The sequence below is a fragment of the Miscanthus floridulus genome, chromosome 8, assembly GCF_019320115.1.
Source record: "Miscanthus floridulus cultivar M001 chromosome 8, ASM1932011v1, whole genome shotgun sequence".
NCBI classification, from domain to species: domain Eukaryota; kingdom Viridiplantae; phylum Streptophyta; class Magnoliopsida; order Poales; family Poaceae; genus Miscanthus; species Miscanthus floridulus.
Genome location: NC_089587.1, coordinates 218,521,708 through 218,582,655, shown reverse-complemented (window position 1 = coordinate 218,582,655; position 60,948 = coordinate 218,521,708). Strand labels below are relative to the sequence as shown.

The following is a 60,948-nucleotide window of genomic DNA, read 5'->3' as shown; positions in this document are numbered from 1 at the left end:
ACATAACCTGGAATTCGTCATAATACAACTAAGCCATCTGGGGAGCAAAACCATCGGCATCTTCTTCTTGCTACTCCACTAGTTTTTCTCCCTGCCCCTACTTGCCATAGCAAAAAAGTGTCACCAGATGTGGCCATACAAATTTGCAATAGAATAGAGAGCTGTGGGGGCTCCTTGGAACAAGATTGAGGGATAAAAGAACAGCGCAAGTGGAGTGATGCAGCCGAGGGGGGCCAGACCAGAGGAAGGGACGGCAGGGAGGTGGCAAGGCGCAGAGAGCAGCCTTTGCTTGGCGGACGCACCGAGGGAGGCGCGTGGGAGCCATGCTTCTCCGCTCTTCGTCTTCCTCTCCCGCTTCCAAAGGTTTCCATCTCTCTCCCCCCGCCATATCCCATAGGACTAGACGACTAGTGTCCCTGTTGCTGTGTCGGTCCGCCATGTACGCGTCCCTGGATTGCTCTGGTACACTGCAGCCATGCTTTCTTGGAGCGTGTTTCTTTCCCCGCTTGCGTTCTTGGTCTCCGAAATAGCGGATGAGATGTTTCTGTATTTGTTAAAGGTTGTGGAATCTTTTAGGATGGGCTGTGTTCTTTCTTCTTTGCAGTTAAGCATCTTCTTTTGATGTGGGGTTATGTATGTGTGCTATCGGATTTGGTTGCATGTCCCTTGGCACACAGGTTGACTAGTCTTCGTGGACTTGGGGCGCTGCTATTTTGATGCCTTTAGAACTGCGCTGGAGGATCTCTAACATGATAGTGGTTAAACTCGATGGCAGAAATGGCGTTCACTTGCCTTCCTCGCCATGGACTGGTAGCTTGGAGACTTGGAGTTGTCCTTCACTATTAGTCTTGGTACTCCTGCCTTATCTGTGTGCATGTTCTTGGGATTTGGGATCATATATCATCGTATATACTATTGTAGTTCTAGTTATTGCTTTGTAGCAATCATTACTGGATGTGCTTATATAGTGCCATTTGTTTCTTTCGGCACAGCATGTTCTGTGGATCAGAACTGATGCCATTCGTCACTAATCTCCCGGCTTTCATCTTTAATTAGGTTCCGTTTGCTCTTTTCCACTTACGTTTTTTTTCCTTTCCATATGTGTACATTTCTTTCAGCAGGTTTCCTTGTCATGTGTACATGTTCGTAGGCTATTGAAGTTGTGAACTATAGTAGTCTCTTGAAGTTTTGATTTGCAATTTGTTGCCTGAAAAACACATGAGATCAGGCCTGCCCAGGTGAAGCTATAAAACTTAAATTAGTAATTCAGGTACCAGAATGTATTTCTATTATCCAGTTTGTGAGTGTGCATTATAGGAAGATTAACCTTCCGAGTATTATGTTTTCTGTTATGATTTAGAAACTTTTGGTGATGGATCAAAGATATATATTTTTTTGTTAAATGGAGTATCTCAGTCCCATAGCCATAAGGGAAGCCCAACTTGCTCATGTTCCTTGAGCGAAAACGCACAATGAACGTGGATCTCGGGGCATCGAATAACCATTATGTCTATGCATGTCCCTTTTTTCTGAGCATAAGTTTATGGTGTAAGTGGCATAACGTTAACAATCACATGTGACTCCATTTTATTTTAAATATAGAGGATGTGAGCTGTGACTAAAAATTAGCACAAAAAGTAAGATACTTGTTCCCAGCCTCACCACAGGGAACACACATTGCTTTCTGCTCTTGCTGAGTAGCTAAACATTTTGCAGAAATGTCTGTAGCTAGCTATAACATAATTTGAAGTTAACCATCAACTTCTATTGTGACATGTTTTTAAATTTTACCGAAAATATAACATTATATAGTATTTTTCAAGGCAACTCTATCCATATAGAATATAGATATAGTTTCTACCTGGCCACTCTTAATATTCATATAAAGACATTGTGGGACAAAACTAAAAGAGTTGATAAAACACTTTACAGAAAGATATATACTTTTTTCCCACTAGGAGTAACCATTTTCTTCCTCTTGCTTTCTAGGGAAAAGCTTTCCAAAAGGCATAAGTTGCGAGTCGACATAGTAATACCACACTAGGTAGAAATAAAATGACAATAACAAGAGACCAGTTTAGCCTTTACTGTGTCAGTATAAGAAACACCTAAGGAAGAAGTACTATATATTCAGAGGATGTTGTTACTTATCTTGAGTTTAGGATCCTTTGCACATTCAAATTTATTTTAGTAATTTAATGCAGCAAAACAATGATTTCATTTCTTTTATCAGGTAACTCCTTCGGAAACACAGTTAATGATCATATGAGATCAACTTTGAGTTTTGAAAACAAGCAACCTCCATTTGCAAGTCAAAACATTGACTACGGTCAAACAATAGTAAGACTTATGGTGATATCGAACTTTATTTTTTTTTCAATACTGATAAAGTCACCTTCCTAGTTTATTTTTTAAGAGTTCGTTTCTTTAAGTAGGGTTTTTGGATCTGATTTTCTGCCTATACACAGGCTTGCATTTCATACCCGTACAATCATTCTGGCTCAGGAGGTGTTTGGGCAGCCTATGAGTCTGGCACCACCACTGCCACTGTGGTATGCCCTTATACTAAATCGTTGCACTAAAATCTCTCAAGGCCTTTTGAACTTCAGTGCTGATGTCTCATGCATTTGAAATTTCACATAATAATGTTATTCAGGAAATCTCCTAGTTTTCAGTTCATTCTGAAGTATTCTGTTATTTATCTGAATTCCTACCATGATTTAACATAGAATCTTAAAGTAGACTAGTAGCCTTGTACCTTATCCGTTTTCCATTTCAAGCAGTCATTTTTTGGACGGATCCTTAGTTCCTTGCATTAGCATGCATAAGCTATCACATATTCCGTTCTTGTAGCGTATTTACATTGCCTTTTTATTTGAGAACATTGTGCTATACTGACAGGTATGATCATAACCATAAAGGAAAATATGTGGCTACTAGTTATAAGATGGCTGCAGCTGCTTGTATTCTCCCATTATGAATAATATTGAAGGCTAGGATCATAGAAATCAATTTTTGTCTACTTGCGCAACTCTGACACTGATTGTGCAATTTTCCTTATGCAAATACACTGTTTCATAAATCATTCTACTATTTAGAACTGAGAAAAAGGACCAGTATGTATCCATCATTTCCCTGGCTGGTTATATCAACAAAACATTGGCATGGGGGGTGGGGTGGGGTGTAATAACTTGTGTCCAAATCGTTGCTTTCAGGCCATGCACCTTTCCTTAACAATGACTATACAGGCACCAGCGAGCTGGCAACTCCCAGATAGTTGCTGCTATTTGTACTTGTCTAAATTGACTTGTACTACAAAAATTGTTCTCTAGGTTTCCATTACATGCCGGTGTTTATCCACACATCTTGAGGCATCCGTCCATCATATATACACCTTGTTCATCAGATTTTTCATTATAAAAATACTACTTTTGTGGCTTTTGTCTGATCAGTTATATTTAAAGCAGTTCCATTCCCAAATTTCTGGTGGGGGTCCATCCGCAAGAATTCCCTTACCTTTGGAATTAGCAGAGAATGAACCCATATACGTGAATCCCAAACAATATCATGGGATACTTCGCAGAAGACAGTTACGTGCCAAGTTAGAGGCTCAGAACAAGCTAGTCAAAGCCCGAAAGGTCTGTGTTATTAGTCCGTTATTTACTTTGATCTTGCTGTCCCATCTCTCAACATGCAACCTTTTGTCATTAGTCTCTTATGCTTGGCCTAATGCTGGATATAATCTTCATGGCAGCCTTACCTTCATGAGTCTAGGCATCTTCATGCAATGAAGAGGGCACGAGGTTCTGGTGGACGATTCCTCAACACTAAGCAGCTCCAGCAGCAACAGCAGTCTGACACTGCCTCCACCAGGTCCACCACAAATGGCACAAGCTCCTCAGGCTCAACTCATCATATCTACGGCTTGGTGGTGGCGCAGCTGGAGATCGATCTATGCCGGCAACCAAAACAATGGCCTCACGTGACAGTAGCAAGAAGGCTGTTTCTTCAGCTCTTGCCTTCACTGTGACTCCAATGTTGCGCAGAGATGACGCCTTCTTGCAGCACCCAAGCCACCATCTCAGTTTTTCTGGCCACTTCGGGCAGGCAAGCGCGCAAGCTGGGATGCATAATGGAAGTCAGCATAGGGTTCCAGTTATGAGATGACGGTTTGCGAACCATAGCTGGTGATCCAGGCTTCTAGGGTCCTAGCGTCCGGTGTGGTATCGTCTCAGGCAATTCATCCTTGGCTTAGTTTATGGCTTGTTATTAGAAGGTACCGAATGTTTTTCATACTATTGTGGGCTTGTGGCCATAGAGCCCATATATAAACCTGGGTTTGATGGTTGACACTCCTACCCAAAATATTGTTGCAGTGGTGTGTGTTAGAATAAACCTTAGCTTTTTGGTTAGTAGTACATTATGCTGTTCAATTTGCCTTTATCCTGTACTGCCAATTATTGTGTAGTGGTCAGTTGTCCAGTTTATGGCCTCAACAAGTCTACCTGTTTTTGTCACAACATCTGCTTAGTTACTACTGCACTCTGTGGTGGAGTGGTCCGTCCTAGCTATGATCTTCCTAATTTTTAGCAGTACAAACCAGAATGCAGTAACTTCAGACCATGGATATGAATCTTCATAATTTGCTTGTATGAACATCACAAATCAAACCTGAAATAATACTAGATTGGTTGCAATTTACAAAAGATGACAACATTTGCACTGAAAATTTTCAACCTTCTATTTTGAACAAAAAAGGATATAATATTTCTATTACACGATAGACCATGGACATAATCCTATCAATACCCTATGCTACCACTCCAGTATTTGACAACAAACTATTGATCATCGTTCCATAAAAACACAAACTTGTACTATCATAATATTGGCCAAGAGCAGAGTAGTTGTAGCAAAAGCAGAGAAACACCATGATCCTAGTCCTACAAGCTTATGAACTAATACCCACCATGGCATGATTAGAATAAAGGATTAAAGATCAAGAATAATAGGCACTAACTATCAACGAGGAGCGGCACTGGCTTCTGATGATGAGGGTGATCGACGTTGTGGAGCACTTGCTTCGTGATGTCCATCCTATGGTTGCCAAAACCATCTTACCTTACACATAATGCTCGTGCCACAAACCTGCAATAATCCTAGCGCCTATATATGATATGAATACATATTTTATCACAATAGCAGCATTTGTCCCATACATACACCAATTTGTCAAGTTACTGTAACTATTTGAGCAGTTTACAAGTTGTTCGACTAATCTGCATCCACTTGTCAAGTTGTTATATGGTGAATATAATTTATTACTCTTTTTTTTGAATCACATAACATCAAGCTTTTTGGGAAAGAGGGAGTGCTACCTATCAAAACATGTATATGGGCCGTGATACATGTGTTTTTTCTTATCTAGCTTAATCTGTCATGTAAATCTCAAGACCCCTTATATTTGTGGATGAAGGGAGTAGCCAAAATCAGGATGTAATAAATAGATCATAGTTTTGTTTAGCAGCAATTAAAAGTATCTATACTGCTTGACACCCAAAGAAAGAAGTATCAATACTATGCTATAAGTATACTGACAAGAACCACAATTTGCTGGAACGTTTCAAGTTTTGCGGGAATCTCGCAACCAGTTACTCCAAGCCGATTATCTAAATGAAATTAGTAAAGAAAATAATGATTTAAAATCTTGAATTTTCCCCTATAAAACTACCCCACCTCAACCGCGTTCCGAATCATAGGCATTCGAAAACAATCTACAGCAAAACCATCAAACAACTGCATCCCACTGGCCATGAGAATGAGAACCTACCATGGAGCACTGCTCCTCGTCCTTGCCATGGTGATGGCGACGCTGTCAACAGGTAACGATCCATAAGCAGCAGGACCGTTGGTTTTCCACCACACGACTAAAGCGTCAGTTCATAGCAATACCGTAGTGATCTGATCTCCATTTCTCCCTGCAGGGATCTGCACAGGCACAACACCGGTGCCAGCGCCGGCGCCGACGGTGAGCTCGCCGGAGTACCCATACTCCTATATGTGTTGGAAGCTCTTGTCTAACAGCGGCTGCGACCAAAAGGCGTGCGACGCCAACCAGGGGCGAAGCCAGGATAAATGGTCGCCGGGGTCAATACTCTCACAGGACTACCTTTAAGGCTTATGATAATATAATATCAATATATAACATCAAATTGATAAAATAACAAGTTGACAAAATAAACTTTCACGGCAGTAATTACCTACTACAGTTTTTCTCTACAACTATGACTCTCCATCTTGTGAAAGTGAATTAAATGGTGGCTAGAAATCCTTGCTTTATGAAGCATATATATGCGCATATTATCATATGTATATTAAGCTCACGATCATCCTTTAGTTGTGTTGAACGATACTAAATTACTAATGTGAAAGTATAGCCATGTGTATACTGTTAAAAGTCAGTAAGTCACTACTGAAATACATATATATGCAAGCTATACTAAAGTAGATAGATACATGATATCTTGCCAGAATGAAAGAGCACGTTCTTTGCTGGAAGGCATATGTCCTATCTGCTTTCTGAGTTTGAATTGTATAGCTGAAAAAAAACCTAAGACCTCAAGGTTCAGACTTGATGATTGCTAGTTACCTATTCAAGTATTGGGTATTTGGGGTACCCGAACAACAGATGGACAGAGAGCTTAGGGCTTCTCCCGTGGTGTTTCTAAAGTGACTCATGGGATTATTTTATTTGGCATGAGTCGATGCATGCACCACTGGAGCAAATCGATGCATGGAGTGTGTCAGGAGTCAACCACCAAACATGAGTCGAATCATTCCAATTAAAATAATATTCACGTGGAAATAAGAGGAAGAGGAAAGGGACGGAAAGCACCAGATCACTCATGCAAGTGTCCGGCTTTGGAGAACAAAACATATTTTTATTTGAATGGCCCACAGGAAGAGTCGACCTACCACTGGAGATTGAAGGAATTGACTCAATTGCATCTTTTTGTATGCGTACATAGCCTCGGTGAGTCGACCCACCACTACACATGCCCTTAAGCTTATAGCCGGTGGCACTGGCAAGTTGCGGTTGGGGTTTGTCAGTTTGTGTCTTTGAGAAACGAGATCGAGAATGAATGAAGGAGCGACGGCACCACCTCAAGGATTTGCGAATTGATACGAGAACAAAGAAGATCGGAAGATGAAACGGTGACCAGGCTGTGGACTATGGGCTTATTACCTTCCGGGCTATCGGCTTACCTGTACATATATACTTGCATTCACGTAATCACGTTTCATGAAACGGGAGCCATGCCATTGGGTGGGCTACCGGGCTTATCTTTGCTCCTTGCTAATCAATCGATGGATGGGCTAAGGACCTAAGGTGATGCCACGATGGACTGCTCGGCCGCAAGTCTGTCGGGTCGCACATATTTTTTACTGGGTTCAAGCTGGACAAAAATCCTTGGGCATTTGAGGTGATCGCAAAACCATCGGTGTCGGCCGACCCCGATGAGTGAACGTAGCTTTGCCCCTGACGCCAACTGCTTCATCAAGCTCAAGGGCGTTGGATTGTGCACCCATGGGAGCGTCCGAGTCGCGTGCTGGTGCTACTACCCCTGCAAGTTGCCGCCGCCGCCCGCATGATGACAGACTGACAGCATGCATGGCCATACAGGCAGCGGGCCGCTGAGATGACGTTCAGATTTGCGTGACATCCTAGCATCCTCCGAGAGGCTGCTTGTTTTTGCTAGTGTCAAATATTCAAATCTATGTGGCGTGCTATGTATTCTGTCATTTTGTGCTCTGTAGCGGCAAGGTTTCTAATTACCATGCTCGAGAATAATTTCGTCTTCATGCCTTGCACTTTGAGAATTGAGTTGGGTGCCATGCATGCCAACCCATGGACAACTCGAACATGCATGTACTCCAGAGACTTGCGCTTTCCTTTCTCAAATCCTAACGCGCTGATGCCAACGTCGCAGGTTGCGGCGATTAGTTCACTAGCTAGGGAGTCAGAACCAGTGCCGGTCCTAGGTTTTTTTTAAGGGCCCTCCGACGATCTCGTCACAACGGCTCTTGACCATGTATAAAATCTTATAATATATAAGCAATAATTTTACTTACAAAACGAAAGCAAATTTAATAACATATTTTTAATTTAACATGTCTGATATTATCGAAGAACCATGTAGATTAAGCAATATATTTGTACATGTATAATAATTATCGAGGAACAATATAGATTAAAAAAATAATATATTCGTTTTCTTTTCTCACCCATGAAAAATGTTTCTTAGGTAACATTCTAAAATTCTAACATCTAAATTAGAAGAAAAATATGACTATACGGGTACAAAGTACTAGAAATCTAGAATACTATACAAATAATTAATTTGGATTAAAAATAAAAAGAGAAAAAATACCTTGAGCCTAAACAACTGATCGGTGATCACAATTCGTAAGAAGCCAAGAATCAAGATGTCGTCGTCGTGGAGCCCTGCCCGGTTGCCGTCGTCGTGCGCCGTGTGTCCGTATCTTCGGTAGTCTAGCTCTTCGCGGCGGCGCGGCTCGCCAGCTCCACGTGTGTAAGGCGCGCGTCGCGAACTCACGATCAGAGTGTGCTGTGTGCAGCGTGACTTCTCGTCTCCTCTCTATCCGAGGACCGTGGGGAAAGGAAACTAGTAAAGAAATGCCAATGTTGTCTTTTTAGGCTGGCCAGTTCTATGTCTCTCTTCTTATTAGTTTACTAATGTCTAATGGACTATAGGACCTGGGGGTTTGTATACCTGGTCTTAGGCCCCTCCTCCGCTTGAGCCCTTGGCCGTCGCACCTCATGCCCTACCCATAGGGTCGGCACTGGTCAGAACGGAACTGGCAGCAACACTCAAGTTCAATCCTCCTCGTAGGCAAAACAACGAATACTTGGGTGTCTTGGTGAACATTGTAAGGTCCCATTTAGTACGGCTCCACTTTATCAGTGAAGCCGTTTTCTTAGCTTCAGCTTTACGAACAGCCCTCTCGGTGAAGCCGGAGTCGTTTTGGTAGTTGTTTGGTAAAACAGCTCCTTATGATAGACAAAAGAGATGAAAAGACCATAATACCCTTCTCTCTCTTTTTTTTTTTTATTTTTCGCCTCTCCTATTTTCTTCCTCCTCCTCCTTCTAGCTTCACCCTCTAAGCACACGTCCACGCCTCGGTGGCCCGCACGAGAGCCCACGCGCCATGCTGCTCGGCGGCCTACGCCCGCACCGGTGTGCCCTGGCAACACGCGCCGCGCCCCCGGTGGCTGCGCCTGTGCCGGTGTGCCTCGGCGGCACGCGCCATGGGCCCCGGCGGCTGCGCTCGCGCTGGTGTGCCTTGATGGCCGTGGACGGGCCGACGCGCCCTGACGATCGCGCCCGCGCTGCACGTCCAGGCGACCGAGCACACCCACAGCCGTGCAAGTCGATTAGGGGCAACCAGGATTTCATCCACGCTAGGTCCACCTGGGCAAAGTGAAGCCACTTTATTTTTTCTTGCCACGGCTTCTCTAGCAGCTCCTGAAGCCGTTTCGAGCTATTTTGTGCCAAACGGGGTTAAACCAAGTGGCTTTATCCAAGGAGGTCCTTAAATCGTACTCTCACAAATGATACGTGGAGGGTGGAGTCAAAAATAGTGGCTTCACCTCGTCTTGGTGGACCCTACATGGAGTTCTAAGAGATCATACTCTAAGGAGTTCTACATGTGGAGCTATTTTGCCAAACAGTTTATCAAAATGGTTTCAACTCCACTGATGGAGCTGAAGCAAAAAAAAAAAAGATTTCCCTGGTGAAATGGAGCTGTATCAAACGAGGCCTTAAGGGGCTTCACCAGTGAAGCCATTTTGGTTTACCCCGTTCGGCAAAAAACAACAACAAGCCCTAGCAAACGCATAACGCTGGATCTAGTAAGTGAAGGACGGCCGTCAGCTAGCCCGCGCCACCGTTTTCTTCATGTGCGTGTAAAGAGTCTGTCCCGTCCACACTACAGAAAACTGGCTCTTTGCCGACTGCAATTTTATTTGCCAACTGTTTTTTTTCGACACTCGGCAAAGAGGTCCCTTTGCCAACTGGAATTTCCTGCAGTCGGCAAAGCAGGATTTGCCGACTGCCTGGATTTGCCGACTGCCAGGCAGTTGGCAAAGCCATGGCTTTGCCGACTGCCAGGCAGTTGGCAAAGAATTGCAGTCGGCAAAGGCAGGCCATGATTGACGCCATCCACGCCGTCACCTTTGCCGACTGCCACTCCGTCAGCAGTCGGCAAAGGAGCAGGCTTTGCCAACTGCCATCCTCCCTGGCAGTCGGCAAAGGCTCTTTGCCAACTGCCACTGATGGCAGTCGGCAAAGAATTAATTTTTTTTTTCGATTTTCGATCCCAGTTTTTTTGTGTTGCCTTGCTACAGTAAGTACATGATATATTCCAAGTTTGGGGTCATTTTGATTTATTTTGCTATATTCCGTAGATTTTTTCTGTTTCTTTGATTTTTTCCGACAGCTCCAGATTTGAACTGCAGGTACATGAAATAATGGAATCCGGCCATTCAGAAAATGATATTCATGATGTTTGGAGCATGTTGAGGCCGTGTGCGGGGCCTCGCGTGAAATTTCGACCGTGTTGGTGTCGGAACACGCCGAGCCACGCGCGTGAAAAGTGTTTTTAAATTTTATAAAATCGAAACGGAGTCCGAAAATGACGAAACTTGACGACGTGTCTTGTCATCGCATGCGGAGGCTGTGGTAAAAATTTGAGAAAGTTTCGAGCAAGTGGCGACGTCGGGCGTCAATCATGGCCTGCCTTTGCCGACTGCAATTCTTTGCCAACTGCCTGGCAGTCGGCAAATCCAGGCAGTCGGCAAATCCTGCTTTGCCGACTGCAGGAAATTCCAGTTGGCAAAGGGACCTCTTTGCCGAGTGTCGAAAAAAAACAGTTGGCAAATAAAATTGCAGTCGGCAAAGAGCCAGTTTTCTGTAGTGTGATGTCCATCGTCATATGGTTGCCAAAACCATCTTAAAACACTCCACGCTAACCTCACACATAATGCATGTGTGCCACAACCCTGCAATAATCCTAGCGCCTAATATATGATATGAATACATATGTTATCACAATAGCAACATTTGTAACATAATAAATACACCAATTTGTCAAGTTATTATAACTACTTGAGCAGTTCACAAGTTGTCCGATTAATCTGCATCCACTTGTCAATTTGTTATATGGTGAATATAATTTACACTTTTTTGAATCACAGAACATCAAGTTTTTTTTTGGGAAAGAGGGAGTACTACCTATCAAAACATGTATATGGGCTGCGATACATGTGTTTTTTCTTATCTAGCTTAATATGTCATGTAAATCTCAAGACCCCTTTTATTTGTGGATGGAGGAAGTAGCCAAAATCAGGATGTAATAACTATATATAATACATTGGTTAAATAGATCATAGTTTTTTTAGCAGCCATTAAAAGTATCTATACTGCTTGACACCCAAAGAAAGAAGTATCAATATTATGCTGTAAGTATACAGACAAGAACCACAATTTACTGGAACGTTTCAAGTTTTGCGGGAATCTCGATCGCAACCAGTTATTCCAAGCCGATTATCTAAATGAAATTAGTAAAGAAAATAATGATGTAAATCTTGAATTTTCCACTATAAAACTACCCCACCTCAACCGTTGAGAATCATAGGCATTCGAAAACTATCAACAGCAAAACCATCAAACCACTGCATCAACCTGGCCTTGAGAATGAGAACGTACCTACCATGGAGCACTGCTCCTCGTCCTTGCCATGGTGATGGCGATGCTGTCAACAGGTAACGATCCATAAGCAGCAGGACCGTTGGTTTTTCCACCACACGACCATAGCGTCAGTTCATACTTCATAGCAATACCGTAGTGATATGATCTCCATTTCTTCCCTGCAGGGATCTGCACAGGCACAGCACCGGTGCCGACGGCGAGCTGGGAGTACCCACACGACCATAAGTGTTGGAAGATCTTGTCCAACAGCGGCTGCGACCAAAAGGCGTGCAACGCCAACTGCTTCATCAAGCTCAAGGGCGCTGGAGTGTGCGTCCATGCATTCGGCTGCGTCCATGGGCCCGTCCGAGTCTCGTGCTGGTGCTCCTACCCCTGCAAGTTGCCGCCGCCGCCCGCATGATGACAGACTGACAGCATGCATGGCCATACAGGCAGCGGGCCGCTGAGATGACGTTCAGATTTGCGTGACATCCTAGCATCCTCCTAGAGGCTGCATTATTTTGCTAGTGTCAAATCTGTGTGGCATGCTATGTATTCTGTCATTTTGTGCTCTGTAGCGGTACTGTTTCTAATAACTATGCTCAAGAATAATTTAGATGGACGAGTTCGTCTTCATGCCTTGCGCTTTGAGAATTGGGTTCCATGCCAACACAGCGGATACGTTCTCTAATTCTGACATGGTCAACTCGATCGAACATGTACTCCAGAGACTTGCGCTTTCCTTTGTCAAATGCTACCGCTGGCTGATGCCTACGTCGCGGCCTCGCGGGTTGCGGTGATCAGTTCACTCGCTCGAGTCAGGACGGAACCGGCGGCTTTTATTTTTTCTGAAACGAAGCAACTGGCAGCAACACGCCAACACCCAAGTTCAATCCTCCTCGTAGACAGACTAGTTCACCTACGAGAAAACAACCACCACCACTACTACATTTTAGCAAACATGCTTCTTTGTATTATCAGAGGTGGACGTTTTCAGGAGCCGCCTTTGTAAAACCATCAGACGGGTTTCAGGAAAACACTCGCGCCTCCGTTGCTCCTTTACAGAGACTCTGTTAATCGACTATTTATAGTGACGGTCACCTTAGAACGCTAACCTATGTTAATAAATAATAGCAGCGGACTTCTAAAGAAGTCTGCATCTGGAAATGCCTATTAACAGTCAACAGAGATGGTCAGATGGTGATTCTAAAGGTCCACCAATCGATTAACAGATACAACACTCTTCAAAATCCCGTCTTTTGAAATAGCTGCATAAAAAATAATTCATAACTCTTTCCATACGGGCTTGAATGTACAATAGCCCAGGATGAGTTCGAGGATGAAGGTTACAGCTGCAACTCAAAGCCCTGGTCCATCACCGTCAAGCTAAACAGAGGGAGAAGACCGAAGGTCATCACAGCATGTGTCCACCCCGCCGTGGACGACCCTACACCTATGGTGGTTGTAGCAACATCATTCTCTGGTCTTCTCCATAGCGGCGACGGGAGCATTACCCCCGTGAGACGAGAAAGGGGTTAGTCGATGGTGATTGTGCGCGATAGATTTAGGAGCAAGTCAGCAATGGAGGAAGCAAGATCAATAGATTTCGTTGGAGGTAAGAGGGAATTGACAGAGGTGACTGCTGCATGTGAGAGGGGGAGGAGAGAGAGGAAGGAGGACAGAGGGGTTTTTTAGTATGTGGTGTAGAGGAAGAGTAACTAAGAACATAGTGCTACGGATGGATGTTGGTGGGCCCTAGTGGAGCCTAAACCTAAGCAAATTTGCCCCTACTCGGCCCACGGGCCTAGATCAAGCCCATCGATTTAGCCCGGTCCGTGAGCTTTAGTGGATAGGGCCTAGACACAGGTTCTATTGCCTAGAAAATGTTTTCTCGATCGAAACCTAGGTCAAAAAATCTAGCCTGACTCATGTAATGGGCGATTCATGGGTAGGATTTTTTTGGCCCGAAATAGCCGTCCTTTTTTTATCCAGCTCGCAAAATGCTCATGTCTGGTGGAGCCAAAGCATCCTACGAATTAAGTCTATCTGGATGTCCAGGTGCTAGCAGCTCAGGAATACCTATGCATTCACTGTCCTAGTAAAACAATTCGATAGCAAAGGTTGGTGGCTCTGGCCACTCAGAACATGCCAGGAGCGTCAATGAGCCAGTGGCTCAGTGGGAGCGCCACCCGCTCGAGTTTGATCCTTGGCTAGGATGACTTACGTGCCGCACGGGGGATTTTTTTTCTAGAGGGGATTGAATGTGTGTGTGAGTTGCTCGGTAGGCGTGTTTCGACACCGCTTGGAGAGTCTCATCCGTATTTGAGCGCTGGGTAAGCATGGGTGCCCATTCGAGTTCTTATATGATGTGCTAGATCTCCGGTGATGCTAAATAAAACATGCCAGGGAGCACTATGTCACGGTCAAATGGAAGCGGAGGCGGAAACCTACCTAGGAAGAAACAGATCGCTGCGATGAAGTTGGCCCAGTTGGTAGGCGTGCTATTCGACCCAACATATATTAATTCGGCCTAGGATCAAAGAACTAAACTCAGCCCAACCACAGCACTAGCAGTAAGAGGCTAGAAAACGTGAGTTCATCATCCTAAGGAGTGCGGGCACTTTGTAAGGGCTAGTTTAGAAACTCAAATTTTCTTAGGATCCCAGACTTTTTTCAGGTAGAGCAATTGTCATTTGAATAACACACTTAATTCTCCATGGGGGACTTTCCATCCTTGGTTTTGTCTCTCCTTGCTTCCAATTTTCCAAATTAGGCCTAATAGGCTAGATATCAGCAGACAATCACTAGAGTTCGGCAGCCTATTAAGTCGGTCACACTGTACGCATAACTCAAGCTCCTCAGTTAGGCGTGGCCTCTTATTCCATTTAAATGCTGTATTGTAGCCCGCCGTGTCTGTTCTATTCACCATTTATCCCACTTAATCGTCCGTTTAGCACGACTAAACCACTAAACTACAGGTCACCAGCTATTTAGGTTAGGTGAACACTTGTCTAGTGTGTGGTGTTCAGTGGTCTAATTCATGCATTTCTTGTGTCAAGGCACACTTCTCTTGCCTCACAACATGACAGTTACTACAGGGCTACTCGCGCTTCCTTAATTTTTAGTAGGAGAAATAGTGATGTAGTAACTGTAGACTGTTGGGTAAATACATCATAGTTTTCTTTGGCAGCCATTAGAGGTATCTATACTACTTAGCAAAAAAAAAAAGGAAGTGTCTAATTGTCTATAATGTTTGTATATTGGTAGGGCAAGAACCATAAATTGCTGGAACGTTTTAAGTTTTATGGTAATCTAAAGTCGATTATCTAATTAAATAAAACAACTAAAGAAATAATAGCTAAAACCTTGATTCTCCACTATAAAACTACCCCACCTCACCCCATCAGAATGCAAAGGCATTCAGTAACTATCTACAAAACCATCAAATTAAACAACTGCACCTCAAGCTAGGATTGATACCCACCGTCCGGCAATGAGAACGAGCCACGGAGCACTACTCGCCGTTGCCATGGTGGTGATGGCGATGCTGTCAACAGGTAACTTACTATCGCCGTAAGCAGGATCCCTGGTTTTTCAATATCATACACGACCACGACCAAAGGCCAGCTAGCAGAGGCTAGAGCATCCGTCCATGCATACTCCATATCAATACTGTGTGTGATTTAGATATATTCATTTCTCCCTGCAGGGATCTGCACCGAGTTCCCGCCGGAGTACGCGTGCTCGAAGATCCTCTACTCCAGCGGCTGCGACGATAGGTGCCCAGACGAATGCTTCAGCCAGCTAAAGGGCGACGGGCTATGCATCGGCGAGGCGTGCCAGTGCTCCTACCTCTGCAGGCCGCCACCTAGTGACATCTGATCGATCTGATAGGCCATGCAGCAGGCAGTGGTTGTGACAGATATCCTAGTATCCTCCTGTACTAAGACAGAGGCTGCTTGTTTTGCCAGTGACAAATCTGCGTGGCATATATGCAATGTATTCTGTGCTCCATAGCGGGACTATTCCTAATTACCACCTGATGGATGCATGAGTTCATCTTCATTACTTGTGTCTTGCTCTTGCATGGTGAGAAGGGGAGACTTATCAGAGCTAGGATTCCGATATAGGGGAGCGGCCTGCTGGGGACCAATCTATCAAATATCAATAAAATTCCTAGAACGCGCGGTAAAATAAATGTGAAATAGAGATATAGAATCATACATGTACATATATATTGATTTATACATACCACTCATAGCAAAAATGATGTAGCATATGTTTGGTAATATAAAAGGAAGACATTTTAGTTACATCTCTACTAACTTTAATTTGACTTGAGGAGTACCAACTAGATCATAAGATTTAACAATATCGTTGGAAGTAATCTTGGCCACAGGTTCCTTTTTAATGTAAACTATCATGTAACTTTGCAAAAGGCCATTTCCAATTTTACTACTGGTATGCCTTGACAAGTTTTATTACTGTAAAGGTCCTCTCAGTGGTAGTAATTGATACTAGAAGAGTTATGATTAATCTTTGGAACCTGTGAACCATTGGATAAATAGTTTTTTGACTAGCCCCCTTGTTTTGAAAAGTACATTTGGATTGTTTTAATAGATCATGGTTTTATTTAGCAGCAATTAAAAGTGTCTATACTGCTTGACACCTGAAGAGAGAAGTATCTATACTATGCTATAAGTATACTGACAAGAACCCCAATTTGCTGGAACGTTTTAAGTTTTGCAGGAATCTCGCAACCAGTTACTCCAAGCCGATTATCTAAATGAAATTAGTAAGAAAATAATGATGTCAAATCTTGAATTTTCCACTATAAAACTACCCCACATCAACCGTTCAGAATCATAGGCATTCGAAAACTATCTACAGCAAAACCATCAAACAACTGCATCCCACTGGCCATGAGAATGAGAACCTACCATGGAGCACTGCTCCTCGTCCTTGCCAATGTGATGGCGATGCTGTCAACAGGTAACTATCCATAAGCAAGACTATTGGTTTTCAACTGCACGACCATAGCGTCAGTAGTGAAGTTCGTAGCAATGCCGTAGTGATCTGATCTCCATTAATTTCTCCCTGCAGGGATCTGCACAGCACCGGTGCCAGCGCCGACGCCGGCGCCGAGCTCGGAGGAGTCCCCGACGACGAAGCACACGTGTTTGAAGGTCCTCGCCGACAGCGGCTGCGACCGCAAGGCGTGCCACGGCAACTGCTTCATCAAGCTCAAGGGCAATGGAGTGTGCCTCCGCGACGTGTGCTGGTGCTCGTACACCTGCACATCGCTGCTGCCGCCGCCGCCGGCCCGGTGAAATGGCCATACAGGCAGCGGGCAGCCGAGATGACGTTCAGATTCCTGTGACATCCGATCCTAGCGTCCTAGGAGAGGGAGACTGTTTGTTTTGCTAGTGTCAATCTGTGTGGCATGCATGCAGCTCCGTAGCTGCACTGTTGCTAATTACCATGCTCGAGATCGAGAATAAATATGAGTTCTTCATGCCTTGCGCTTTGAGAATTGTGTGCCAACACAACGGATACACGTTCTAAATGGCTCACTTATGAAAAGAAATTTCATGTGTTGGGTATTGCAGCTTTATGTTGGGCCATATAAAGTCCGTAGCAAGGCCTGTTTTGAGGGCAAGTTGATTAAAAATCCAATTGAAATCTTATGTCATGCATGTGCTCTTATGCGATTTTGGGCAGATTTGTATGCTGAGATGGAGCAAAGGAAGCGTTGATTGAAGGTGTCAATACAATGTTGAAGATTGATGTGAAGTTGTTCACCAAGGCAAGTGAGAGGAAGAGGGATATCCGGTGGATCCAAGAAGCAGAACAAACACGATGAAGGTGACCAAGGGACCTCCGAGTGAAGACATAGCTGTTGGGAGCTCTAGCAATAGCTTGTTTCATTGTCTGTCATATCTTTGTGGCGGTTCCTTTTGTAACTGATGATGGATGTTGGTTGGCTTCGCTTGTTCTAGCTCTTCCTAGCGTTGTCTTTTGCTTTCTGGATACTCCCTTCCTTCCAAAATAAATAGTCATTCTCAGTCCTGAGGAATTAAACGTTTTTAACTTTGACCAATTATAAAAAATTAATATTTATAGTATATACTTAGTATCATTGATAGATCGTTGAATCTATTTTCATAATAAACTTATTTAGAGATACAAATATTGCTAATATTTTCTATAAACCTGATCAAACTTAGAAAATTTGGCTGGCACGGATACCATAGCGATACTTATTTTGAGACGGAAAGAGTACTCTTAAAGAAGCCGTATAGTTTTCCGAGCATGAGTGGCGGAGTTAGAAATATGATTTTTCGTTCGTTCCAGCAGTACATTGATCAATTTTTAAAATTTTAATGAAAAATTGTACGGACTTATCGGGTCTCGGCCCCCTGCTCCCCCTATCTCCGCGGGCAAGCATAGAAGTTCTCAGCCTTTCAGCGTACTAATCTAGTATTACAAAAAAAGTGACCCCCCATGTCCTATTCTAGAATCATATTTACGGGGTGTTTGATACAGGTGCCTTCCCAGCGAACGATTGAGCTGACTACAACTTTCTATTTTTGGTAAAAAATAATTCCACAACTTTCCTTTTTTTAGAAAGTTTTCTTTTTTTCGCTGATGCAGTAAAAAAAGCAAAACATTTACTTTAACTTGTTATAACTTCTGAACGGTGTATCTATTTTAAATTTTGTCTGCATCGGTGTGTTCTACGCAACAAGACGATCAAAACTAGATCCCATTTGCATATGTTTTAAATTTTTTTCTTAGTAGCAAATTGTGTGTACTAACTTATAACTTACATATAGCATATAACTTATGTACACAAGTTATATATAATAATTTATCATAATAACTTATGTACACAAGTTATCTAGAATAACTTATGTACATAAGTTGTGTTTGATAACTTCTGTACATAAGTTGTGTTTCATAACTTCTGTGTTTATAAGTTAATTCGTTCCTTTTTATGTTAATAACTTTTGTATTTGTAAGTTTTGGTATAAGTTATAAGTTCATTCATTCCTTTGTATTTAATAACTTTTTGAAAATAAGTTGTATTTCATAATTCTTGTGTTTCCAAGTTTCTCGCATAAGTTATAGATATAAGTTATATGTTATAAGTTAGTACACATAAATTATACTATAATGAAATTATTCGAAATATATGTAAGTGGGGTCTAGTTTTATTCATCTCGTTGCGTATAACATATCGGTGCAAACGGAATTTAAAATGGATATACCGTTCAGAAGTTATAGCAATTTAAAATAAATACTTTGCTTTTTTAAGACGGGGCCAATACTGACGTCACCGGGGAGTGCTTGCTGATTGCTTTCCAAATAGGGGTAACAGGTGGGATTTTTTTCCATAAAAGGAAATTAGAGCTGATTGAAAATTATTCGATGGATTCCCACTGCGTGAGCGTTCGCTCATTAGTGGGGCCGCTTTAGTCCCTGTCACATTGGATATTTGGATACTAATTAGGAATATTAAATATAGACTAATTACAAAACTAATTTCATTAGTCGTGACTAATTCGCGAGACAAATCTATTAAGCTTAATTATTGTTGATAGGAATATTTGCTCGTATACTATTGTCTTTATACAGATCACACTGTCCACACCTTTTGTTTTTGGCTGTCCCTACATGAAGAATATATAGTTTTCTAGGCTTCAACAAATTGTATGTTAGACACACCATTTTATTTTCCAAAGGATGGAGAAATCTTTGATTTAATACGTTGTAGTAAACAAAATTAGCATAATTTGCTAAGTAAAACTAGACCAAATAACCATACAACTAGGGGGGCGCCACATTTCTCCAAATAATTACAGTACGACAACCAACACAATTAAATCGTGGTTTTCTATGTGGCAAAACCGCAAAACCTCCATTCACACATACAACTCCGCCGAAGCACAAATCAACAGCGACAACTTCACAACTACTCCTACAACTCTATTGGGGCAACAACTCAACATGTTGGTTGGTTCATCTTAAATAATTACTGCGCAACATGCACCATAACACATGACAAGATTTAGATTGAGCTAGGATAAACCACACTCCTAAGGTCACTCCATGACGAAGGCTGTGGGGGTACGACTCCGGATACCCACGACAGACTACATGGGCTGTGCCGCCAGGGGTGGTCCAGCCCACAAGACGAAGCCTTACGGAGCACGGCACTGCTCGGCGCGCCCCATAAGACACCGAGAAGATATCCTGAAGATACGGCGTAATCTGTTAGGATATGTTACAATCATGTGATCCCTGTAATCTGTTATTACTTACCGGTTATCTCCTAGATCTAGCCAACTTGTAATCCTACCCCATAGCTATATAAGGCGGGTAGGGGACCCCCTCAAAACACACGCAATATCATACGATAGCCAATACAAACCAACAGACCATAGGAGTAGGGTATTACGTCGTGCTGACGGCCCAAACCTATCTAACTCTTGTGTCTCTGTTACCTTCTTATTCTTGATTACGCGCACCACTGCCGATCAATCTACCTTCGTGGGATACCCCTCGGAGGACTGCCGAGCATCTTTTGTCGACAGTTGGTGCGCCAGGTAGGGGTGCGCGTGCTGTTTCCATGACGAACAAGATGGTACATTTTGCAGGCTCTTTGTCCTCTCTGAAGCCCGACCAGATCTTCACGGTTGGATCGATCTTCTATGTCATCAATGCTGACGGAAACGGAGAGATCATCGAGCCGGTGCAGATCGATTCTACGCCGACCACACCAGCACCTGCAACAGCAGATCCGATCTCAGAACCGCCTCCAAGGTCGTCTCCACCAACAACTCGCCACCTACTTCCCCGCTATCTGAGGAAGCAGATCGACAACGACGATCTGATCGCATCCATCGATCAGGTCGGCTAGAAGCTCGCCGACTGCCTCTCCCTCGTGGAATCGGCTCTAACCACTCTGGTTTAGCACCGATCACCCTCTGATTCTGATCTATCGGAGGCTGATCAGGAAACTCATGGGGTTACGACCACCATCCATCAAGATACCCTAAGGGGCAAATTTGCCGACCAGGTGGGAGACATCTATCCTCTCGCTGACCCGATCGCCGACTAGCTCTCGCTGACTATCAATATGCTGCAAATCAGCCAAAGTCCCGAAGCATCCCTCCACACCATCCTGGAGGAAAATCCAGACTCTGAGTCCCAGGGCTCTACGAAGACGGTCGCTGAAACCGTCGCCGTCCAACCTCCTTTCCTACCCTTCTGTGGAGGTGGGATTTTTAATGTCAGCATTGACAGCCCTCCGTAGGATGGGGAAATCGATGAGGACCGTGTGGCTTGTGTCAATAGAAACGCCAACCATGCGCAGCGCCAAGCGAATGAGGTCACCATTGTGCTAGCTGAGGCTGCTCGCAACGGAGAACAGCTCAACTCGCAACGGTGGGCACGCCCACTTCGCCACAACCTTGACGACAAATTCGTTTGTGTCGACGTCCACGATGTCTACAAGACCCCAAGCGCCAACTTGGCCGTGGCCGCTAATGAGATCGCTTAGCTCGAGCAAATGCCAGAAGTCACCAAGGTCGCCGCAATGCTCAAAGCTACGCACTACCAGGTCAACGAGATCCGCTAGGATCAGGGACCTTTCTACTCGACAAGCTTGAATTGTCGATCCACCGCGCCAAGATCCAATCGTCGCCCCGACAGAAGCTGTTTCACTGACCAGCATCGTGATGATGAACGACCCCTTTAGGGAGAGCTAGGGGGAACCGTATCGACTACCCTTGCCAACATGACCAAGAAGTCGACTAGGATGCTCGAGCGCACATCAACAATCTCTGGGATGCACGGCATCATATCGAGGGGCGCCGTTTCTCTCGCCATGAAGAGGAAGTACGTCGGCGTCAAGAATACAAGCAAGAGTTCAGTAATCCGGATGCAGCCCTCTAGCCACTTAACGCCGGTAATGCTGTAGATCACGACGGTGATGATCCCGAAGTGCCCCAAGCATTCACGAGAGCACTCAGAACACTCCAGTGGCCCCGTGGTTTAAAAATCACTAGGGTCAAGCCCTACGAGGGGCGAATGAACCCCATATAGTGGCTACAAGCCTATGCTACTGCCGTGCGTGCCATCAGGGGAGATACTAGTGTCATGGCGAACTATCTTCCCGTCATGCTCACGCCAACCACAATGAACTAGCTCATGAGCCTCACCCCGGATTCCATCAGATCTTGGGAATAGTTGAAGAAGGTCTTCACCGACAATTACATGGCTACGTGTACTCGGCCGGGCACCAAGCATGATCTGAATCGCATCTATCAAAAACAGTCCGAGCTCCTTCGTAGTTACATCAAATGATTTTCAAGATGAGGAATTCTATTCCCAACATCATGGAAGCAGAAGTCATCACCACCTTTGTCTGAGGACTCCATCACCGTGACCTACGCTCCAAATTCAATCATAAGCCGTCAAAGGGGATTGGCGAGATGATCACGACTGTCGATCAGTACACCGACGCTAAAGAGGCCAAAGTTCGCTTCAACGAGGATGTGGGCACTCACCACCCAACTTGCTGCAGCGACGAGCGCCTCGATGAATGACACCACAGTGACTACCGCTACGACAACCGTGGCCACCATCAGGACAGTGGCCGTGATTGGCCGGAAGGGTCCAAAACTGGTCAATATCGCCGTCGCCGATCAGACAATATCATCACCACCGTTGACGAACCTCGCACCAAACGTAACTACGACGAGCAGTACAAGAAAATTCTCGAAGGCCCGTGCCCCCTCCACAAGAATAGCAAGCACAAGATGAAGGTCTGCCTTGGCTTGGCTAAGGAATTCTAGGGCAAAAAGAAGGACGACGACAGCAACGACGGAGCTAGAGGTCGCCGACCACCTGGGGACAACGATAACGCCTTCCAGGATCATGACAAAGTGGTTGCCACTATCTTTGCGGGCCTCACCGCCACCAAGAGCAGAAGAGATCGAAAACTCACCACCCGCCGGGTGCTTGCCATCAACACAAAAGATGCTATCACCAACCCCAGCTATCGCCCCTAGTCTAAGGTCCCCATCACATTCAACAGGGCCGACCAGTGGGCGGAGATCCCTTACACATGGTGTTTCCCCCTCATTCTCAATGCAACCGTCAGGAAAGTACTCTTCAGGAAAGTGCTCGTCGATGGCAAAAGTGCTTTGAACCTCCTCTTCGCTGGAGCCCTAAAGGAGCTAGGCCTTGGAATAGAATACCTCACTCCCTCCAACTCCTTTTGGGGTGTGGTACCTGGCAGGGCATCCAAACCGCTTGGAGAGATCACCCTCCCGGTATAATTCGGCATGGCTAGCAACTTCCGTGTCGAGCACATCAACTTCTACGTCGCTGGCTTCAACACCGCCTACCACGCCATACTTGGTCGGCCAGCTGAAAGGTCCTAATGGCTAGAGGGGGGTGAATAGATTATTAAAAAATTCTACAACAACACTTAACAAACCAGTTAGATAATTATGAGGCAAAGCAAGTGTTGTGCTAGCCTACTAAAATTGCAAACCACCTACCACAATTCTAGTTTATATAGTTTCTATCCACATAATAGCTATATCACTACACTAAGTTAGTGTGCTCTCAAAGGCTAACTAAAGAACCACACTAACCAAACTAACAAGCTCTCACAACTAGCTACGCTAAAGAGCTTGACAACTAGTTTGCGGAAATGTAAAGAGAGTGAGCAATTTGTTTATACCGCCATATCGAGGAGTGAACCAATCAATCATAAGAAGGAATACCAATGAAGACCAATCACCTCAGAATCAAATGATGAACACAATGATTTTTACTGAGGTTCACTTGCTTGCGGCAAGCTAGTCCTCGTTGTGGCGATTCACTCACTTGGAGGTTCACACGCTAATTGACATCACATGCCAAATCCTTAATAGGGTGCCACACAACCAACACAAGATGTGCATCACATAAGCCATGAGCAATTCACTAGAGTACCTTTTGGCTCTCCATTGGGGAAAGGTCAAGAACCCCTTATAATCACCACGATCAGAGCCGGAGACAATCATCAACCTCCGCTCGACGATCCTCACTACTTCAAGCCATCTAGGTGGCGGCAACCACCAAGAGTAACAAGCAAATCCCACAGCGAAACACGAACACCAAGTGCCTCAAGATGCAAACACTCAAGCAATGCACTTGGATTCACTCCCAATCTCACAAAGATGTTGAATCTATGATGGAGATGAGTGGGAGGGCTTTGGCTAAGCTCACAAGGTTGCTATGTCAATATAAATGGCCAAGTGGGTGAGCTAGAGCTGGCCATGGGGCTTAAATAGAAGCCCCCCACGAAATAGAGCTATCGTACCCCTTCACTAGGCACAACACGGGGTGATCGGATGTTCCGGTCATATCGACCGGACGTAGGACCCCAGCGTCCAGTCGCTCGATGCTTGCCATGTGTCATCAGCTTCAAACATTGATCGCCCAATCTCAATGGTCATAAGTACATTTAAGTAGTGACCGGACGCGCTGCTCAAAGTGACCGGACGCACCAACACCAGCGTCAGGTCGTTTCTAGTAAGGTACCAGAAGCGAAAAATCACGACCGGACTCACCCAGCGTCCGATCACTCAACGTCTCCCCTATGTGCTGCATATGTCATCATACATCATACTGACCGGACTCAGGCCCTGAGCGTCCGGTCATTTCTCACGCCAGCGTCCGGTCATGAGACCGAAACCGCACGCTCACTGCTACCACTGACCGGACGCACTGGTCCTATCGAGACCAGCATCTGGTCACTTATAGTGACCTTCATTCACCTGGGTTAAGCCACCGAACACGTCCGTTACGCTCTGTGAAACCCTGTCTTTTCTGTATAGGGCGTCGGTGGCCACCGAACACTCCGCTGGTGAAGTTTCTAACCCTTGCTTAAATGTGCCAACCACCAAGTGTATCACCTTGTGCACATGTGTTAGCATATTTTCACAAATGTTTTAAGGGTGTTAGCACTCCACTAGATCCTAAATGCATATGCAATGAGTTAGAGCATATAGTGGCACTTTGATAACCGCATTTCGATATGAGTTTCATCCCTCTTAATAGTATGGCTATTGATTCTAAATATGATCACACTCACTAAGTGTCTCGATCACCAAAAATAAATTGGCTCCTACCACTTATACCTTTACCTTGAGCCTTTTGTTTTTCTATTTCTTCTTTTTAATTCCAAGCACTTGATCATCACCATGGCAACACCATCGTCATGTCATGATCTTCATTTGCTTCACCACTTGGAGTACTGCTACCTATCTCATGATCACTTTGATAAACTAGGTTAGCACTTAGGGTTTCATCAATTCACCAAAACCAAACTAGAGCTTTCACCAGCTCTGGCCAAGTTCATGGCCATACCGCACTAGCCTAGCTGGTATTGAAGATGCCTTCGCCTGTAGAAGTTTTGGCACTATAGGCCAACCTCTCCATCTCCTACGCATACAAAACAGAGTCTCTCCCTCACCAAAGCCATCGACCTCTCCATCTAGATGGCCAGCATGCTCACCGACACCAAGACGGTGCCCGCCAATGATCTAGAGATCCCAGCGCTGGAGCCTCCTCGTGGCTCCACAAAGTCTAAGGAAACAAAGGAGGTCAGCCTCCCCTCGATGACCCCACCAAGACCGACAAGATTGGGGCTCATCTCGATCCCAAATAGGAAAGCACGTTTGTCTCCTTCCTACATGTCAACGCCGACGTGTTTGCTTGGAAACCTATAGACATGCCAGGGGTACCACGGGAGAAGATCGAGCACTCCTTGAATGTCTCGCCGACCACCAAACTGATCAAGCAGAAGCTCCAACAATTCACATCAGACAAGAAGGAGGCTATTAGGGTAGAAATAGAATGACGCCTAGTAGCTGGATTTATTAAAGAAGTGTATCATCCTGAGTGGCTGGCAAACCTAGTCCTTGTTCAAAAGAAGAATAAAGGATGGGGAATGCGCATTGATTACACTGATCTCAACAAACACTACCCTAAAGACGCCTTCGGTCTGCCTCAGATAGATGCGGTTGTAGACTTTTACTCTAGCTATCACCAGATATCCCTCAAAGAGGACGACCAGATCAAAACATCGTTCATCATGCCTTTTGGTGCGTATTGCTATACCACCATGTCCTTTGGACTCAAAAATGTTGGGGCGACCTATCAAAAGGCCATCCAAATGTTCCTTGACCAACATATAGGCCACAACGTCAAAGCTTACATTGATGATGTGGTTGTCAAATCAAAAACTGCCGATAGTCTCATCACCGACCTTGAAGAAGCGTTCGCTAATCTAAAAAGATACAGATGGAAGTTGAACCCTTCAAAGTGCATCTTTGGAGTTCCATCCGACATACTCCTGGGCTACATCATCAGTGCCCACGGTATCGAACCCAACCCCGACAAGGTCTCCGCTATTACCAATATGAAACGGCCAACCTGCGTAAAGGATATACATAAGCTCACAGGGTGCATGGCTGCTCTCAGCTGCTTTATATCATGCCTCAGTGAAAAGGGACTACCGTTCTTTAAACTACTCAAGGCCTCTGAGTGTTTCTCCTAGTCGGAGGAGGCTGATACAGCCTTTAAGCAACTCAAGTTATTTTTAATGAAGCCTCCGATCATGACGGCGCCTCCACTAGACAAAACCCTACTGATCTACATCGCTGCCACTTCTCGCGTCGTTAGCACATCTATCGTCATGGAGCGTGAGGAAGTTGGACACACCTATAAGGTACAACGTCCAGCCTACTTCATCAGTGAGGTTCTTAATGAGTCCAAAACTCATTACCCTCAGGTTCAGAAGCTGTTATACGCCATTTTGGTCACGTCACGCAAACTCCGCCATTACTTCAAGTACTACAAGATCGCCGTGGTCACCGAGTTCCCCATAGGGGACATCCTCCATAACAAAGAGGCCAATGGCCGCATCATCAAGTGGGCAGTCGAGCTTGGCACTTATTCCATAGAATTTAGAAGCAGGACGACCATTAAGTCGCATGCGCTGGCTAACTTTGTCGCTGAGTGGACCAAGATACAAGAGCCTATCCCCACTGCTTGCCCCGAGCACTAGATAATGTATTTCGACGGTGCCCTCAACATCAATGGTGCTGGCACTAGCATTTTGTTTATTACTCTGACTAAGGACAAGCTCCGATATGTCCTTCGAATTCATTTTCCAGCTTCCAACAACGCCGCGGAATATGAAGCATGTCTCCACGGACTTCGTATAGCCGTCGAGCTTGGCGTCAAATGCCTCATGATATACAGAGACTCTGCGCTGGTCATCAACCAAGTCAACCAAGATTGGTCCTATTCTAGTGAGAAGATGGATGCATACTGCGCCAAGATCAGGAAACTTGAAGGAAAGTTTTACGGTATCGAGTACCACAACATGGTACGAGACCAAAATTAGCTCGCCGACCACCTATCTAAGATAGGCTCTTCTCATGCTGTGGTTTCACCTAGGGTCTTCATTCAAGACCTCTTCACGCTGTCTATTAAGGAAGAGAAGGAAGTTCAAGAAGTTTCCCCTGCCGAGCAGCTGGTACTTACAGTACCTTCGCTGGTCGTAGATTGGAGGGAACAGTTCATCAAGTACCTCACCAGCGTCGACGTACCCGCCGATAAGACCAAAACTGAATGCCTCATCCATCGTAGCAAGCATTACATGCTGGTAGATGGGAAGTTGATGAGGAAAAGCGCCAAGGAAGGAATACTGTAGAAATGTATCACCCAAGAAGAGGGAGCAAAACTACTTCTTGAGATCCACTCTGGCTCCTGTGGCAATCTTGCGGCCTCCAGAAACCTGGTCGGCAAAGCTTTCCAAGCTAGTTTTATTGGCCCACGACCATCACCGATGCAGAAGACCTCGTCCGACATTGTGAAGGATGTCAATTTTTTGCCAAGCAAATATACGTGTCGGCGCAGGAATTGCAGACCATCCCAGCTTCTTGGCCTTTTGCATGCTGGGGACTAGACATGTGAAAGGTCCTAATATGGCTAGAGGGGGGTGAATAGCCTATTTAAATATCTACAAATCAACTAGAGCAATTTGATTAGTATGACAGATAGTGAAATGCAAACTTGCTCTAGCTCTACAAGGGTTGCAAGCCACCTATCCAACAATTCTAGTTGCAATGATTACTAGGCACACAACTTGCAATGTTACTACTCACTATGAGCTCTCAATCTTGCTACTCTAAAGAGCTCCACTAGATGAACTTAAAATAACAAAGCAAGCTCTCAATTCTAAGTACACTAAAGAGCTTGCCACAACTAGTTTGCAAGAATATAAATGAGTGAGTAGGATGATTATACCGCCATGTAGAGGAGTGAACCAATCACAAGGTGAATATTAAATCAATCACCGGGAGAATACCAAATGGCAAGAGATAACCAATTTTCTCCCGAGGTTCACGTGCTTGCCAACACGCTACGTCCCCGTTGTGTCGACCAACACTTGGTGGTTCGGCGGCTAAGAGGTGTTGCACAAACCTCGTCCACACAATTTGGACACCGCAAGAACCTACCCACAAGTGAGGTAACTCAATGACACGAGCAATCCACTAGAGTTACCTTTCGGCGCTCCACCGGGGAAGGTACAAATCCCCTCACAATCACTGGAGATGGCCATGAACAATCACCGACTCGTGCCAATCCTCCTGTGCTGCACCAAGCCGTCTAGGTGGTGGCAACCACCAAGAGCAACAAGTGAATCCTACAACAAAACACGAACACCAAGTGCCTCTAGATGCAATCAATCAAGCAATGCACTTGGATTCTCTCCCAATCTCCCAATGATGATGAAACAATGATGGAGATGAGTGGGAGGGCTTTGGCTAAGCTCACAAGGTTGCTATGTCAATGCAAATAGCCAAGAGTGAGCTTGAGCCAGCCATGGGGCTTAACTAGAAGCCCCCACGAAATAGAGCCATTGTACCCCTTCACTAGGCACAACACGGGGTGACCGGATGCTCCGGTCAGTTCGACCGAACGCAGGACCCCAGCGTCCGGTCGCCCGATGCTTGCCACGTGTCATCGGCTTCAAACGCCGATCGCCTGATCTCAATGGTTAAGTGATGACTGGATGCATCAGTTAGAAAGTGACCGGACACAGGACCCTAGCGTCCGGTCATTTCCAGTAAGGTTCCAAACGCAAAATTTCACGATCGGACGCGTCCGGTCATGCTCGACCGGACTCACTCGGCATCCGGTCACTCAACGTTTCCTCTGTGTGCCTCACGTCAGCGTACGTTAGCACTGACTGGACTCAGACCATGAGCGTCTAGTCAGTTTACATGCCAGCGTCCGGTCACAAGACCAAGACCATGTGCTTACTGCTGTCACTGATCAGACTCTGAACCCAACGTCCGGTCACTGCACCACCAGCGTCCGGTCACTCTGTGAACCCCTATCTTTTCTGTATAGGGCGCTAGTGGCACCGTTGGACTGTTCGCACTCTCCATGGGTGAAGTTTTTAACCCTTGCTCAAATGTGCCAACCACCAAGTGTATCACCTTGTGCACATGTGTTAGCATATTTTCACAAATACTTTCAAGGGTGTTAGCACTCCACTAGATCCTAAATGCATATGCAATGAGTTAGAGCATCTAGTGACACTTTGATAATCGCATTTCAATACGAGTTTCACCCCTCTTAGTAGTACAACTATCTAACCTAAATGTGATCACACTCACTAAGTGTCTTGATCACGAAAACAAAATGGTTCCTACTATTTATACCTTTGCCTTGAGCCTTTTGTTTTTCTCTTTCTTCTTTTCCAAGTTCAAGCATTTGATCATCACCATGCCATCACCATCGTCATGATCTTCGCCATTGCTTCATCACTTGGAGTAGTGCTACCTATCTCATAATCACTTTGATAAACTAGGTTAGCACTTTGAGTTTCATCAATTAACCAAAACCAAACTAGAGCTTTCAATCTCCCCCTTTTTGGTAATTGATGACAACCCTTTTACAAAGATATGAGTTAAAATTTAATTGAGTCCATGTTGCTTGCCCAAGCATATTCACCATGTGTAAAGGATATGGACAAGTTTCATGAATCCCAAATGGTAGCAATTGCTCCCCCTACATATGTGCTAAGAGTTTGGATTGTAGCTTGCACATATACTTAGATAGGAAATATAGGAGACAATTTCTACCGTATGATGCTATGGTATAAGAGATGGACCTTTGAAGCGTGATACCAATCGGAGTGCACCAATATACCATCCTTAGCACCATTAGTAACTATATATACACAAAAACTAGAATACCCCATGAGATCAACATTACAAGCAAGGGTCTAGTTTCCATAAAATGAACATAAGTCTAGTTACTTTAGCCTATGCATGCTAGTTTTTTATTTCACCATTCAAGCATATAACTAGCATACACCACACAAGCATGGATATTGAAATTTAGAACTTGTGCTATGCAAGCAAATATATGAAATGCACATTCAAATACAATATACAAGGTTTATGAGCTTGCTCCCCCTACTTGTGTGCATTTTTTAATTGATCCCCCCTTACAATGTGCATTTTTTATTTGATCCCCCTTACAATGTCATTTCATTTGTTTTCATTTGTTTGCTCCTCCTATCTTACTATCTTTGTGAATTTCTCTCCCCCTTTGTCAACAATTAGCACAAAAGGTGAGCTCAAATTATAGATAGGTTGAGGTGAAACCATGTGAAATGATGATCATTGTCCCAATTTGATTCAATCTAGATCACTTGCAAAAGATATTTAACTTGGTTTGATCCAAGGACAAGCTTCTTCACACCTCTAAATAAGGGTTATCTTGTACCATGTTGAGTTAAATACTTATAGCTTATTTTCTAGACCAAACACTAGGTTTACAAGCCCACAAACGTGTTATATGCTACCACTAGATAATTTCAAACATACAAGCAATAGTGGTACCATACAAGCATCAAATTCATTTGATTTCCATGAATGAGCCTAGGATAAGATAGGAATGACTAGATGCACTAAACAAGTCCTTAGTAATGGATGGATGATATGTCAATCAATTTTACCTTGCTTTGCTTGAAGGAGAGGCATGCCATATAATGGGGGGGTGCATCAACATATATTTGAGAAATCAAGTATGTTCAATTCATTCCTTAGCTTGCAAGACCTCTTTTCATCAAGTGGCTTGGTGAAGATATCAGCAAGTTGATCTTTAGTGCCCACACTCTCAATGCAAATATCCCCTTTTTGTTGGTGATCTCTTATGAAATGATGGCGGACATCTATATGCTTTATTCTTGAATGTTGAATCAGGTTGTTTGTGAGCTTTACGGCACTCTCATTATCACATAGCAATGGCACTTGCTTGAATTTAATTCTAAAATCACTCAAAGTAGCCTTCATCCAAAGTAATTGAGCACAACAACTACCGATTGAAATGTACTCCGCTTCGGCGGTTGAAAGTGCTACACTATTTTGCTTCTTTGATGACCAAGACATAAGTGATCTTCCTAATAGTTGGCTGTCACACCCAATTTTAAGGATAAAATTGAATGCACAAAACTCGTGTGTGCCCAGGAATCAATCACACACACAAGCTGACAAATTACAACAGTATCATCACAGTGTCTCATACATCAGAGTTATAATAGAACTTAGTATCATACATCACAGCGGAATAATAAAAATAGAATAAACTCTCATGGCCGTCATCACAGGGAAGGTCAACTGGTTGACCACAAGCCTAATAATCCTCCGGGAAATCCTCATACCCGATGTCATCTGTTACCCATCCGGGATTTTTATCCAAGTAAAGAAAATAAACAAGTGTAAGTACATTCCGTACTTAGCAAGCTAACATGGGGTTATGAAGCTCAAAAGGATAGACTCTGGTTTACTGCAGTTAGCATTTTTAATAGGTCAAACTTTTATTCTCAAGTATTATCAGGTTATGCTTAAGCTCCCATTTAATTCCCATGAGAACAAATATCAAGGTCAGGTGTACCAAATGTCATCATAGAACAACTTAATTGATCATCATCAAGTATCCAGTTATTCTGTGAGTTTTCCGGGCCGCTCGTAACCGTGAGCACGGCTGTTATAACAGTTTGTTACCCTCTGCAGAGGTGGTGCACATTCACCGCGAGTCGTGATCCCCATATGCCCGGGTTAATTACTCCCATGTCACTACCAAGGTGAGCGGGCAGGGTACACTATGAAGCCATTTCATAGGTTTCCCTAACAAGTTAGGGCCGCTAGGTTTCCTTGGCAGGCAGATGTAGGGACCCCCCTTTCCTATGGCACAAATCCATCGCGGCTATACTCATAGGAACAGAGGCAGCCCTATACCCAAAGTGGCAAGCCCCATTTGCGCCAAAAAGGTAACCTCTAACTAGTTAGGAAGGATCCTATTACTGAGCTAAAGTCAGAGCCATATGACTCTCCCGGTTGCACTGTCAGTCCCAGCTTTTGCCGACAGATAAGTCCTTATGGAGGGCCGGGAGCAAAATGAACAAAGGTCATTTGCACTTTCGCCCTATGGAACAGTTGATATAATTCATGTTACTCACTTTGTTCCATAGTATCATTCATCACTATGTATATCAAGTTCAGTTAGAGCACTAGCAATCTACCCATATGCATTTAACCCATAGGAGACAAGAAACAGGATAACAATCACTAGGATGTCCTTACGGGTATCAAATTTAGACACATGCAAATGAGTAATTGCTTAAAGTGAAATAGGACAACAAGGAAGGCCCATGTTATACTTGCCTTGGTTCACAAACTCGTGCTGGTCCTGCTGGTCGTCGAAGAGTTCTTGGTCTCCAACGTTTTCCTCACCGTCTGAACGCGACCAACACGGCAACATACAACATTCCAAAAGCATTCATGCAAAGCAAACACTCCTATCATTAGAACAGTACACCAACAGTATTGAAATCAAAATAAAATGTTTGTAAAACAAATCTACGTTTCGCTACGATCACGTCAATGCGAATTTCACGAAAAACGGAGCTAAAATGCGACAGTTATGATTAAAACGGGTTTTCCAAAAGCCCTATATTTAATTAATTCTAATCATGAAATTAAAAAGTTCCAAACTTGACTAACAGTAGCTCCAACATGTAGCTTATGAAATTACGAAGCTAACGCGATTTGAATGGATCAATTCGGAGTTAAAACGACAATTCTATAAGCGAAACAGTTCGAATGGCATTTCTGTAAATACTGAAAGCGTACTTTTGACTTAAACAGCGAAGTTTACGCTTTCTAAACGGGTTTGCGCATTCAGAGAAATACGCTAAGGACGGCGGGTTAGGACTTAGAAAAATCCAGGGACTCTTTAGCAAATTTACCCCCGAAGGGGTATCTTCTATTTTCGGCCGTTAGATCCAGATCGGACGGTTTGGATTAGCCTGGGGGTTTCGGCCGGCCGGAACAGTGACTCCGGCGAGGCAAGCCATGGCCGGCGGCGTGAAGCTCACTGGCGCGCGTGGTTCCGGGGCTAGGGGCCACGGTTCGGAAATCCGGAGGCACCGGGAGAAAGCTGGGGAGGAGGGGAACTCGCCCAGGCCATCACGACGGCCGGAGGAGAAGGTTGGAGTGGCGGCCGCCATGGCCGACGGCCAAGAGCTCGCGGACGCTTGCGGAAAAGGCGCTAAAAAGCCACAAAACTCGAAAAGAAATGCATGGGGAGAGAGAGGGGACCACGGCGAGCTCACCACGGGCGAGAAACGGAGGTGGGGACGGCTCGGAGACGACGGCGACGCGGACGGCGAGGTCGGAGATCGGCGGGGCTCCTCCGTGCGGCAGTTTCGGCCGGGACGAGGCGAAAACAGAGCGGAGCAGCAGGGGCGCGCAAGGGGGGCGCTCGGCTGCCTTTTAACGAGGCCGAGGCAACGGGAGGACTCCCACGACGCGTGATGTGGGCGCGGTTGCGGCCGCGGCTTGAGCGGGCGGTTGCCGAAGGAAGGGGAAGGCGCTGGCAGGCGGGGCCAGGCGGTCAGCGGCTGAAGGAGCGAGGAAGGGCGCGGCAGCGGTTGGCGGCCGAGTGGGCCGGCGGGGCTTGCTGGGCCGAACGGCCGAGGCGCGCGACCGGGCTGGCGCGGCTGCGGGGCTGGGCTGCGGTGCTGGGCCGCGGGGAAGGAAATGGCCATGGGGCCGAAAGTCCAGGAAGAGAGGGAAAGAGGAATTTTTCCTTTTCTTTTTCCAAACAAATTTTTCCAAAAGCATTTTAAATACAAATTTCAATTAGATTTTGAACTCATTTGGAATTCGAATCAAAACCATTCATCTCAAAATAAATATGCAACAGCATATATGCATCACTTGCAGCTAACCTTATATTTGATTTTAGTTTTCACAAAAATTATTTATTTCCTATATTTCAATGCTCACCAAAATTGCTTAAATAAATCAATTTGGCTATTTTTAGAAAATGAAAATTTAGGGTGTTACATTTCTACCCCCCTTAAGATGAATCTCGACCTCGAGATTCGGGTGATTGCTTACTCAAACAGTTGGGGATAGGTCTTCCTCAGATCCTCTTCTCTTTCCCAAGTAGCCTCATCCTCTGTGTAACGATTCCACTGCACCTTGCACATCTTTACTGTTCGGCTTCTCGTAACTCTTTCGGCAGTTTCCAAGATCTTTATCGGATACTCCTCATAAGTAAGATCTTCCTTGACAACAAGTTCTTCCAAAGGAATTTGTTCTTCTGGTACCCTCAGACACTTTTTCAACTGGGAAACATGGAACACGTCGTGCACACCGGACAAGCTCTCAGGCAATTCCAACTGATAAGCTACTTCTCCACGTCTCTCTAGGATCTTAAAAGGTCCTATATACCTTGGGGCTAATTTTCCTTTCATATTGAATCTTCTCACACTTCTCATTGGTGACACTTTCAGGTACACATAATCACCAATCTCGAAAGTCAGCTCTCTTCTGCGGTTATCAGCGTAACTCTTCTGTCGAGACTGAGCTACTCTCAAATTGTCTCTAATCATTCTCACTTGTTCTTCCGCGTCTCTAAGGACATCGGGACCAAACACTTGAGTTTCTCCAGTCTGATTCCAGAACAAAGGCGTTCTACACTTACGTCCATACAATGCCTCGAAAGGTGCCATCTTGAGGCTCTTTTGATAACTGTTGTTGTACGAGAACTCTGCGTAAGGCAGACTCTTATCCCAACTATCACCATACTGAAGTGCACAGGCTCTCAACATATCTTCCAAAATCTGGTTGATCCTTTCAGTCTGTCCATCAGTTTGCGGGTGGTAAGCAGAACTGAAATTCAACTTTGTTCCCAAAGATCTATGTACTTTATGCCAGAATTGCGATGTAAATTGGGTGCCTCTATCCGACACAATTTTCTTGGGAACACCATGTAAGCACACTATTCGTTCCATATATAACTCTGCTAATCTTGCACCATTATAAGTAGTCTTGACTGGTAAAAAGTGAGCGACCTTGGTGAGTCGATCCACTATTACCCATATTGAATCATACCCTCTTTGAGTGCGGGGTAATCCTACAATAAAATCCATGCCAACTTCTTCCCATTTCCATTCTGGGATCTTCATTGGTTGTAGTAACCCTGCAGGTCTCTGATGCTCAGCTTTCACTCTTTGGCAAGTGTCACACAAAGCCACATATTCTGCCACATCTCTCTTCAAACCATACCACCAATACTTTTCTTTGAGATCCAAGTACATTTTGGTACTTCCGGGATGTATAGAATAAGCAGACTCATGGGCCTCTTGCAGAATTGCATCTCGGATAGCTTTCACTTCCGGTACACATATCCTTTTACCGAACCAAAGGGTTCCATTCTCATCCATTCTGAATCCGGGTGCCTTTCCAAGCACTACATTCTCTGCTATCTCTTTAAGTTTTTCATCCTCCAATTGACCTTTGCGTATCTCCTGCTCTAGAGTAGGCTCTATCACCAATTCTATTGCATTAGTGACCAGACTCAAGTTGAGATACTCCATTTCAGCACACAACTCTGCTGACATAGATGTTGTCTGAATACCATTGGCATAACTCTTTCTGCTAAGTGCATCAGCTACGACGTTTGCCTTTCCCGGGTGATAATGCACTTCCAAATCATAGTCTTTGATCAATTCCAACCAACGACGTTGTCTTAAATTCAGATCTGATTGGGTGAAGATATACTTCAAACTTTTATGATCAGTATAGATATCACTCTTATGTCCAATCAGATAATGTCTCCAGATCTTTAAAGCATGAACCACAGCTGCCAATTCCAAGTCATGAGTAGGATAATTCAACTCATGCTTCCTTAGTTGTCTGGATGCATATGCAACCACTCTTCCTTCTTGCATAAGCACACATCCAAGACCCAAACGGGATGCATCACAATATATAGAGAAGTTCTTGTTTAAATCGGGCAAAATTAATACTGGAGCTGTAGTCAATCTCTTCTTTAGCTCTTCAAAGTTTGCCTGGCATTTATCCGACCATACATACTTAGCATTCTTTTCCAACAAAGCTGTCATAGGCTTGGCTAGCTTGGAAAAACCTTCAATGAACCTTCGGTAATAACCAGCCAATCCCAAGAAGCTTCGAATCTCACTTACAGTAGTTGGTGGTTTCCAATTCAGTACATCTCGCACTTTGCCTGGATCCACTGCTATTCCACCATTGGAGACAACATGACCCAGAAAAGAGACTTCCTTTAACCAAAACTCACACTTGCTCCGCTTAGCGTACAACTTATGTTCTCTAAGCTTTTGCAAGACCATTCTTATGTGTTCCGCATGTTCTTCTTCAGTCTTGGAGAATATTAGTATGTCATCTATGAATACTACCACAAATTTATCCAGAAACTCCATGAACACCTTATTCATCAAATACATGAAATATGCAGGTGCATTGGTCAATCCAAAAGACATAACGGTGTACTCATATAATCCATACCGTGTAGTGAATGCTGTCTTAGGTATATCCGAGTTCCGAATCTTAAGCTGATGATAACCAGATCGGAGATCAATCTTGGAGAACACATGAGCTCCTCTCAACTGATCAAACAAATCATCTATCCTAGGCAAAGGGTATTTATTCTTGATGGTAACCTCATTAAGTGAGCGGTAATCCACACACATCCATTGACTACCATCCTTCTTATCCACAAAGATCACAGGTGCCCCCCATGGGGAAGAACTGGGGCATATGAAACCTTTTTCTTGCAACTCTTTTAGTTGTTTCTTAAGCTCTTCTAATTCATTAACTCCCATTCTATATGGACGTTTAGCTATTGGTGCAGTTCCAGGTAATAATTCAATAATGAATTCAATGTCTCGGTCAGGTGGCATACCTGGCAAGTCATCGAGGAAGACATCCGGAAATTCCTCCACGACACGATCTTGTTCATTGATTTCACCATCTAGCTGATTCACTGTGGCTGTAGGCTGAGCTTGCACTACTACTTCTACACAGATTCTATCCCCATTGAGTGATGTCACAACCACAGATTTCTCCTGACACTGTATCACTGCCCGGTGTTGTTTCATCCAATCCATTCCCAGGATAAGGTCAATTCCCGCTGTTCTCAAAACAATAGGCTTCACCTTGAAGTCTACCCCCCTTAAGGAAATGCTAGTTGAGGGGCTCCAATAAGAAGCGGGCATACTACCTCCCGGGGAATTCACTAGTATTGGGTTTTTCATGGCACACAAAGGTATGCTATGCATTCTAACAAAAGCTTGGGAGATAAAAGAATGCGAAGCACCAGAATCAAAAAGTACGGTAGCAGAGATAGAGTTGACACTGAACGTACCCAACATGACCTCAGGCGTCTCCTGAGCTGCATCAGATGACACATAGTTCACCTTCGCTGTGAGAGGTGGTCGGGCGTTGAACTTCTGATTGTTGGCCTGATTCTGAGGTGCTTGCTGGTTCTGCTTCTTAGGACACTGATGAGCATAGTGACCTACTTCTCCACATCGGTAACAGGCATTGGGATTGTTGGGTGCGCCACTCTTCACAGGAGCATTGTTAGGCACTCCCTGGCGTGTTGCAGGATTGCCAGTCTGTTGCGGGGGACGCTGATTTCCAAACTGTTGCTGAAACTGAGGGCGTTGCTGGAACTGGTTCCGCTGAGGGTACTGACCACGGTTTCCCTGATGAGTTGGTCCTTGATTCCTCTGCTGGAAACCTTGCTGGGGAAAAGCACGTGGGCGAGTGTTGCTTCCAGAAGCTTGCCCTTGGAGCCTTCTCTTCTTAGCTTCCATCTCCTTGCGCTTATCATCAATCACGATTGCGCGATTCACCAAGGACTGGAAGTTAGGATAAGTATTAGACATCAGCTGGAGCTGCAGTCCATCATAGAGTCCCTTGAGGAAACGGCGTTGCTTATCCTTGTCATCTGCCACATCATTAGGAGCATAGCGGGATAGTTGTGCAAACTTGTCCCGATATTCCGCCACAGTCATTGATCCTTGCTTGAGAGATCTGAATTCTTCCTGCTTCAGTTCCACTAGTCCATCAGGAATATGGTATGATCGGAAACTGTCCTTAAATTCCTGCCAAGTGATATCAGGAGCATTGTTGGGACGTCCAAACTGGAATGATTCCCACCAATCCTGAGCAGCTCCTTGGAGTTGCCCGGAAGCATACAACACTTTCTCCAGGTCGTTGCATTGTGCTATGTTCAGTTGTTTCTCCACAGCACGCAACCAGTCATCGGCCTCCATAGGGTCTGTGGCATGTGTGAACACCGGTGGACGACCTTTCATAAACTCTCCACGCTTATCTCTAACCTGGACAGGCGGTGGACCTCTTGCATGTTCATTGTCCAAACGCTGCATCATAGCTTGCATCAGCTGCGCTTGCATACCCAAGATCTGCTCCATGGTCACAGGTGGCGGTGGTGGATTCATAAGAGCATCACGTCCACGACCACGGCCTCTGCCTCTTCCTCCTCTTGCGGCCATCTGTTTTCCAACAAATGGGCAAAATTTAGAGATCTTTCCAATTATAGAGAGCTTACAAGAGATAAGAAACAATGCTGAAAATTTTCTGGGCAAGATTCAAATTCAGCAGTTCAGTAAAACTGCTATAACTCGAGTTCCAGAGATCCAACGGAGGTGCACCAAGATTCGTTAGAAAGCTTAGGACATCAGCTACAACTTTCATTTAGACCACTTTTACAGATTCGAATTCGCACATAGTCAAAAATAGAGCTAAACCGAAACTGTTCTGAGTTCCAGACAGCGCAGGAACATCAACTTGTGCAAATTAGATCTCCCAAACCTGAATAGCTATTGACGTGATTCCAAAGACACTTGAAAGATACAGAGGTCTAGTTATCTCCACAAAAATTTTAGAATTTTTATCATCCCAGATTTTGAGTTACCAGATAAAGAACACAGGCTGATCCAGAAATCAGCACAGCAGAGATAAGATAAAGTGATACTTCTGCATTAAGATTTCATTCTAAATTTAAAATTCCAATCTAAGGAAGTTGTGGACATGCCCACAAACTTCCAGCAATCAAGCAAAATACCAACTCAACCAAGTTCACAAATCAAACATCTAATCAACCAAGTTCACAAGACCAACAAGACTAAATAAGGACACAATCTAACGACGTGATAATCTAGATCAAGGCACCTAACACCTATGGAGCGGTGTCAATCATGGTGAAGGAACGGCGCTTCTTCTTGTAGATGGAAGGCTGTCCCAGCTGTGCTCGAAGTTCATCCACTTGTTTCTGAAGACGTCTCTGCGCCCTCTGAGATGCACGCAGTTCTCCTTTGACCTCATCATCCACTCCCTGCATAGCGTGGACATGCTGCACCGTTGCCTCCAAAGTGGGGTCATTCTCTGGTGGAGCCAAAACCTGCCAAACACCCTCATGATCATTTCGAGGAAGGAACCTGAAGCGATCCTCCCTCATGGCCTCGAAGCGACGACCATGGTAGTGGATGTAGGCATTCTGTGCCGCATCCTCCATGCCATCCAAAGCATGGGCTCTCCTGGCAGGGGCACTGTGGACAGTCTCCACCTCATGTCCATTGATGATATCATTCCATGCGGTGACCACCAGCTCTACCTTCCAGAAGGTAGCCTCCAGTGGGTGCTTGTACTCGGCGCAGTGATAGCTGATGGAGGCGTGCAAGTCGGGGAAGTAGTCGTCCAGCACGCGGGTGAGGAGAGTGTGGTAGTAGGCTGTCTCGGGAGCTGGCTTGAAGTAGTACTTGCACTTCCAGCCAATCTCCTCGTCCTCCACGGGGGCAGCTGGGGAGGGTGCAGGGGTAGGGGAAGTAGCCGTCGACTCCTCAGGTGTAGCCACCACAGGGTAGACGGGCACGGCGACTGGTGTAGGAGTAGGCATCGGTGTAGCCATCTCCTCGTCGTCGGAGATGATCACAATCTCCCTCTCCGCTGGTGGGGCACGCGGGGTGAACATGGCACGATAGCCGGCGGTGCTGAGTCGAGCAGTCTTCGGATTATGAGACATCTATAGATTTAGAGTGAGATGAAATTAGAATCAACAATTTTAAATAATAGATTAAGGTATGAAAAGCATAAATGTTTTAATAAAATAACAAGAATAAGTCAGTAAGCAAGAAACCAGAGGAGCAAAACAGCTAAAACGACCATTTTCTAACTAGGCTTGCGTCCTACAGTCAACACGGCTCTGATACCAATTTGTCACACCCAATTTTAAGGATAAAATTGAATGCACAAAACTCGTGTGTGCCCAGGAATCAATCACACACACAAGCTGACAAATTACAACAGTATCATCACAATGTCTCATACATCAGAGTTATAATAGAACTTAGTATCATACATCACAGCGGAATAATAAAAATAGAATAAACTCTCATGGCCGTCATCACAGGGAAGGTCAACTGGTTGACCACAAGCCTAATAATCCTCCGGGAAATCCTCATACCCGATGTCATCTGTTACCCATCCGGGATTTTTATCCAAGTAAAGAAAATAAACAAGTGTAAGTACATTCCGTACTTAGCAAGCTAACATGGGGTTATGAAGCTCAAAAGGATAGACTCTGGTTTACTGCAGTTAGCATTTTTAATAGGTTAAACTTTTATTCTCAAGTATTATCAGGTTATGCTTAAGCTCCCATTTAATTCCCATGAGAACAAATATCAAGGTCAGGTGTACCAAATGTCATCATAGAACAACTTAATTGATCATCATCAAGTATCCAGTTATTCTGTGAGTTTTCCGGGCCGCTCGTAACCGTGAGCACGGCTGTTATAACAGTTTGTTACCCTCTGCAGAGGTGGTGCACATTCACCGCGAGTCGTGATCCCCATACGCCCGGGTTAATTACTCCCATGTCACTACCAAGGTGAGCGGGCAGGGTACACTATGAAGCCATTTCATAGGTTTCCCTAACAAGTTAGGGCCGCTAGGTTTCCTTGGCAGGTAGATGTAGGGACCCCCCTTTCCTATGGCACAAATCCATCGCGGCTATACTCATAGGAACAGAGGCAGCCCTATACCCAAAGTGGCAAGCCCCATTTGCGCCAAAAAGGTAACCTCTAACTAGTTAGGAAGGATCCTATTACTGAGCTAAAGTCAGAGCCATATGACTCTCCCGGTTGCACTGTCAGTCCCAGCTTTTGCCGACAGATAAGTCCTTATGGAGGGCCGGGAGCAAAATGAACAAAGGTCATTTGCACTTTCGCCCTATGGAACAGTTGATATAATTCATGTTACTCACTTTGTTCCATAGTATCATTCATCACTATGTATATCAAGTTCAGTTAGAGCACTAGCAATCTACCCATATGCATTTAACCCATAGGAGACAAGAAACAGGATAACAATCACTAGGATGTCCTTACGGGTATCAAATTTAGACACATGCAAATGAGTAATTGCTTAAAGTGAAATAGGACAACAAGGAAGGCCCATGTTATACTTGCCTTGGTTCACAAACTCGTGCTGGTCCTGCTGGTCGTCGAAGAGTTCTTGGTCTCCAACGTTTTCCTCACCGTCTGAACGCGACCAACACGGCAACATACAACATTCCAAAAGCATTCATGCAAAGCAAACACTCCTATCATTAGAACAGTACACCAACAGTATTGAAATCAAAATAAAATGTTTGTAAAACAAATCTACGTTTCGCTACGATCACGTCAATGCGAATTTCACGAAAAACGGAGCTAAAATGCGACAGTTATGATTAAAACGGGTTTTCCAAAAGCCCTATATTTAATTAATTCTAATCATGAAATTAAAAAGTTCCAAACTTGACTAACAGTAGCTCCAACATGTAGCTTATGAAATTACGAAGCTAACGCGATTTGAATGGATCAATTCGGAGTTAAAACGACAATTCTATAAGCGAAACAGTTCGAATGGCATTTCTGTAAATACTGAAAGCGTACTTTTGACTTAAACAGCGAAGTTTACGCTTTCTAAACGGGTTTGCGCATTCGGAGAAATACGCTAAGGACGGCGGGTTAGGACTTAGAAAAATCCAGGGACTCTTTAGCAAATTTACCCCCGAAGGGGTATCTTCTATTTTCGGCCGTTAGATCCAGATCGGACGGTTTGGATTAGCCTGGGGGTTTCGGCCGGCCGGAACAGTGACTCCGGCGAGGCAAGCCATGGCCGGCGGCGTGAAGCTCACTGGCGCGCGTGGTTCCGGGGCTAGGGGCCACGGTTCGGAAATCCGGAGGCACCGGGAGAAAGCTGGGGAGGAGGGGAACTCGCCCAGGCCATCACGACGGCCGGAGGAGAAGGTTGGAGTGGCGGCCGCCATGGCCGACGGCCAAGAGCTCGCGGACGCTTGCGGAAAAGGCGCTAAAAAGCCACAAAACTCGAAAAGAAATGCATGGGGAGAGAGAGGGGACCACGGCGAGCTCACCACGGGCGAGAAACGGAGGTGGGGACGGCTCGGAGACGACGGCGACGCGGACGGCGAGGTCGGAGATCGGCGGGGCTCCTCCGTGCGGCAGTTTCGGCCGGGACGAGGCGAAAACAGAGCGGAGCAGCAGGGGCGCGCAAGGGGGGGGGGGCTCGGCTGCCTTTTAACGAGGCCGAGGCAACGGGAGGACTCCCACGACGCGCGACGTGGGCGCGGTTGCGGCCGCGGCTTGAGCGGGCGGTTGCCGAAGGAAGGGGAAGGCGCTGGCAGGCGGGGCCAGGCGGTCAGCGGCTGAAGGAGCGAGGAAGGGCGCGGCAGCGGTTGGCGGCCGAGTGGGCCGGCGGGGCTTGCTGGGCCGAACGGCCGAGGCGCGCGACCGGGCTGGCGCGGCTGCGGGGCTGGGCTGCGGTGCTGGGCCGCGGGGAAGGAAATGGCCATGGGGCCGAAAGTCCAGGAAGAGAGGGAAAGAGGAATTTTTCCTTTTCTTTTTCCAAACAATTTTTTCCAAAAGCATTTTAAATACAAATTTCAATTAGATTTTGAACTCATTTGGAATTCGAATCAAAACCATTCATCTCAAAATAAATATGCAACAGCATGTATGCATCACTTGCAGCTAACCTTATATTTGATTTTAGTTTTCACAAAAATTATTTATTTCCTATATTTCAATGCTCACCAAAATTGCTTAAATAAATCAATTTGGCTATTTTTAGAAAATGAAAATTTAGGGTGTTACATTGGCATGTGCCCGATGTGCTCTTTCTCTCAACTTTGTATCCCGCATAATCGAAGTACGAATATCCAATCAACTCAAATCTTTCTCCTTTAGGATACCACAATCCAACATTTTGTGTATGCTTCAAGTACCTCAATATTCTCTTTGTTGCTTTCGAATGACTTTCTCTTGGTGAGGCTTGGAATCTAGCACACATGCATACACTAAACATCACATCCGGCCTTGATGCGATCACATAAAGTAGGCTTCCAATCATAGACCGATACATCTTTCGATCCACCATGTTGCCACTAGCATCACTATCCAAGCTTCCACTTATCCCCATTGGTGTATTAATAGCTTTACTATCATCCATTCCAAACTTCTTGAGCATGTCCTTGATATACTTGCCTTGACTCACAAATGTGCTATTCTTCATTTGCTTGATTTGAAGACCAAGGAAGTAGCTAAGCTCTCCAATCATGGACATCTCAAACTCACTTGCCATCATCTTACCAAACTCCTCACAAAAATCTTGATTTATTGACCCAAAAATGATATCATCAACATAGATTTGCATTACAAACAAGTCATTTCCAAGCTTCTTGGTGAAGAGATTGGTGTCAACCTTTCCCATCTTAAATCTCTTAGAGAGTAGGAAATCTCTCAATCTCTCATACCATGCTCTAGGTGCTTGTTTTAATCCATACAAAGCCTTTCTCAACTTGTAGACATGGTTGGGTTTCTTTTCATCTTCAAAACCAAGAGGTTGCTCAACATACACAAGCTCATTGATGTACTCATTGAGAAATGCACTCTTCACATCCATTTAGTACAACTTGATGTTGTGGGCACAAGCATAGGCTAACAAGATCCTAATTGCTTCCAATCTTGCAATCGGGGCATATGTTTCTCCAAAGTCAAGACCATCAACTTGAGTGTAACCTTGAGCCACTAATCTTGCTTTGTTTCTTATTACTATCCCATCTTGATCTTGCTTGTTCCGAAAGACCCACTTGGTTCCAATCATATTATGATCCTTAGGCCTCTCAACTAACTCCCATACTTGGTTTCTTGTGAAGTTGTTTAGCTCTTCATGCATAGCATTGACCCAATCAACATCCTTCAAAGCTTTATCTATCTTCTTAGGTTCAATGGATGACACAAATAATAAATGCTCATAAAATGAAGCCAATCTTGATCTAGTTTGCACACCTCTTGAAATATCACCAATGATAGTGTCCAAGGGATGATCTCTTGCAACATTGGTTGGTTGAAGCACTTGCACTTGATTGCTTGCATTTGATAGATCACTTGGTTGAGATGATGAACTAGCCACTTGTTGTTGATCTTGCACTTTGTCATCACTAGTTCTTGCTTGAACTTGATCATGAGAACCACTAGCCTACACATTTGAGTTAGAGAGCACTTGATTCTTGTCATCTTCAACATCAATCACCTCTCTAGGCCTTATATCACCAATGTCCATGTTCTCCATTGCATTGACCAATTGAGTGCCTCTTACATCATCTAGATTCTTATCTTTCTCTTGGGAACCATTTGTTTTTATCAAACTCCACATCATGAACCTCCTCAAGAGTACCACTAGCCAAATTCCAAACTCTATATGCCTTGCTAGTAGTGGAGTAACCAAGCAAGAAACCTTCATCACATTTCTTTTCAAACTTGCTCAATCTAGTGCCTTTCTTCAATATGTAGCATTTACAACCAAAAACCCAAAAGTATGCTATGTTGGGCTTTCTTCCATTCAATAGCTCATAAGGTGTCTTCTCCATCATGGGGTGACAATAGAGTTGGTTGCTATAGTAGCAAACCATGTTGATTGCTTTGGCCCAAAATGAATGACTCACATTGTACTCACTCAACATTGATCTTGCCATGTCAATCAAAGTTCTATTCTTCCTTTCAACTAAGCCATTTGATTGAGGAGTGTACTTGGCTGAGAATTGATGTCTAATTCCAAATTCATCACACAACTCATCACTTCTAGTGTTCTTGAATTCACTACCATTGTCACTTCTAACTTTCTTGATGGTTGGTTCAAACTCATTGTGAATGCCCTTGACAAATAATTTGAATGTTGCAAACACATCACTCTTGTCAACAAGAAAGAATACCCATGTGTATCTAGTGAAATCATCCACAATCACAAATCCATATTTGTTTCCACCAATGCTTGTATATGTGGTTGGTCCAAACAAGTCCATGTGCATCAACTCAAATGCCATAGATGTGCTCATCATGCTCTTCTTAGGATGTGTGTTACCAACTTGTTTTCTAGCTTGACATGCACTACATAGCTTATCCTTCTCAAATGTGACATCTTTCAAGTCTCTAACTAAGTCATGCTTAATCAATTTGTTCAATTGTTTCATTCCAACATGACCAAGCCTTCTATGCCATAACCAACCCATGCTAGATTTAGTGATCAAACATGTTATCAATTGAGCTTCACTAGCATTGAAATCAACCAAGTATAGATTCTCATATCTAAATCCTTTGAATATCAAGTTAGAGCCATCAACACTTATGATCTCTACATCATCCACACTAAATATGCACTTGAAACCAAGATCACACAATTAAGCTACCGACAATAGGTTGAAGTTCAAGCTCTCTACTAGTAGCACATTTGAAATGCTCAAGTCATTGGATATTGCAATCTTACCAAGCCCTTTGACCTTGCCTTTGCCATTGTCACCAAATGTGATACTATCAATCCCATTGCTCTTGTTTTCATTTATTGAATTGAACATTCTTGAATCACCGGTCATGTGTTGTGTGCACCCATTATCAAGCACCCAATGCCTTCCTCCGGCTTTATAATTGACTTATAAAAGAAGATCAATTCTTTTTAGGTACCCAAACTTGCTTGGGTCCTTGAAGGTTAGTTACTAAGGTCTTTGGTACCCAAATGGCCTCCTTCTTTGGTCCCACAATTAGTGTACCAATGAACTTAGCCTTCACACCATTGGCACCCTTAACAAGCATGTAACAAGAATCAAATTTAATTGAGGATACAATAGGTAGCTTGTTCTTGTTAATCTTGCAATATTGCTCTACATGCCCAACTTGCTTGCATCTATTGCAAAACCGACCATTGCCCTTCACAAAGTTGACTTTGGGAGTGACAAAGGCTGCCTTGCCTTTCTTAGGGGTATAGCCTAATCCCTCTTTGTTGAGAGAAAACATTTGGCTACCAAAGCACTTTAGCAAGTGGGCATCTCCACCATAGGCATTGCCTAAGACACGAGTGAGCTCATTCACCTTCTTCTTGAGAGTCTTATTTTCCACCATTAGTGAGGCATCACAAGTGAGACCATCACTCAAAGGTGAAGTAGAAGTAGTCGTGCTACAAGAAGTGTAAGTGGGAGCAACTACAATAGGCTTATAAAAAGATTCATCAATAAGATCACAAGTTAGTCTCACATCACATGATACAATCACTTGCTCCTTCTTGGCTTCCTCCACTTTGACTTGCTCAATGAGAGAGGAGTGAGCCTTTTCAAGCTTAGAGTGAGCTTTGCCAAGCTTCTCATGGGCTTCTATTAGCCTCTCATAAGTGGCATTGAGCTTATCAAGGGATTGCTCAAGAAATTTTACTTTCTTGCGTAATTCTTTGCACTCCTTTCTCTTCATGTCATTGCAAGTGTGCACTTGCTCACACATGTCCAAGAGTTCCTCCTTGTTGTACTCCTCCTCCTCCTCATCATCATTATCATCATTCCTACAATCGTCACTTTCACATTCATCATCATCACTCACATCATATTTTACCTTAGTAGGCTTTGCCATGAGGCATGTCGATGGAGTGTCGAAGATGGAGGGCTTGTTGTTGATGGCAATGCTTGCTAGTGCTCTCTTGATAGATTTCTTGTCATCATCACTGGAGCTATCACTATCCAAAGAGCCATCACTATCCCATGTGACCACATAGCCTCCACCTTTCTTCTTCTTTTGGAAGGTCATTCTCTTCTCCTTCTTCTCCTTTTCTTTCTTATCCTTTTTGAGCTTCTTCTTCTCATCCTCATCATTGTCACTATTGTAGGGACAATTTGCTACAACGTGATTGGGACTCTTGCAATTGTAGCATCTTCTCACATATTCTTTGCTTTTGGTGTGATCTCTTCTCTTTCTTGCACCATAGCCCTTTTTCTTCATGAATTTTCCCATCTTGCGTACAAAGAGGGCCATAGCATCATCATCAATATCACTAAGATCATCATCATCACTTGATTCTTTCTTGGACTTGCCCTTGTTCTTGGATGATGATGAGCTAGCCTTCAATGCTATACTCTTCTTCTTCTTGTCTTCTTCTTCCTTTTTGTCATCCTTATCATCCCCTTCCCTTTCCACACGGTATGTCTCTTGGGTCAAGACATCACCTAGTACTTAGTTATGGGTAATCTCCTTCAATCCTCCTCTTATGATGAGCAATCTCAACATCTCAAATCTTGGAGGTAGGCATATCAAGAACCGATGAGAGACATCATCATCCTTGATCTTCTCTCCCAATGCCTTCAAATCATTGACAATGACTTGCAATCGATGGAACATCTCCAGAATGCTCTCATCATCTTTCATCTTGAAGCTTGTCAACTTATCCTTGAGGATGTACAACTTGGCACTCCTTGAGAAACTATGGGAAAGAAGCCTATGGTTTTTCCGATGGTCGTTTGGTGGAACAAACAAGGGGAAGGTGTCCACACATTTTAGCCCTTGCAAACACTAGAATAGCTTTGCGTGCATGGAGAGAAGACTCAGGTGATATCATAAGAATTCTTCTAACCACAATAGCTGATCCTTTTGCTCGACAAGGCTCTAGAATGAGTGACACAATCACCCTATGCACAAGAGTTCTTCTAACCGCTCAAGATCTTCATAGCAAAAGGATAGACCATGGGGGGTCCAGCGGAGTCGGAAGAACTCGAGGAGGTAGATACAAGAGAAATATGGTTGAATTGTTGAGTTGCTCTCGCCAGGATCGGATAGACATTTTATAGCCAGCCTAGAAGGATGGATCCAAGTGCCTGTGAAGCAATGATGCTCTCGTAAAAGTTTTGAAGCATGGGCTCATGAGCTGACATAGATGACGACAAACAATAGACCCCAGATCAAGATTCTTTACCCGTGACTGCGGCCCTATTGGGGACACAGACGTGATAATTTTGGAATAAAATTACTTTTATCCCAAAATTAGGGGCCATGTGTTTACACCAAAATTTGAAAGAAGAGTCATAGGGACTCAAAAGCTCCCAAGATCATGTCATCAAGGAATCAATTGCGTGCAGATCGGGACTAGCCGATTCAAATGCAACACTAGAATCGACTTTCTTAAGGCAGTGCCAGCAGATAACGACAAAGGCTACGATCGACGCTAGGACAAAATATGTTGGACTCTACAAAAAGGGAAAGATTAGAGTCCAAGTTATCTTAAATTAGGAATGTTTTCTCTTAAGGCCAAAGATTGTGATGAGTCGTGCTTAGGTAGGAGTCATGCGTAGGTCCCGGGTATAAATATCAAACCCCGGCTATTGTAAAAGACACACAATCAATCCAATACAAGTTATTTACTTTTTTCGGCTCCGCCACCCCTTAGGAGTAGGAGTAGAGTAGATCTCGGCGAGTTCTTCAGCAAGTATGGCTGCATCGATCCGGTCGACCTCCACTGCTTGTCTGTAAGTACCATCATGGCTTATACCTCTGTTTGTATGGCTACATCGATCCGGCCGACCTCCACTACGACTCTGGTATGAGTTAGTTATCGACTCTTGTCTAGTTCAAGTATAGCTGCATCGATTCGGTCAACCTCCACTGCTCGAACTAGATTAAGGTCAAGTTATCGGCTCTATCTAAGGGTGGCGTTCCTTTGGATAGATTCATTAAGTTACCGATATTGCTTATTGCTTCCATTATTTATTTAATTACAGCAATATCACTTCGCTCGATTGGGATTGATCTAGATCGGCCTTATATCTTTTTTAACCCATTGTTTGTTAATCTAAACTGATCTAATCTGCACTTTAAAAGATGAGTTATATTTTATCGGCTATTTTACATCAATCTTGATCGTGCATAGCATGCGGTTAAGGCATGTTGGATCTTGAGTAGATCTATTGGCTAGCGAAAATTGTTCCATGGCTCGTTATCACGGCCTATGTGATTCTGCCTCACACCCTACTATTAGCACCGTGGAGTGGGTGTCACACCCAATTTTGTATAGCAAAACCAGGTACTCATATATGTGCACCTAGGATGTCCAAACACACACATATATCACAAATTGCAATAGTATCAAAGTAAAGTACTTATTATATCGCATATCTCATCATAAAATGAATACAAAGTTTGCTCAAAGGCAATATTATTACAATCACAGCGGAATAACTAGCCCAACTGCCACAGGGACTCCAACTGGTGAACGTCTCCCTAGTAGTCCCGGACATCCTCTGGGAACTCTTCATATCCATTATCTGTTACCCATCCGGGATTTTCATTGGATGTAAAGCAAGTGTAAGCTCACCATTCTTAGCAAGTATATCAAAGGGATCTATGAGGCTCAAAAAGGTTTGACACTGTTTGACTGCTGTTCGCAATTTTAGTTGATCAAATTTTAGCATCCTGAATCACTACTTTAATGAACAATCCCAATTCCCAAGTGACATTAAAGTATAGTCATATTTATCTCAATTCCCAACCATCCACCATCCACAGTAACCACTAATCTTGAAGGATCTAGACCGCTCGTATCCGTGAGCACGGCTGTTATAACAGGTTAATTATTTCTACAGAAATTGTACATCTTTACCCATCGAGCCATGATTCCCAATGCTAGGGTTCGCAAGACCCACTAGGCATCCAGAAAGGAGAGGATTTTGCATCCTAAGGTGGAGTCGACTATCTGGTCTATGCGTGGCAAAGAAAAATGGTCCTTCGGGCACGCCTTGTTGAGGCCAGTGTAATCAACGCACATTCTCCATTTCTCGATCTTTTTACCAAGAACAGGATTGGTAAGCCAGTCGGAGTGGTATACCTCCTTGATGAATCCGGCTGCTAGGAGTTTGGTGACCTCCTCGCCTATGGCCCTACGCCTCTCGTCGTTGAAGCGACGTGTAACACCTCTAGTGTTTTAAACCCTAAAACATGCCATGTCATCATATGCATTGCACATCATTCATGTGTTAGTGAAAACTTTGATATGCATCCACTAAAACAAGTTTACTTTTATGTTATATATGTTGACTTGTATGGTTTGAATCAAGTTCAAAATCATTGTGTTGATTTGGAATTTCCGAAAACCCTAATTTTCAGCATTTAAATTCTACCCTGAAAACCTAATTCAAAATCACATTTTGGGGTTGAGACTAAAGCAAAAGTGTAGAGCTTGTCATTTTGTACAAAGTTGGTTTTTGGAGTTTTCAAAGTTGTTATATAAATTTTGAAGTAATTTGAAAAGGCGATATGTTCTTAAAGTGTCCCTTTTTGATTTTAAACTTGCATTTCAAAATGTACACATAATTTGGGTATGGTTATTAAAGCAAAGTTGTAGAACTTTGAATTTGGAACAACTTTTATTTTTGGAGAATTTTGAGTTACCATATAAATTTGGGAGTAATATTGGAACAGTAACCACGGGCGACACCTCACCGTCGGTGAGCTTCCTCGGCGTTCCAGTCGCGCCCGTGGCCCTCTTTGGCATCGCGCTCGCATGGAGAAGCTGCTGTGTGTCGTCTCCGTGTGCCTTGACCACACTATAAGGCCTACGCCGTCGCCGTTCTTGTCCCTTTCTTCTCCCCTGTTTTTCCCGACGACACCGCCGTTGCTCCGTCGAGCTCGTGCCGTCGCCGTAGCGCATACCAGTCATAGCTTCGCCTGATTCTTGCGCACCCAGCCAACTAGTCCTAGTCACCTGATTTCGTTGGGAAATGCTGAGCGCCATCGTTCTTCCTCGCGGCTGGCAGCATCGCCGTCGAGTGCGTGTCACCGTGGCCAGCACTCTACGGTGCGTCTTTGCTTTTGCTCAGCATGGTTCTAGCTTCGCCATGTTGCCGTGATGCTTTGTGCTTTGTTGGGTGACCTTTTCGTCCACGGCAGTCATTGGAACACCGCCATCGACGCAGCTTGCTCCGCCGTGTTTGCTCTGATCATCGACCCGCTTCACTGTTGCTCCTCCGGTCCAGATTTCTGCTCGAGCGTGTTTGGGGTGAGCTTCTGATTCTTCCCAAGCGCTTTGTTTAACTGCTACCGGCCTTGTTTCACCGGCATAGCGCAGCCACGCCGTCGTGGCCGCCATGGCCGGTGTCGTGCTCAGACCAAGCCGTAATTGGTCTAGCTAGTGCCACCAATCGACGCGTTGTGATGTGGGGAATGTGGTAGTACCTTGGCCGTCGCCGGAGACCTCGCTGTCGGCAAGAAATTGCCGGTCAGCGAGCTTCGCCATCGTGGTCAGTGTGGGGTACTATGCTGACAGGTGGGGTCACTCTGTCAGTGACTCTGTATTTGAAAAATGAATCTTTCTATTTTGCAGAATTAAATGAATAGTGCTGTGATTTGTTATTTTCGTATAGAATTAATTAGAGCTCCAAAAATTATGAAAATTTTTGTGTGACCTCTCTGAGATGTAATCTATTTAGGAAAAATATTAAATGTTATTTTTCAGTAGATTTGAATGTGATAAAAAATTGCTAGAATTAATTAATAAATGGGTTTCCATGATTTTTCTAGGCTTATATAATTATCCAAAAATTATGAAAATTGTTTTTACACTTAGTTATCATATGATGAGTCTTCACAAAAATTTTGAGCTCAATTGGAAGAAGTTGATTTATTTCATAATTTTGAATTAAATATTTAATTCATAAAGGTTGAGTACTAGAACAAAATAATTTTTAGCAACAGATAAAGAACATAATATAAGCAAAAAATTTATAGCAAATTAAAGGTAGTAAAAATAAAGATAATGTGATCCTAGAAACGTCCATTTCTAACTAGGTTGTTCGTCCTACAGTTAGTTATAGCTCTAATACCAATTTATCGCACCTAATTTTGTATAGCAAAACTAGGTACTCATATATGTGCACCTAGGATGTCTAAACACACACATATATCATAAATTGCAATAGTATCAAAGTAAAGTACTTATTATATCACATATCTCATCATAAAATGAATACAAAGTTTGCTCAAAGACAATATTATTACAATCACAGCGGAATAACTAGCCCAACTGCCACAGGGACTCCAACTGGTGAACGTCTCCCTAGTAGTCCTGGACATCCTCCGGGAACTCTTCATATCCATTATCTGTTACCCATCCAGGATTTTCATTGGATGTAAAGCAAGTGTAAGCTCACCATGCTTAGCAAGTATATCAAAGGGATCTACGAGGCTCAAAAAGGTTTGACACTGTTTGACTGCGGTTCGCAATTTTAGTTGATCAAATTTTAGCATCCTGAATCACTACTTTAATGAACAATCCCAATTCCCAAGTGACATTAAATTATAGTCATATTTATCTCAATTCCCAACCATCCACCATCCACAGTAACCACTAATCTTGAAGGATCCAGACCGCTTATATCCGTGAGCACGGCTGTTATAACAGGTTAATTATTTTTGCAGAAATTGTACATCTTTACCCACCGAGCCGTGATTCCTAATGCCGGGGTTTGCGAGACCCACTGCACCTCTTCCTAGAAAGTGTGACAGAGTTTCACTATGAAACCCTTAGCTAGTTGCACTAACAGGTCGTAGCTACAAAGGAGTGGCACTCGTGGGCATCGCAGCATGGTACACACCCTAGCAGAAAAAGGAAAGATACCCTCTTACCCCTTACTAGAGCTACAGATGAGCTAGTACAATCTAGTTAACAGGTTAAAGTCAGAGCCATATGACACTCGGGGTTGTACGGATTCTCCTGGGTTGCCGCTTCAGGATTAAGTCCTTATGGAAAGGCACTAGAGTACTCAACCCCGTACTCTAGCCCCCTATCTATTGCTAAAAAGCTCCATTTTATCACATTGCATATAGCCTTTAATCATGTTTAACAATTATTTCATGTTAAGCGCTGCAGCATCTATCCAAAATGCCTACCCAAAAACCTCAGGTATCAAGGATATGTGGTACAAGTAATCATCTAGGTAAAGTCCTTAAAGGCATTTCAAATTAAACACTTGCATGAATATGTATGGTAATAGTTCATAGGTAACAAGGGGCCTTTGGTACACTTGCCTTCCTCAAAGTCATCCTAGAAGTACTGCTGATCTTGCTATGGGTCCTCAGTCACCTCAAATGGCTCACCCTCTAATCGTGATCCAATCATCAATCAAGCATCATACCAATCATTACATGCATACAAGATAGACTTTCATTAGAACAGTACACCAAATACTAAAAACATAAGTTGAAAAGCCTATAAATCTATTCTACGTACTGCTACGAACATGTGAGCGAAAGAATCACTCAAATCAGACTTAAAACACGAAAGTTATGCATGAAATAAGATGTAATGGCATTTCTGTAAATAAATTGAACCTATTTTCAAATTAAAACAATTAAAAATATGATTATTCACGGTTATAGGACTGCGGGCACTAAATCTAGAAAATACAGGGTCTAAAGTGAATAAAAACAGGACTGAAAAATAATTACTTTGAATTAAAATGGACTGCGGGTTGAATCTACAAAAACAGAGGTGTTTTCTAAAAAATGCGCGTGGCTGACCGGATGTTTGACTGCGGCTGCTGACTCATCTGACACGTGGCAGCTGTGGATTGGTGCGGTGCACCACGCGTACACAGTGGACCAGTGAAGTGGGTGCTGACGCGGCAGCGTGGGCCGAGTCCACAGCTCCCGGTGGACCGGTTATGATCCAACCGGTGGGATCTAATCTCAACCATCCAGAGCCGATCGGATGGCACGGTGAGCCCTGTGCTACTGCACAAGGTCGCCGGTGAGCAGGCCATGGCTGGTGATGATTGGAGATCACCGGTACGGCGCTCCAGTGCGCAATAAGATGAAGGAATGGCCCGAGAAGGGGCGGTAGCTCACCGCGAGTTGATGGGAGGCGTTCGGGGCGGTCTCCAGAGGCGAGGTTGATGGCGGTGGTGCTCTAGAGAGAGAGAGAGAGTGCGGGTGAGGTTGAATCCGAGCGAAACAAGGCCAAAACAAGGAACTCGAGATACCTACGGCTGTGGAAGGTCATGGCGAAGCTCGGAGTCACGTCGGTGTCGGCGATTGAGGCGCGGGCGAGGGAGAGCTACGGCGGCGGCTATTGGAAACCGAGAGCAGGGGATGGGAGAGAAGGCGGGGGCTCGGCTCAGAGTTTTATAGGCCAGATGGTGAGCGGGAATAGGAAGGAGAGCAAGCGGGATTGGTCGCCTGCCATAGGTGGCGATGGCGGTGGGATTCCCTGCCGTGCAGTGCCAACGGCGGCGTCGAGGAAGGAAAGTGCCAATAGGAAGAAAGGAAACCGAGGAAGAAGAAAGGAAAGGAAGTAATGGGCGCTGACCGATGGGGCCGGAGGCGTAGTGGGTGAAAGGAGCGGCGTGCGGCGTAGGCGCGCGGGTGGTGAAGGCCGAGCGAGACGGGGTGCTGGGCTGGGCCGCATGCTGGCGTGCGGTGTGCTGCGGAGGAAGGCACGAAACGCACGAGAGAGGGCCTGTGTGGCAGGCCACCGAGTGGGCCGGTGCGGCAGGTTGGGCCACGCACGGTAGCAGGCCGGTGCGGGCAGAAAAGGAGAAGGGAGGTAGGGCACTGCTGGGCTACCAGTGGGCCAGTGCAGGAAGAGAAAGGAAAAGGGGACTGGGCTGATTCCTGGGGTTGGGCTAGAATGGAATAAAGAAGATTTTTTTCAAAAACAAAACCTTTTCCAATTCCATTTCCTCTATTTACAATTATGAACCAAATTAAAATAAGATTTGAATTCAACTTCAAATCAACTAGCCCTACACTCAACCAAGAACAATATGCTTCGGCATGAATGCAACAAACATGTTTCTAAACCTTATAGTTTATTTTATTTATCCAATATTTATTATTTGGCCTAAGTTAAAAATACCTAGAAAATTTTAATAAAGGCTAAGAATTAATTACTAATTTGTAGTAAAATTTTTGGGTATTACAAACCTACCCCCCTTAAGATGAATCTCGTCCTCGAGATTCGGATGGTTCAAAGAGACTGGGATAGTCAGTTCTCAGATATTCCTCTCTTTCCCAAGTTGCCTCATCCACAGAGTGTCTGTTCCACTGAACCTTGCACATTCTTATTATTTTGCTCCTTGTGATTCTCTCCGCTGTTTCCAAGATTCTCACTGGATATTCTTTGTATGATAGATCCCCTTGGATATCTAGTTCTTCCAAAGGTAGTTGTTCCTTAGGTACTCTCAAACATTTCTTAAGTTGCGACACATGGAAGACATCATGAACACCTGAGAGCTGCTCCGGTAATTCTAGCTGGTATGCAACTTCTCCTCTCCTATTGATGATCTTGAATGGTCCCACATACCTAGGTGATAACTTTCCCTTGGTATGAAATCTCTTAACTCCTTTCATAGGTGAAACTTTGAGATAAACAAAGTCTCCGATTTCAAACACCAAATCTCTTCTTCTCGTGTCCACATAGCTTTTCTATCGAGACTGTGCAACCTTCAAGTTTTGCCTTATTGTTTGTACTTGTTTTTCTGCCAGTTGCAAAACCTCTAGTCCAAAGACTTGACTTTCCCCTATTTGATTCCAAAACAATGGGGTTCTACACTTTCTTCCATACAATGCCTCAAACGGTGCTATCTTAAAACTCTTTTGGTAGCTATTATTATAGGAGAATTCAGCATAAGGTAAACTCTTATCCCAACTTGTCCCATACTACAGAGCACAAGCTCTTAGCATATCCTCTAAGATCTGATTTGTTCTCTTGGTCTACCCATCTATCTAAGGATGGTAAGCTGAGCTAAAGTTCAACTTCGTATCCATGGACTATGCAATTTCTGCCAAAAATGTGATGTGAACTGTGTACCCCTATCCGAAACAATCTTCTTTGGTACTCCATGTAAACATACAATCCTTTCCATGTATAACTCTGCCAACTTTGCACCCGAATAAGTTACCTTGATCGGAATGAAATGTGCCACTTTCGTCAGACGGTCCACAATTACCCAGATAGAGTCAAATCCTCTCTGTGTATGGGGTAATCCAACTATAAAGTCCATTCCAACTTCTTCCCATTTCTACTCGGGTATCTTCATAGGCTGTAGCAAACCTGCTGGCCTCTGATGTTCTGCCTTTACCCTTTGGCACGTGTCACATATGGCCACATGTTCAGCTACATCTCTCTTTAGTCCATACCACCAGTATCTCTCTTTAAGATCAAGATACATTTTAGTACTCCCTGGGTGTATGGAATAGGTTGAGTCATGAGCTTCCCTCAAAATAGACTCCCTAATAGATTTTACTTCTGGCACACAAATCCTTTTTCCAAACCACACTGTCCCTTGATCATCCATGTGGAATCCTGGGGCTTTACCAATCACTATATGTTCCGCAATATCCTTGATCCTCTCATAATTCAGCTATCCCTTACAAATCTCTTGTTCTAGGGTAGGTTCTACCTCTAACTCCATGGTGTTAGCCACAATACCCAAATTTAGGTATTTGAACTCCTCACACAACTCCTTAGGTAGCTGAGTTGTATAGGCCATGTTCACATAACTCCTCCTACTCAGGGCATCTACTACAACATTAGCCTTTCTCGGGTGATAGTGTATATCCAAAAGATAATCCTTGATTAACTTTAGCCATCTACACTGCCTAAGATTCAGATCTGACTGTGTGGATATATACTTTAAACTCTTATGGTCCGTATAAATCTCACACTTATAACTAATCAGGTAATGCCTCCAAATCTTGAGAGCATGTACCACGGCTGCTAATTCCAGATCATGAGTCAGATAATTTAACTCATGTTTTCTTAGCTGTCTAGATGCATAGGCAACAACTCTGCCTTCTTACATAAGAACGCCACCTAGACCCTACCGTGAGGCATCACAATAGATAGAGAAGCTTTTGGTGAGATCAGGTAAGATGAGCACTAGGGCAGAAGTCAATCTCTTCTTCAACTCCTCAAAACTATCCTGACATTGCTTAGTCCATACAAATTTGACATTCTTTTCTAACAAGGCAGTCATGGGCTTGGCTAACTTAGAGGATCCCTTGATGAATCTCCTATAATACCTAGCCATACCCAGAAAACTCCAAATCTCACTAACATCCTTAGGTGGCTTCCAACTCAACACATCTCTAACTTTCTTGGGATCTACTGCTACTCCTCCATTAGAGATTATGTGACCAAGGAAAGATACTTCTTTTAGCCAGAACTCATATTTGCTAAACTTGGCATAAAGCTGATGTTCTCTAAGCTTCTGCAACACCAACCTCAAATGTTCTTCATGTTCTTCTTCATTCTTAGAGTACACTAATATGTCATCAATGAACACGATGACAAACTTGGTGAGGTACTCCATGAACACTTTGTTCATCAGATACATGAAGTAAGCAGGTGCATTTATCAGACCAAAAGACATGATTGTGAACTCATACAGTCCATATCGGGTCACAAAAGCAGTCTTGGGGATGTCAGTACGTCTTATCCTCAACTGATGGTATCCAGATCGAAGGTCGATCTTGGAAAACACACAAGCCCCTTTCAACTGGTCAAACAGGTCATCGATTCTAGGCAGTGGGTACTTGTTCTTAATTGTGACCTCATTAAGTGACCTGTAATCTATGCACATCCTCTGTGTACCATCCTTCTTCTCTACAAATAGTACTGGTGCACCCTAGGGTGAAGAACTAGGTTGAACATAACCCTTATCTAACAATTCCCTTAATTGTTTCTTAAGTTCTGCTAATTCATTCACTCCCATTCTATAGGGTCTCTTAGCTATGGGTGCAGTTCTAGGTAAAAGTTCAATTATAAAATCGATGTCTCGTTCAGGTGGCATACCTGACAATTCCTCAGGGAAGACATCTAGGTACTCATTTACTATCCTTATATCTTCTAAGGTTGTGCCCTCCAACTGATTAACTCGGCAGATTTCTACAGCTGACTGAGTTGCCACATACACAACTTCCTCTCTAGATGAAGTGGTAAGATTCACAGAACTATTGCCACAATTAATAACTGCCTTCTACAACCTTAACCAATCCATACCCAAGATGACATCAATACCAGATGAGTTTATGACTACAAGATTTGCTTAAAATTCTACCCCCTTATGCTGAGACTAGCAGCTAAGCATATCCACTCTGCTTTCATTACCCCTCCAGGTGAGCTTACTAACATGTGTTTCTTCATAACACTTACTAGAATACCATGCTTCTTTATGAATGTATATGCTATGAAGGAATGTGAAGCACCAGAATCAAAAAGTACTGTAGCTAAGTTTGAGTTGACCAGAAACATACCGATCACCACATCTGGTGCCTCCTGAACTGTTTCAGGAGTCACATGGTTCACCTTTCCCCAAACATAATTTTGCTGCGAGTTAGCCATCTTCTTGGGGCATCTGTTGGAGTAATGTCCCGGCTCTCCACAATTGAAGCATTTATTATCATTAACTGCATTTGGCGCTTTTGGTGCGCCATTCCTCTGTGGAGCATTGGGGGCATTGTTCCTCATAGGTACATTGTTGGGCTGCTGCTGGCGCTAAGCTGGTGCTTTGTACTGCTGCTGCTGCTGCCGTGCACACTGGGGTTGCTGGTTGTGGTTGAGACCTGTCTGACCTTGATAGCGCTGCTGAGGTTGAGCTTGTTGAGGGTTGGTACGAAAGCGAGAGTTGCTCCCATATTGTTGTCCTTGAAACTTTCTCTTCTTGTCCTCCATCTGGTGATGCTTGTTCTCGATCACTAAAGCCTTATCCACCAGCTGCTGGAAGTTAGCAAAAGTATGAGACAACAACTGGTACTGGAGGCCATCATTCAGACCCTCCATAAACAGCTCCTGCCTCTTTCCGTCCTCATCTACCTCAGTCGGTGCATACCATGACAATTGTATGAACTTGTCACGATATTTAGCAACAGTCATGCTCCCCTGCTTGAGAGCCAAGAACTCCTTCTTTAGCTTCATCAGTCCCGCAGGCACGTGGTGAGAGCGGAAGGTACTACGGAACTCAGCCCAAGCGATGGGATTAGCTTCGGTATGGCCGAAGCGGAATGAGTCCCACCAATCCTATGCAGCTCCTTGCAACTATCCAGAAGCATATAAAACCTTCTCCTTATCATCACACTGAGCAATCTTCAGTTGCCTCTCAATGGCACGTAGCCAGTCGTCAGCCTAGAGTGGGTCGGCAGAGTGCTTGAATACAGGTGGGTGTCCTTTTAGGAACTCTCCCCTCTTATCTCTGACATGAGGGGGTGCATTCCCATTCCCTTGCCCCATGTTCTGCATGTTATGGGCCATCTGCTGAAGCAACTGTGTTTGCATCATCATCAGCTGCTCCATGGTGACTGGGGGAGGTGGTGGCAGTTCCTCACCTCCCTGGTTGTTCCTCCTAGTGTTCACCATCTGTAGATGCATCATATAAGTCTCACATGTCCAAGCATAAAACCCTTAAAAGATAATGGTGTAATAAGAGTAGGTGTAGACAAGAGATATATGTAGGGTATACAAGAAGATATTTGTTCGGAACTTTTCCGGCGAGTTGGACAACAACAGTGTAGTAAAATGAGCATATCTCACTCTCTATTTATCATATGATTGAGTATTTTACCTTTCTCGAAAGATTATGAAATTCTCTACAACTTTCATTTAGAACACTTTTTCAGATTCTGACGTTTACTTAGTCAAATACAGACGACAAGCAGTACTGTTCCAGAATTCTGACAGCACAGAAACCTCAACTTACAACAGATGTATCTCACAATTTATAATAGTTATTGAGGTGATTCTAGAGCCAAAAGAAAGATGTTGAAGTCTACTTATCTCCATAAAAATTTCATAATCATTGGACATCTAGATTATGAGATATGAACTGATAAAGACAGACTGCTCAGAATGATATAGAATGGACAGCATGATAAAATGAAACCCAACTATTTATTCATAATATCCTTAAACCTTAACCTTAACTAAATGACCGTGGACATGCCCACAAGTCATCACAATCATATCAAAGATCCAAATCAAACACTGTTCATAATGATAAACATCCAACCATGAAAGTAACACTTGTTCAATCATTAAAAGAAACTAAACACTCTCTCGCGTAGCTATGCGTGTTTATTATATATTTTTAAGACTCTCCTATGGGTACGGGTCGACGTTGGTGCTGGTGTTGGGGTCTCCAAACTCTCCTCTGTTCCTCGGGGGCGACTGAGTAGGTACAGCTGGCGTCTCCACATCTGGACTCCCTTGCTGTTGCTTTAGTGTAGCGTTCTCACGGGCAAGCTGCAAATAGGCCTTCCCCATGACATCGAGCTCGTCCAGGACCTGATCCATGTCGGTGTTGGTCTCAGCCA

At 44.2% G+C, this 60,948-nt stretch overlaps 1 pseudogene; it reads left to right on the top strand.

Annotated features, from left to right (window-relative positions):
• Positions 1-212: 212 nt before the first annotated feature.
• Positions 213-4,489, top strand: LOC136475001 (nuclear transcription factor Y subunit A-5-like; annotated as a pseudogene).
• The last annotated feature ends 56,459 nt before the right edge of the window (positions 4,490-60,948 follow it).